The 72,089-nt window shown below is 40.5% G+C and overlaps 1 long non-coding RNA gene across 1 annotated transcript; it reads left to right on the top strand.

Annotated features, from left to right (window-relative positions):
• The first annotated feature begins 28,278 nt into the window (after positions 1-28,278).
• On the top strand, positions 28,279-66,717 carry LOC464157 (uncharacterized). Its single transcript, XR_010159508.1, has 6 exons — positions 28,279-28,483; positions 30,785-30,820; positions 31,424-31,681; positions 50,697-51,809; positions 65,698-65,853; positions 66,379-66,717. It is a non-coding gene; the product is annotated as an uncharacterized LOC464157 (long non-coding RNA).
• The last annotated feature ends 5,372 nt before the right edge of the window (positions 66,718-72,089 follow it).

Raw genomic sequence — 72,089 nt, 5'->3', positions numbered from 1 at the left:
CTATGAGCTAGATCCAGAAATGAGTCACCACCCCACCTGTGGCCAGATCCACATATGAAGATCACAATTCCAACTTTTTACTGTACTCACTTGTTAGACTCAGGACCTTAACAGTGGGCTTTTGACATGTGGGATGGTGACAACATTTGCATTCACCTGGGAGTGTAATTGAGAGTCCCAGTCTGAACTTTTTGCTGGTCCCTGTCATGAAACTCTCTGTACCACCCAAGGAGTTTCTACATTATGAGTTAGTGTTGTAAAGTTCTGTAAGCTTGGTACAAATATGCAACCCAGGACCTTACCTATTGCCCTAAACCTGGTGATGAAAGACAAAATATCTCCTGTTGGCTGAATCCCAGCATAAGTTTGACCATCATGCCTGTGAACTGTAGTAAGGTATATGTCATAGTCCCACTTGTGGGCAAAAATCTAGGCAGGAGGGTAACATCAGTTAGGTGCTGTGCCAAGCAACATGTCACAATGCCCTCTCTAGGTAGGGTATAAGAATTAGTGTCACGTTAACTAGGTGCTGCACTCAGCAATCGGACTCCATCCTACATGTGGAAAAAACCTAGCCAAGGGATGAGAGCCAAAACACCTACATAATGTGCCCAGGATATGTCAAAATACCTTTTGTGGTGTTGGGACAGGTATGAAATTCACATTATCAGGATGCTGGGCCCAGCAATATGCCATAATTCCTTCTATATGCAGGACTCACACAAAAGGGTAACATTATCTGGGTGCTGGGCCCTGCAATAGGTCAATATTTCTGTTCGTGGGCATGGTTTGAGAAAAAAAAGAGTCAAATAACCTGAGTGTTGGGCTTAGCAATATGGCACAATAACCCATTTTAAAGACCAAGCAGAAGAAGAGAGTCACTTCACTTAGGTCATGGGCTCAGTGATACATTCCAGTGTCCCCAGTAGGGAGGGCCAAGGCAGAAAAGGAGAGTCATATCACCTAGGTGCTTCCCTAGTTATATGTCACAATTTAACATGTGGGCAGAAACCAGACAGAAGGGCCACCTTACCTGGGTACAGCCTGAAGTAATGTGTCACCATGACCATCGTAGACAGGTTTGAAGAAGAAAAAGAGAATCATACCAGCTGGGTACTGGGCTCAGCAATACATAATAATTTCCTCTCTTGGCAGAGTTTAGGACAAAGAAGAGAGTCATGTCACCTAGGTTTTCCGCTCAGTGGTATTTCACAGTATTTTTAGTGGGCATGATCCAGGCAGGAGAGGAGAGTCACATTATCTAGATGCTATATCTAATGATATGTCACAGTGTCCCCTGTGAGCAGGACACAGGGAGGAGAGACATATCACCTAGCCTGTAGGCCCAGAGATACCTGAAAATATCCCATTTGCAGGGCCCAGGCAGAAGAGTCTAATTATCGTGATTCTGACCCAGTGATATGTTAACAATGCCCTTATGGAAAGGAATTTAAACCAAAAAGTCTCAACACTGGGGTACTAGTCCGAGGGATATGACACAATCTTCTCATCCTTAAAGGTGACACCATTAACTGTTAGCTAGTTGTGTATATGAGAGTCACAATCTCACATGTGTGCTGGCCATTGTATGATGCTTTCTACAACATCTGAGAACTTTATAAAACATGCATGAGAGCCGCAAACCTCTCTGAGGCCTACATGCTTATATGGACTCATGATCTTACATATTGTCCTAAACCCAGGTATGACGGTCAACAATTCTCTATAGGCTGGATTCAGGGATAAGACCACTATTATGCCTATGAGCTGGGTCCAGAAATGAGTCAGCATTGCACCTGTGGCCAGGTTCACTTATGAAAGTCACAATTCCAACTTTGTGCTGTATTCATTTGTTAGACTCAGGACTTCAACAATGGACTTCGTAAATGTAGGATGGTAACAACTTTTACTATCACTGGAGTGTGTAGTCAAGAGTAACAATCTTAACTTTTTGCTGGGCCCTGTTATGAAACTTTCTGTACCACCCAAGAAGTTTTTATGATATGAGTTATTGTTGTAACTTCTGTGAGCTTTGTACAAATACGGAATGAAGGACCTTATCTATTGACCTAAACCTACTGGTGAGAGGCAAAATATCTCCTATTGTCTGAATCCCAATATAAGTTTGATCATCATGCCTTTGAACTGAAGCAAGTTATATGTCATAATCCCATTTGTGGCAAAAAAAACAAGGCAGAAGGTTAACATTACTTAGGTGCTGTGCCAAGCAATATGTCACCACGCCCTCTCTAGGCAGGGCCTAGGAAAGAGGCTCACCTTAACTGATGGCCTGAGCCAGCAATATGATAAAACCATATGTGGAAGAAACCCAGCAAAATGATGAGAGCAAAAACAGCTACAGAATGGGCCAACAACATGTCAAAATACATTCTGTGGCTCTGGCACAAGCATGAGAGTCACATCATTAGGATTCTTGGCCAAGAAAGGTGCTATAATTTCCTTTTTATGCATGACCTAGGCAGAAGAGTGACATCATCCATGTGCTGGGCCCTGAAATGTGGCAAAAGTGCTGTTCATAGGCATTGTTCAGCAACAAGACAAGAGTCACATGACCCAAATTATGGGCTCATCAATATGTCACAATCTTCCCATTGTAAAGGCCCAGACAGAAGAGAATCACATTACTTAGGCTATCGGCTCACAGATATCGTCCAATGTCACCAGTAGGCTGGGCTCAGGCAGAAAAAGAGAGTCATATCACCTAGGTGCTTCTTTAGGTATATGTCAAAATTTAATATGTGGGCAGAAACCAGGCTGAAGAGCCACATCATTTGATTGTGGGTCCTGAGATATTCACAAGTCCCCCTTAGAAAATGACCCAGGCAAGAGAGTTACATCACCTAGGTTCAGGTTCCACCCTTATGTCACAATGCTCCATGTGGGCAGGGCCAAGCAGGAAGTCACATCACCTAGGTGATAGGCCCAGAGATATGTCACAAAGCCTTCCTTAAAGCATGGCCCTTTGTGGCTGGCTTAGCCATATGTCACTATTCAAGCGGGCATGTCCCAAGCAGAAGAGCCATATCACCTACATGATAAGCCGTGATATGTTAAAATGCCCTCTTCTGTGCATGGCTCTGGCAAAAGAGTATCATCACCTGTGTGCCTGGCCTAGGAATATGTCACTATCCTGCCCTGTGTGCAGGGCCCATTCCAGAGAGGAAAGTTACATCTTCTAATTGATGGACACAGTGATATGTTACAATGATATCTGTGGGCATGGTGCAGGCAGAATGTAATGTCACCTGGGTGCTGGATCTAGTGATGTCACAATTCTTACTGAGAGCAGGGCCCAGGCAGAAGAGTCACATCACTTCCAAGTTGACCCAGGTGGATATCAAAATGCCATATGTAGGCTGGAACCAGTCTGAAGAGTGAAATCACACAGGTGCTTAGCAAGAATTTATATCACAGTCACGATGCAATAAAGTTCTAGGGATTAGATTTACAAAACCACACATGTCCTGTTTTCATGTATGACACTTGCCTTTATCCATCCGTGATTGTGAAAGTCCTTACTGTCAGCTGGGTGTGCATACGATACAATTTCCTCTGTGTGCTAGGCCCTGTTATGACACTCCCTATACAACCCAAGGATGTTATAAAATATGTGTGAGTGTTGTAAGCTTCTGTGATCTTTTTGCCAGAAGGAGATCCTGGACATCACTCATGTCCCTAATCCTAGTTATAAGAGTCAAAATTTCTCCCATTAGTGGGGTCCACATATGAGAGTCATTATCATGCCTGTACCTAGATATATGTCATGATCCCCTCTGTGGTTACTAAATAGGCATGACAACTATATCACCTAAATCCTAAGCAGGAAATAATCAAATATTCCCTTTGTAGGCAGGGCCCTAACAGAAAAGTCACAAAACTTGGGTGCTAGGCCCAGCTCAATGGCATAATGTCCCCTGTGGGGAGCATCCAGGCAGGAGATGAGAGTCATATCATCTAAATGATGGGCCTAGATATATGCCACAATGCCTCCTGTTTAAAGGGCTCAGGCAAGAGTGTCATTTCATTTGAATGCAGTGCTTAGAAATGCTACACTCTTCACTGGAAGCAGGGTACAGGCAGGAGAGGAGAGTCACATTACCTAGACAATGGGTCCAGAGAAATGTTATGATCCCTTCTGAGGAGGCTGTTAAGAGAGGAGGGTCAAATCAGCAAGGTTCTTGGCCCAGGTATATGTCAAAATGTCATCTGTATGCTGTAACTAGGCAGGATTATTAAATCACTCAGGAGTTGGGCAAAGGTATATGTCACAATAACACCTATGGAAAGGTTCAGGGATGAGAGTCACCATCCTGCACATGTCCTGGCTCCAGGTACAAGAGTTGTTATTAGGTCTTTGATATGGTCTCAGGTACATGGCAAAATATCACCTGTGGGCAGAGAGAAGAAAGGAAAGTCACATCACCTGAGCGGGTGCTGGTCCAGTGAAATGTCACAATCCTCCTTGTGGGCAGGACTCTGGAAGAAGAGTCACATCACCTGGAGGCTGGTTTCAGTGATACATCTAAATCCCCACTGTAGAAAGGGCTTAGGCAAGAGAGGAGACAAACTTCACCTAGGCAATGGGCATGGCTATATGTCACAATGGCCCCTGCATGCAGGACCAAGGTAAGAGAGTGACCTCACCTTGGTGCTGGGTTCAACAATATGTCACAATCTCTCTCATGGTTAGGGCCCAGGCAAGAGAGAAGAAACATCACCTAGTTGCTGAGACAAGTGATATGTTACAAAGCTTCCTATTGGCAGAATCACCCCCCCCCCAAAAAAAGAATCACATCTCCTGGGTGCAGTACCAAGTTACGTGTCACAATGCACCATAAGTGCAGGGCCAAGGCAGTAGAAGGAAGTCATATCACTTATGTGATGGACCTAGATAAAAGACACAACGCTGTTTGTAGGCAGGGTTCAGGTCAAGATTTCACATTAGCTGGGTGCTGGTCCCAGTGATATGTAAAAGTGCACTTTGTCACATTGCCAAAGAAGGTGTTACACATCACTTAGGTGCTTGGTGCACATATGTCACAATTTCAACTCTCAGCCTAGAAAGGAGAGTCAAAACACTCAGATGCTCGGCAAAGTCATACTTCTCAATCACACACTCAAAAATGTTCAGAAATAAGTTTCACAGTCCCACACAAGACCTGGCTTCAGGTATGAGAGTCAACACCTCCTATGAGTTGGGTCAAAACACAGGAGTCACAATCTCAACAATGGGAAAAATTCATGTATAAGAGCCCCAATCCCACTTGAAGATTGTGTTCCAGTAGGAGAGTCAAAGCCCAAGAGGTCGGCTGAATCATGGCTCAAACGTCACCAAACCACCTGTGGATCAGATTTATGTATAAGAGTAACAATTTCAAGTGTGAACTGCTTATATGCATGAGATTTAGCACCTCATTCATAGGCTCTGTTCATGTGTGAGAATGACAATCGTATAAGCTGGGTGTGCATCCAAGAGTCACAACTGTACCTGGTTTCCGGTGCATTTTATGACACACTTCATACCACTCAGGCTTTATATGATATGCCTGAGTAGCATACTTTTCTGTGAATTCTTACAGGTGGGATATCTAGGACTTTACCCATGGCCATAAGACTGCCTGTGAGTTGAAATATCTCCCTGGCTGAGTCTATGTATGAGAGTTATTATTGTGCATATGAGCTGAATCCAGGTGTATGTCACAATTTCACTTTTGCATAGAGAAAAGACAGAAGAGTCACATCATCTGGGTGCTGAGCCAGGAATATATTATAATCTCCTCTGTAGACAGGACCCAGGCAGAAGAGTCGTATCACCTGGGTACAGTCTCAAATAATATGTCATCATGCCCAGTGAAAACAGGGTTGAAAAAATAGTGGATAGTCACACCCCGTAGGTGCTGGGCTCAGCAATATGTAAAAATTCCCTCTCTTGGCAGAGTCCAGCACAAAGAGGAGGGTCACATCACCTAAGTTTTGCACTCAGTGGTATGTCACAAATTCTTCAGTGGGCAGGATCAAGGCAGGAGAGGAGAGTCTCATTACCTAGATACTGTATCTAATGATATGTCATAGTGTCCCCTGTAGGAGGGCACTGGGAAGAGAGACACCTCACTTAGCTAATAGGATCAGAGACATGTGATAATATCCCCTGTTGACAGGGCCCAGGCAGAAGAGTCACAGTATTATGATTCTGACCCAGCGATATGTAACAATGCACCCATGGAAAGGAATTTGAGCCAAAAAGTCTCAACACCTGGGTACTAGGGCCCAGTGATATGACACAATCTCCTGATCTTTGAGGGTGACACCTTTAACTTTTAGTTGAGTGTGTATATTAGAGTCACAATCACACATATGTGCTGGGCCAATGTATGACACTGTCTACAATATCCAAGGGCTTTATAAAACCTGCTTGAGAGTTGCAAACCTCTCTGAAGCTTATGGACTCACAATTTACATATTGCCCTAAATCCAGGTTTGATAGTCAACATCTCTCCTATAGGCAGGGTTAAGGGAGAAGACCCATTATTAAGCCTGTGGGCTGGGTCCAGAAATGAGTCACCATCCCACCTGTGGCCAGATCCACATATAAAAGTCAAAATTCCAACTTTTTGCTTTATTACTTTGTTAGACTCAGGACCTCAACAGCAGGCTTTGTAAATGTAGGATGGTGATAACTTTTAATTTCACCTGGGGGTGTAATCAAGAATCCCAATCTGAACTTTTTACTGTTTCCTGTTATGAAACTCTCTACCACAGAAGACTTTATACAATATAAGTTAGTGGTGTAAGCTTCTGTGAGCTTGGTATAAATATGCAACCCAGGACCTTACCTATTGTCCTAAGTCTAGCAATTGAGGGAAAATATCTCCTGTTGGCTTAATCCCAATATAAGTTTGATCATCATGCCTGTGAACTTAAACAAGGTATATGTCATAATCTCATTTGTTGGCAAAAAACTAGGCAGGAGGATAACATCACTTAGGTGCTGTGACAAGCAATATGTCACAATGCCTACTCTAGGCAGGGCTGGGAAATTGGGCCACATTAACTGGGTGCTGGACCCAACAATATGACACCATTCCACATGAGGAAAAAACCCAGACAAGTTATGGGAGCCCCAAAACACCTACCCAATGGGCCCAAGAAATATAAAAATACCTTTGAGGGCTTCAGCATAGGAGAGTCACATCATAAGGGTGCTGGGCCCAGCAATATGAAATATGCCATAATTTTCTCTTTATGAAGAATTCAGGCAGAAGAGTAAAATCATCTGGGTGATGGGCCCTGCAATAGGTCAAAATTCCTTTTTTGTGGGCATGGTTTGGGAAAAAGAGGAGAGCCACATATCCTGAGTGCTGGGCTCAGCTATGTGTCAAAATCCTCCTATTGTGAAGGCCCAGGCAGAAAAACAGAGTCACATCACTTAGGTCATGGGCTCAGAGATATGTCCCAATGTCCCCACCAGGCAGGGCTCTGGCAGATGCAGAGAGTCATATCACCTAGGTGCTTCCCTAGGAATATGTCGCAATGAAACATGTGGGCAGAAACCAGGCAGAAGAGCCACATCACTCGGGAGCTGGGTCCTGAGATATGTCACAAGGATCTCTTAGGACAACACCCAGGCAAGAGTGTTACATCACCTAGGTGCAGGTTATCTGCTTATGCCACAATTCACCATGTGGGTAGGGCCCAAGGAGGGAGTCACTTCATCTAGGTGATAGGCCCAGAAATATGTCACAATGTCCTCTATGAAGCATAGCCCTGACAATGAGCACCATCACTTGTGTGCCTGACCTAGAAATATGTCACTCTCCAGGTTTGCTGGGCCCAAGCAGGAGAGCCACATAACTTAGATGATAGGCCCAGAGATACATCACAATGCTCTCCTTTGGGCACGGCTCTGGAAAAAGAGTACCCTCACCTGTGTGCCTGGCCTTGCAATATTTCACTATCATTCCCTTATGCACAGCCCATTTCAGAGAGGAGAGTTACATCACCTATGAGATGAACACAGAAATATGTCATACTAATTTTGGTGGGAATGGTGCCGGTAAAAATGTAACATCACCTGGGCGCTAGATCCAGTGATATGTCACAATCCTTACTGAGTGAACGGCCCAGGCAGGAGAGTCACATCACCTCGAGCTTGGGCTAGGTAGGTATCACGATCCCATGTATGGGCTGGAATAAGTCTGGAGAGTCAAATTACACAGGTGCTTGGCAAAAATTTATATCACAATCACACTGCCAGAAAATTCCAAATATGAGATTTACAATACCGCATATGTCCTGTTTTCATGTGTGACAGTTGGCTTCATCCATGTGAGATGATGACAGTCCTTACTGTCAGCTGGGAGTGCGTACAAGACTCACAATTTCACCTGTATGCTGAGCACTGATTTAACTCTGTATAACCCAAAGACTTTGTAAAATATGTGTGAGTCTTGTTTTCTTTTGTGGCATTTGCACAAGAAGGTGATCCAGGACATCACACATGTCCCTAAACCTAGTTATAAGGGTCACAATATCCTCTATTGGCTGAGTCCACATATGAAAGCCATTATCATTCCTGTGAGCTGTGCCTAGGTACACATTACAATTCCCTCTGTGGTTATGAAGCAGGCAGAACAGCCACATCACCTAAATGCTGGACCAGAAATATTCCAATATTCTCTTTGTAGGCTGGGTCCTGTCAGAAACATCACATAACTTGTGTGCTAGGTCCAGCTCTGTGGCACAATGTTCTTTGTGGGCAGTGTCTAGGCAGGAGAGGAGAGTCATATTACCTAATGATGGGCCAAAAAATATTTCACAATGCTGCCTGTTGACAGGGCCTAGGCAAGAGAGTCATATCATTTGGATGCAGTGTTTAGAAAGGTTACAATTGCCAAAGGAAGCAGGGTACAGGCAGGAGAGGAGTGTCATGTAACCTAGATGATGGGTCCAGCAATATGTTACAATCCCCCCAGAGGACACTGTTAAGATAGCACCATCAAATCACCAAGGTGCTTGGCCCAGGTATTTGTCAAAATCTCATTTGTGGGCTATACCTAGGCATAATTATTAAATCACTCAGGAGCTGGGCAAATATATATGTCAGAATTACACTTGCGAAAAGGTTTAAGAATAAGAGTCACCATCCTGCACGTGTCCTGGCTTCAGGCATATGAGTTATTATTAGGCTTTTGTTATGGTCTCAGGTATATGACACAATATCACCTGTGGCCAGAGAGAAGGCAAGAAAGTCACATCACCTGTGTGGGTTCAGGTCCAGTGAGATGTCACAATCCACCTTGTGGACAGGACACTGGCAGAAGAGTCACATAATCTGGATCCTGATTTCAGTGACATATCAAAACCTCCTTTATGGGCAGGACTTTGGCAAGAGACTCACTTCACCTATGCAATTGCCCTAGATATATGTCACAATGGTACTAATGGGCAATACCAAAGCTGGAGAGTGACCTCATGTTGTTGCTGGGCCCAGCAATATGTCACAATTTCCCTGTGGCCAGGACACAGGCAAAAGTGAAAAAACATCACCCAGGTGCTGAGCCAAGTGATATGTTACAATGCTTCCTGTTGGCAGAACCCAAAAGGAGAATCACATCGCCTGGGTGAAGTACCCAGTTATGTGTCACAATGCATTGTAAATGCCTCGCCAATGCAGTAGAAGGGAGTTACGTCACTTATGTGATGGACCTAGATATAAGACACAGTTCTCTTTGTAGGTAGGCTTTTCGCAGATAATTCACATCACCTGGGTGAGGTCCCAGTATATATAAAAGTGCCCTTTATAGGCAGAGCCAAGGAAGCCATTATATATTGCTTAGGTGCTTGTTCTATGTATGGCACAATTTTCTCTGTGGTCTGGGCCTAGAAAAGAGAGTGAAATTATTAACGTGCTGGGGAAAGTTACCTGTCCCAATCACACTCTCAGAAAGGTTTGGATATAAGTTTCACATCCCACACAAGCCCTGGTTTCGTGCATGTGAGTAAACTCTATGAGTTGGGTCTAAGTAGAGGAGTCACAGTCTCAACAATGCACAAGATCCATGTATAACAGCCCCAATCCCACTTGAAGACTGTGTTCCAGTAGGGGAGTCACAGCACCACAGGTGTGCTGAATCATGGTTCAAATGTTACCAAGCCACCTGTGAACAAGATCCCTGTATGAGAGTAGTTATTTCAACCTTCGATTGCTTTATATGTGTGAGATTCAGTACCTCATTCCAAGGCCCTGTTCATGTGCAAGAATGACAATCGTGTCAGCTAGGTGTGCACATAAGACTCACATTCTCACCTGGTTGCTGGTCTCTGTTATGACACTCTTTGTAACATTACGGCTTTATATGATATACCTGAGTGCTATAATTCTTCGTGAACTTTATGCAAGTGAAAAATCCAGGACTTTACCCATAGCCATGAGACTGGCTATGAGAGTCAAAATACCGCTACTGACTGGATCCAGGTATGAGACTTACTATTGCACATGTGTGATTAACCCACATATATGTCACAATTTCACCTGTGAGCAGGGACAAGGCAGGAGAGTCACATCATCTGGGTGCTTAGCCAGTGATACAGCATAATCTCATATGCAGGCTGGGCCTAGTCAGAAGAGTCACATCACCTGGGTACAGCCTCAAATAGTATGTCACTAAGCCGACCACAGACAGGGAAGAAAAAAAAAAGAGGAGAGCCACTCTACCTGAGTTCTAGGCTCTGCAATATGTAATAATCCCCTCTCCTGGAAGAACCTAGAATATGAATGAAAGTCACATCACCTAGATTTTGCAATTAGTGATATGTCACAATTTCTTTGGTGAGCAGGACCCAGGCAGGAGAGGAGAATCACATGACCTAGATGTTAAGTCAAATGATATTTCACAATGTCCTCTGGGGACAGGGCAGAGGCAGAAGAGACAAATCAACTAGCTTATAGGCCCACAGATACGTGATAATATTCCCTGTTGGCAGCGTCCAGGCAGAATAGTTACATTATTTTGATTCTAACCCAGCGATATGTCACAATGTATCCATGGTAAGGAATTTAACCCAAAAAGTCTCAACACCTGGGTGCTAAGCCCAGTAATAGGCCAAATTTCCTTGTCTTTGAGTGTGACACCATTAACTGTGAGCTGGATGTGTATATGAGAGTCACAATCTAACATGTTTCCTGGGCCATTGTATGACACTACAACATTTGAAGGATTTATACTGCATATATGAGAGTTGCAAGCCACTCTGAAGCCTACATGCTTCTTTGGATTCATGATCTTGCATATTGCCTTAAACCCAGTTATAACAGTCAACATGTCTTTTGTAGGCTGGGTTCAGGGATGAGGCTCATTATTATGCCTATGAGCTAGATCCAGAAATGGACCACCATCCCACCTGTGGCCAGATCCACATATGAAGATCACAATTCCAACTTTGCACTGTATTCACTTGTTAGACTCAGGCCCTTAACAGTAGGCTTTGGACACATGGGATGGTGACAACATTTGCTTCACCTGGGGGTGTAATAGAGTCCCAGTATGAACTTTTTGCTGGTCCCTGTCATGAAACTCTCTCTACCACCCAAGTGTTTTTTTTTTCAGTGTTTTAATTTTTATTTCAACTATCAAACAATTTTAAAAACTGAGAAGAGAAGCTTACTGCTTGTACCCATGATTTTGCTTATAGTGTTTTTCCTTCCTTCTAATTTTCCAGGCTTCCTTCTTTTATCCTTTTCTTTCTGTTTAGAACTTCCTTTAGTCATTATTTTATTGTGGGTCTGCTGGGGACACATTTTCTTAGTTTTTTCCATCTGAGAATGTCTTGATTTTTTTCCTTGTTCTGAAGGATCACTTTACTGGGCATTAAAATTTGAGTTAACTGTTTATTTCTTTCAGCACCTGAAAAACTGCCACTTTGTTCCAGTCTCTATGGCTTATTTTTACTTTATTTTACTATTATCATACTTTAAGTTTTAGGGTACATGTGGACAATGTGCAGGTTAGTTACATATGTATACATGTGCCATGCTGGTGTGCTGCACACATTAACTCATCATTTAGCATTAGGTATATCTCCTAATGCTATCCCTCCCCCCTTCCCCCACCCCACAACAGTCCCCAGAGTGTGATGTTCCCCTTCCTGTGTCCATGTGTTCTCATTGTTCAATTCCCACCTAGGAGTGAGAATATGCGGTGTTTGGTTTTTTGTCCTTGTGATAGTTTACGGAGAATGATGATTTCCAATTTCATCCATGTCCCTACAAAGGACATGAACTCATCATTTTTTATGGCTGCATAGTATTCCATGGTGTATATGTGCCACATTTTCTTAATCCAGTCTATCATTGTTGGACATTTGGGTTGGTTCCAAGTCTTTGCTATTGTGAATAGAGCCGCAATAAACATACGTGTGCATGTGTCTTTATAGCAGCATAATTTATAGTCCTTTGGGTATATACCCAGTAATGGGATGGCTGGGTCAAATGGTATTTCTAGTTCTAGATCCCTGAGGAATTGCCACACTGACTTCCACAAGGGTTGAACTAGTTTACAGTCCTACCAACAGTGTAAAAGTGTTATTTCTCCACATCCTATCCAGCACCTGTTGTTTCCTGACTTTTTAATAATTGCCATTCTAACTGGTGTGAGATGGTATCTCATTGTGGTTTTGATTTGCATTTCTCTGATGGCCAGTGATGATGAGCATTTTTTCATGTGTTTTTTGGCTGCATAAATGTCTTCTTTTGAGAAGTGTCTGTTCATGTCCTTCGCCCACTTTTTGATGGGGTTGTTTGTTTTTTTCTTGTAAATTTGATTGAGTTCATTGTAAATTCTGGATATTAGCCCTTTGTCAGATGAGTAGATTGTGAAAATTTTCTCCCATTTAGTAGGTTGCCTGTTCACTCTGATGGTAGTTTCCTTTGCTGTGCAGAAGCTCTTTAGTTTAATTAGATCCCATTTGTCAATTTTGGCTTTTGTTGCCATTGCTTTTGGTGTTTTAGACATGAAGTCCTTGCCCATGCCTATGTCCTGAATGGTAATGCCTAGGTTTTCTTCTAGGGTTTTTATGGTTTTAGGTCTAACATTTAAGTCTTTAATCCATCTTGAATTAATTTTTGTATAAGGTGTAAGGAAGGGATCCAGTTTTAGCTTTCTACATATGGCTAGCCAGTTTTCCCAGCACCATTTATTAAATAGGGAATCCTTTCCCCATTGCTTGTTTTTCTCGGGTTTGTCAAAGATCAGATAGTTGTAGATAAGCGGCGTTATTTCTGAGGGCTCTGTTCTGTTCCATTAATCTATATCTCTGTTTTGGTACCAGTACCATGCTGTTTTGGTTACTGTAGCATTGTAGTACAGTTTGAAGTCAGGTAGCATGATGCCTCCAGCTTTGTTCTTTTTGGCTTAGGATTGACTTGGCGAGGCGGGCTCTTTTTTGGTTCCATATGAACTTTAAAGTAGTTTTCTCCAATTCTGTGAAGAAAGTCATTGGTAGCTTGATGGGGATGGCACTGAATCTATAAATTACCTTGGGCAGTATGGCCATTTTCATGATATTGATTCTTCCTACCCATGAGCATGGAATGTTCTTCCATTTGTTTGTATCCTCTTTTATTTCATTGAGCAGTGGTTTGTAGTTCTCCTTGAAGAGGACCATCTAGGAGAACTTCCCCAATCTAGCAAGGCAGGCCAACATTCAGATTCAGGAAATACAGAGAATGCCACACAGATACTTCTCGAGAAGAGCAACTCCAAGACACATAATTGTCAGATTCACCAAAGTTGAAATGAAGGAAAAAATATTAAGGGCAGCCAGAGAGAAAGGTCGGGTTACCCACAAAGGAAAGCCCATCAGACTAACAGCTGATCTCTCAGCAGAAACTCTACAAGCCAGAAGAGAGTGGGGGCCAATATTCAACATTCTTAAAGAAAAGAATTTTCAACCCGGCATTTCATATCCAGCCAAACTAAGCTTCATAAGTGAAGGAGAAATAAAATACTTTACAGACAAGCAAATGCTGAGAGATTTTGTCACCACCAGGCCTGCCCTAAAAGAGCTCCGGAAGGAAGCACTAAACATGGAAAGGAACAACCAGTACCAGCCACTGCAAAATCATGCCAAATTGTAAAGACCATCGAGGCTAGGAAGAAACTGCATCAACTAACGAGCAAAATAACCAGCTGACATCATAATGACAGGATCAAATTCACACATAACAATATTAACTTTAAATGTAAATGGACTAAATGCTCCAATTAAAAGACACAGACTGGCAAATTGGTTATAGAGTCAAGACCCATCAGTGTGCTGTATTCAGGAAACCCGTCTCATGTGCAGAGACACACATAGGCTCAAAATAAAAGGATGGAGGAATATCTACCAAGCAAATGGAAAACAAAAAAAGGCAGGGGTTGCAATCCTAGTCTCTGATAAAACAGACTTTAAACCAACAAATATCAAAAGAGACAAAGAAAGCCATTACATAATGGTAAAGGGATCAATTCAACAAGAAGAGCTAACTATCCTAAATATATATGCACCCAATACAGGAGCACCCAGATTCATAAAGCAAGTCCTGAGTGACCTACAAAGAGACTTAGACTGCCACACAATAATAATGGGAGACTTTAACACCCTGCTGTCAACATTAGACAGATCAACGAGACAGAAAGTTAACAAGGATACCCAGGAATTGAACTCAGCTCTGCACCAAGCGGACCTAATAGACATCTACAGAACTCTCCACCCCAAATCAACAGAATATACATTTTTTTCAGCACCACACCACACCTATTCCAAAATTGACCACATAGTTGGAAGTAAAGTACTCCTCAGCAAATGTAAAAGAACAGAAATTATAACAAACTGTCTCTCAGACCACAGTGCAATCAAACTAGAACTCAGGATTAAGAAACTCACTCAAAACCGCTCAACTACATAGAAACTGAATAACCTGCTTCTGAATGACTACTGGGTACATAACGAAATGAAGGCAGAAATAAAGATGTCTTTGAAACCAACGAGAACAAAGACACAACATACCAGAATCTCTGGGACACATTCAGAGCAGTGTATAGAGGGAAATGTATAGCACTAAATGCCCACAGGAGAAAGCAGGAAAGATCCAAAATTGACACCCTAACATCACAATTAAAAGAACTAGAAAAGCAAGAGCAAACACATTCAAAAGCTAGCAGAAGACAAGAAATAACTAAAATCAGTGCAGAACTGAAGGAAATGGAGACACAAAAAACCCTTCAAAAAATTAATGAACCCAGGAGCTGGTTTTTTGAAAGGATCAACAAAATTGATAGACCACTAGCAAGACTAATAAAGAAGAAAAGAGAGAAGAATCAAATAGATGCAATAAAAAAAATGATAAAGGGGATATCACCACTGATCCCACAGAAATACAAACTACCATCAGAGAATACTACAAACACCTCTATGCAAATAAACTACAAAATCTAGAAGAAATGGATAAATTCCTCGACACATACACTCTCCCAAGACTAAACCAGGAAGAAGTTGACTCTCTGAATAGACCAATAACAGGATCTGAAATTGTGGCAATAATCAATAGTTTACCAACCAAAAAGAGTCCAGGACCAGATGGATTCACAGCCGAATTCTACCAGAGGTACAGGGAGGAGCTGGTACCATTCCTTCTGAAACTATTCCAATCAATAGAAAACGAGGGAATCCTCCCTACCTCATTTTATTAGGCCAGCATCATCCTGATACCAAAGCCGGGCAGAGACACAACCAAAAAAGAGAATTTTAGACCAATATCCTTGATGAACATTGATGCAAAAATCCTTAATGAAATACTGGCAAACCGAATCCAGCAGCACATCAAAAAGCTTATCCACCATGATCAAGTGGGCTTCATCCCTGGGATGCAAGGCTAGTTGAATATATGCAAATCAATAAATGTAATCCAGCATATGAACAGAACCAAAGACAAAAACCACATGGTTATCTCAATAGATGCAGAAAAGGCCTTTGACAAAATTCAACAACCTTTCATGCTAAAAACTCTCAATAAATTAGGTATTGATGGGACGTATCTCAAAATAATAAGAGCTATCTAAGACAAACCCACAGCCAATATCATACTGAATGGGCAAAAACTGGAAGCATTGCCTTTGAAAACTGGCACAAGACAGGGATGCCCTCTCTCACCACTCCTATTCAACAGTGTTGGAAGTTCTGGCCAGGGCAATTAGACAGGAGAAAGAAATAAAGAGTATTCGATTAGGAAAAGAGGAAGTCAAATTGTCCCTGTTTGCAGATGACATGATTGTATATCTAGAAAACCCCATCATCTCAGCCCAAAATCTCCTTAAGCTGATAAGCAATTTCAGCAAAGTCTCAGGATATGAAATCAATGTACAAAAATCACAAGCATTCTTATACACCAATAACAGACAAACAGAGAGCCAAATCATGAGTGAACTCCCATTCACAATTGCTTCAGAGAGAATAAAATACCTAGGAATCCAACTTTATTTTATTTTTTAAACTTTTATTTTAGGTTGAGGGGTACACATGCACATTTGTTAAATAGGTAAATTGTGTGTTGCAATGGAGGGGTGGTTGGCGTACAAATTATTTCATCACCCAGGTAATGAGCATAGTAACTGATAGGTAGTTTTTCAGTTTTCACCCTCCTCTCACCCTCCACCCTCAAGTAGTTCCTGGTGTCTGTTTTTACTCTCTTTGTATTCATATGTACTCAATGTTTAACTTCCACTTATAAGTGAGAACGTGGGGTAATTGGTTTTCTGTCCCCGTCTGTGTTAGTTTGCTTAGGATAATGGCCTCCAGCTGCATCCATGTTGATCCATGTTGCTACAAAGAACATACTTCATTATTTTTATGGTTGCATAGTATTCCATGGTATATATGTACCACATTAGCTTTATACAGCCTATCATTGATGGACATTCAGGTTGATTCCATGCTTTTGCTATTGTGAATAGTGCTGCAATGAACATAGGTGTGCATATGTTTTTATGGTAGAATGATCTATATTCCTTTGGGTATATACCCAATAAGGAGATTGCTGGGTCAAATGGTAATTCTGATTTAAGTTCTTTGAGAAATCACCAAACTGCTTTCCACAGTGGCTGAACTAATTTAACTTCCCACCAACAATGTATAAGCATTCCCTTTTCTGTGTAGCTGCACCAGCATCTGTAGTTTTTTGGCTTTTTAGTAATAGCCATTGCTGCTGGGCATGGTGGCTCATGCCTGTTATCTCAGCACTTTGGGAGGTCAAGGTGGGCAGATCACTTGAGGTCAGTAGTTGGAGACCAGCCTGCCAATGTGGCAAAACCCCATCTCTACTAAAAATACAAAAATTAGCCAGGTATGGTGGAACACACCTGTAGTCCCAGCAACTTAGGAGGCTGAGGGATGAGAATTGCTTGAACTTGGGAGGTGGAGGTTGCAGTGAGCCGAGATAGCACCACTGCACTCCAGCCCGGGTGACAGAGACTCTGTCTAAAAATAATGATAATAAAATAATAATAATAATAACCATTGTGATGGGTGTGAGATTGTATCTTGTTGTAGTTTGATTTGCATTTCTCTAATGATTAGTAATGTTGAACATTTTTTCATATGCTCATTATCCACTTGAATGTCTTCTGTTGAAAAGTATTCATGTTATTTGCCTATTGATTTGTTTGAGCTCATCATAAATTCTGGATATTAGACCTTTGTTGGATGCATAGTTTGCAGATATTTTCTCCCATTCTGTAGGTTCTCTGTTTACTCTGTTGATAGTTTCTTTTGCTGTGCAGAAGCTCTTTAGTTTAATTAGGTCCCATTTATCAAATCTTGCTTTTGTTGAAATTGCTTTTGGTGTTGGGACCCTTTTGAATGGAAGACGTTCAACATAGAAATGGGGTCTTGCTATGTTGCCCCAGCTTGTCTCATTGTCTCCTGGATGAGGAGAATCCAGGTGGTGCTATAGTGACCATGGTTTACAGAAAAGTGTAATTTACATAGTTAAATGCATTGGTCAAACTTTATCGTAGACTGGGCATGGTGGCTCACACCTATAATCCCAGCACTTTGGGAGGCTCAGGTGAGTGGATTGCTTGAGCCCATGAGTAATCTGCCCTGGATTCATAAGCCCAGCCTGGGCCACATGGTAAAACCCCATCTGTTTAAAAAAAAAAAAAAAAAAAAGCCAGGCATGGTGGTGTGTGGCTGTAGTCTCAGCTATTTGGGAGGCTGAGGTGAGAGAATTACCTGAGCCAAGGAGGTTGAGGCTGCTGTGAGCCAGGATCACACCACTGCACTGCAGCCTGGGAAATGAGAGTGAGACCTTGTCTCAAAAAAAAAAAAAAAAAAAAGAAAAACCCAAAACAACAACAACAACAAGAAAACACAAACTTTATCATAAATAATAGAAATGATAGAGAAAAGAATGCCCCCAGAATCCAACCATCTTAGCCAGATAACATGTCTTTGTGTGTGTGTGTATGCAGTTTCTACTCTATTCATATCCTTTGCCCAATTTTGTGATATTTTAAATCGTGAATCATTGGTTCTCAACTCTGGCTCATGTGAATCTCTAAGGGAGTTTTTACAAGGCAGGGATGACCATGCTCTACCTTGACCTAGAGAATCAGAATCTCAAGAAACTTCTTAAAATGAACCCCAGGACAACATTCTATTTCTGGAGGCAACATCAGTCACTGTGCAGCAGCTACATTGTGTGAGGTAAATACCCGGGGTTCTTTATCTCACGCCAAGAAAATTTAGTACATGGACACACACGAGGAGTTTAGGAGTGGAGGTTTAATAGGCAAAAGAAAAAGAAATAAAGAGAAAGGAAAACAGCTCTCTCTCTAGTGAGAGAGGGGGCACTTCTGAGGAAAAGATTTGCCTGTGGCAGATATGCTGGATTTTATAGACAGGCTTGAGGAGGCAGTGTCTAGTTTACACAGGGCTCACAGATTGGCTCAAACAGGTATGACATGGGGGAGCTGGCTGCCCCACCCTAATCTTATTATGCAAATGAACTTTCCCATTGGTGGCACCATCTTGTCTGCTCCTTACTGTACACCTGGCTGACAAAGAGAAGGGAAGATGGAGCCGCCATCTTGAACATGATTGGTATAAACTGGCAGCATCATCTGCAGCTTGATTTTACAGGCTGCTCTTTGTTAGAAAGGAAAATAATTTAGGGTTGCCTTTCATTAAAAGGAAAATGTTACCAAGGACTTCCGTACTCTCACTATGTGCCTAAGTAATTTCTTCCTAACTCTTGTATCAACCGCATTTAAACAATTTTTTAAATTGAGGTAAAATTCACCATTTTAAAGTGTACAATTCAGTGATATGTAATACATCACAACATTGTGTGACTGAGGTATTCTCGTAAGAAATTTTCAGTTACATCTGCTTATATTGTGTAAAACTAGAAAGTTACATTTGCAAGAGATAAAATTAAACACACTAAGAAAGTTAATTTTTTCAAACTATTATTTTCTAATGGTTTTTGTTATTTCCATCCCCAGTTCAGTGAGATAGAATTGTAGAAATCTCTCGGAATATTGGGAGTGTTCTGTTCACCTCTTCAGGTCTGAAAGAGTGAGCAAGGCTGCCTAGGGTTCAGCAAGAACTCCTTTCTGGATTAAATGCTATGAATTTGGAGGCCAAATATGAATATAGTCCAATGATAACAAAAGCTGATACATTTTGAAATTTTATTGTGTTCCAACTATCCTGCCAGTTTGCAAATCTTCACATTATTCCTAAATCTCCCAACAAGCCTACCTAGTTCTTATCTTTTTTCCGCTTGGCAAGTGAAGAAACTGAGAATCTGAGGGGACTTGCTCAAGGTCATATAGTTTAAAAGTAATGTAGCTGAGGTTTCCATATTTGATCTGTATGATACCATAGCCCAGATCCTCACTCCCTGAACTCTCTGGACTCCAACTGGGTGTCCAAGCATTCAGTTCCATTCTAACCATTTACCTAGAGTAAGCATGAACCCCAAAGGTTAACGGCTCAGTCCCACAAGACTGCCCTCATTTCAGAAACGAATCCCAAGTCCCAGGCCTCCCATACTTCTGACTGATTGGTTGCAAACTGGGGTTCACAGGACTCCCTCTTCATGTTTGATAATTTGCTAGAACAGCTCACAGAACACAGAAAGTCACTTTACCTAATATTACCAATTTGTTTTAAAGGATATGACTCAGAAACAGCCAAATGGAAAAGATGCATAGTGTAAGGTATAGGGGTACATGGAGCTTCCATGCCCTCTCTAGGTGCACCACACTGTCAGTCCCTGGCTGTGTTTACCAATCCAGAGGCATTCTGGGACCCATAATTTAGGTGTTTTATGAAGGTTTCATTACATAGGCATGATTGATTAAACAATTGGCCATTGCTGATTAACTCAATCTCCAGCCCCACTCTCCTCCCAGGATGTTGAGGGGTGGAGCAGAAAGTTCCAACTCTCTAATCATTTCATTGGTTTCTAGAAAAAGGACTCCTTATGCTCCAAGAGTCACGTTGTTAGCATAAACTCAGATATGGTTGAAAGGTGCTTACTATGAGTAACAAAAGATGCTCCTATTACCCCTGTCACTCAGGGAATTCCAAGGGTTTTAGAACTCTGTCAGGAGTCAGCATGGTGGCAAGCACCTGTCATTTTAGCTACTCAGGAATCTGAGGCAGGAGGATCACTTGGGCTCAGGAGTTTAAGGCTGCAGTGAACTATGACCATGCCACTGGTGAGACCATGTCTCTTAAAAATTATTATTATTATTATTATTTTAAAGCTCTGTGTGAGAAACCAAAGACAAAGACCAAGTACATATTTCTTACTATCACACTCCCAAAACATAGCATGAGAACTTGGGAGCCTAACATTAAGTAGAGAAGCTGACTGAAACACTAAGAGACAAGACTTCTAGGTGTCTGAACCCAATGCATGGAACCAGGGAGGCCAAAACAGAAAAGAGGCAGGGACAGAATGCTAGCCAGAAAGTAGAGGTTGTGCTTGAAGTTTTGCTTGTTCACCTGGTAAACTCCTCTTCCTTTGGCAGGAAGAGTTTGCCTGAAGCAAGCTCAATGTGTCCACTGAGGGGAGGCCAGAATAGGTTTCCACCATCACTAGGTGACAGGCATCAAAAATAGGGTCAAGCTAAGAAGAGTGGTGAAATGTATTAGGAAGCCAGTGGTAGCAGTGCCTGTGGGAAAGTGTTTAGAGCATTCTCTGATGTTTTTGTGGGTTCTAGGTTACCCTCCTGGGTGTTCCTAAGCTGCCTGGCCTCTAGTTATTCACTTGGCAAGCATTTATTGGGTGCTTCCTATGTGCCAGGCATTGTGCTTGGCTTTGAAAGGTGTCAAGAGCAGCAGAGACCTGAAAAAGGGTAGAGGAGGAAATGATACCTTTCAGAGAAATGGCTATTCTGTAAGAGGAAAACAGCAATTTACTGATTCACTGTAGCCATTTCTATGTAGTCTGAGCAGGTAAAAGAACCAAGGTGTCTGGAGGGGTGTACCAGAAGGGCATCTGGTAATTGCATGGGCAGTTTTGAATGGCTTCTTGCAAAGTGTGGGCATCCATTGGAATGGAAGGTTGGAGGCCGACTGGCTGAATAGTCCATGAAGATGGAGAATCTCTTTAATGATTATGTAGTTTGCTCCAACCTGGGTGGTTGTTGGGTGGATGGAGGTGCAAGAGATCCCTTAATTTAAATATGGCAGGCAGTGCATCTGAAACGGAGGCCATGACAATTGGAGAGGCATTTAGAATTGGCAGTGGTGCTGCTGCCTGGGCTGCTTCTTGTCTTGGTGGTAGGCATCAAAGGTCAAGCTAAAGAGTCATCAAGTGTATTAGTTTTCTAGGACTACTGTAATGAATTACCACAAACCAAGTGGCTTAAAACAACATAAGTTTATTTTCTTGAAGTTCTAGGGACCAGAAGTCTCTCTTCAGGGTGTCAGCAGAACCACATTTCCTAAGAAGCAACTAGGGAAGATACTTTCCTTGCCTTTTCCATCTTCTGGTGGCTCCAGATGTTCCTTGGCTTGTGACTGCATGACTCCAATCTCTACCTTCACATGGCCTTCTCTGTTTCCCTTCTGTGTGTCTCTTTAAGAACACTTGTCCTTGGATTTAAGGTCCAACTGAATAATCCAGGATGATCTCATCCTGAAGTCCTTCACTTAATTACATCTGCAAAAATGCTTTTTTCCAAATAAAGTCACAGTCACAGGTTCTGGGGCATGTGTATATATTTCTGGGGGGCCACCATTCAACTACTATATCAACTCCTCTACATACTATGTTCAGAGATATAAATGGACAGAGGTAGCCTCACAGAGAAGCCCAAATTTCAGACAGTTATTTGCTTGCTCTGATAAATTCCTCTCAGTCTTCTCACCTTTGTTCTGTCACCAGATATTCTGGATCACAGCCAAATGCTGTGGGGAGATGTGTTTTTCTGTCTATGCTGGGGCCTGATGGCTTAGACATGCCTGGTCTGAAGGATTTCCTGAGGTTGAGACTGACCGTGCCATACCCTGTGAGTTCAGCTTCTAAGACGGTTACTTAGCAGTAGACAAAAATAAATCACTTTGAAAAGGTGACCCAAAATGCTCTCAATAAACAGTATCTATGATTGTTATTTTGAGGTCTGCCACAAATGATCTGGACAGTCTGCATATAGCCTACATTAGGTGCCAGTTTTTTAAAGGAAGCATTCAGAACATAGAGGCAGCCTTGATATCTCATCACTTTTGCTCTCAGCTTTCTGCACTGCAGATATAGCAGTGAGTATAATTTGTATCTGCAGTCTTTGAAACCCTTCAGTACCTGCTAGGAAGCACTGGTCCCTATTATGGTGTTAAGAACCTAGCTTTGGAATATTGGGCTGGGTGCTGCCACGATGGCCAAATTAGGGTAAAAGTGAAATGAGTTTTCAGCTGCTTCAAGGATGTACTGATGGCTGGATTCCAGCAAGCGCTTTTCCCCTTTGGTGGGTGTTGTTTAGAGTAGTTATGACTGAGATGCAGTGGATGGGTTGGTCATATCTAACAAGCCTCAGGAATGACTAGATGATCCCCTTCTGAGGATCTTTCACTACAGCAATGCAGAATGTTTTTGTTTCATCCCAGAGAGATGTTCACAACATTTTATTCAATGAGAAAACCAAATAATAGCAGACTATTCAGACTATAGCAGACTATATAGGATATTATGTAATGCAATACCCGGGCCCCATTATAGTATTTTCTCCTTTATTTTTCTCCATAGCACTTATCTTCATTTATACATGTAATTTATGTGTCTCATTAATTTCTCCTGTTCCCCTGCACCATGAATGCAATAAGCTCCATGCCCCAGAACATAATACATGCTCAAAACATGTTGTTAGTTTAATGAAAAAATTAAACCCTTTGTCCTCTGACAATCCTAATCATAACCTCCAAAAGAAGGAAAAAGGGTTAGTCTGGTCTCTAGCCACAAGTGTAACTTTCAGCAGCTAAAAACCATGTTCACCTCTGCTTGTTGTGTTCAAGAACAGGCAAGAGATCAATATGACTGGGATGCAATGAACTAGGGAGAGGGAAGTAAGAGATACAGTTGGAAGACAATGAAGGTGGATATTTGTTAAGCTTTTGGGCTCACAATTCGACTCTGATTTTGTTGGGGCCTGTTACTCCAGGGCTCCTGATTCCTAGTTCAGAAGCTATAAACAGTATCTATGACCGGACTGGGCATATCTGTGGCTGGACAGGGCATAACCTGGAAATGCTTAGGGGAATTCTGTTAGAGGAAGGCTTTTGTTTATTTAACACACATTATATTCAGGAACCTGGGCTCGATAATCTTACATTCACCATTTTATCTAACACTATAAAATTATACATTCCTTGCCCATGAAAATGTCCAGTTCATCTGCCTTTTTCACCCCTATACTTCTCTAGCCTGCAACCAAGCCTCTAATCATCAGCCCCTGTTACACTTTCAACAAATTAGGTCACTTCTGGCTTTACTTATTTCCCTTCCAACTTAAAATATTTAAGCTCTATTAGCCAGTTTAGATTGGGTTATGCTGCGGTTACAAATGACTCCTAAGTCTCAGACACATACAACCAGAAAAGTTTGTTTGCTCACTTCAGCTACATATTGATCATGGGTAGGCTGTGACCCTTCTCAACATAATTCTCACTCTGGGCCCCTGGTTGGTGGAGTTGCTCCTACCTGGAATGCTGGCAGAGGAAAAAGAGATGGTGTTGAGCTACATCATGGTTCTTATAATTTCTGCTTACCAGTGACACCTGTCACTTCTGCTCATGTTTCATTGGCAATAGCAAGTCACCTGGCTATGCTGATATCAATGGGTTACATATAGTATAATCCTCCCCCAGAGAGGTGCATTGCATATTTTTGAGCAATAATAGAACATACCAAAAGTGTATCACTGCAGAAGCACACTCACTGCACCTGTGCTCCTGAGCCCTCTTATCCTTCTTCCACACACACTGTTCCAAACACAGAACCTGGATCCATTCCCTCCATGTCTTGACACTGGCTCTCAGACTGCCCTGTGTTGTTGGAGGCTCTGCCCTCCCCGACGTCGCCAGTCCACATTCATGCTTGGGTTTTCCTCCTTTGCTGGACCACCATGATGCCCACCCATCTTTTCCTTTTCCCCTCATTAACTCTGATATTTGCCTGTTATTTTCAAGTTCACCCTCACAACATCTCAAACCCTTCAGTACCTGCAGAAGATGAGCCTCTTGTTTTTTATGAAAAACAGTGGCCTATAAGTATGAATTATTCTAAAACTTGTAAACTCTCCTTCGCATTTCTTTTCTCCTCTCTGCTGTTTTTCTCCACGGCACTTATTTATCATCATCGACATACTTAGCTGATAAATCTTGTATGATGGTAAATATTAGGTGTCAACTTGATTGGACTGAGAACTGCCTAGAGTATTGTTCCTGAGTGTGTTCGTGAGGGTGTTGCCAGAGGAGATTGACTTTTGTGTTGGTGGACTGGGAAGGAAGACCCACCCTCAAGGTGGGTGGGCACCAGTCAATCACATGTCAGAGCAGCTAGAACAAAGCAAGTGGAGGAAGCTGGGATAACCTTGCTAGCTGAGGCTTCTGGCTGTCCTTTTTCCTTCTTCCCATGCAGGATGCTTGCTTCTGTTCCTTCTGCCCTTAGACATCAGACTCCAGGTTCTTCTGCATTTGGACTCTGGTACTTGCACCAGCAACTTCCCCAGGGCTCTCAGGCCCTCAGCCTCAGACTGAAGACTGCACTGTGGACTTCCCTGGTTTTGAGGCTTCTGGACTTGGACTGAGCCACTACTAGCTTGTCTCTTTCCCCAGCTGGCAGACAACCTATTGTGAGACTTTGCCTTGTAATTGTGTGAGCCAATTCTCTCTAGTAAACTCCCTTTTACATATACGTGTATCCTATTGGTTCTGTCCCTCTGGAGAACCCTGACTAATACACCTTGTTTATTTTTTCCCCGCTGCCCTTTCCTTTTCTAGGTTTACCGAGACCACTACCATTCTTTCCCTCTTTTCTGTTCTACAGTAAAAGTTATTTTTTCTCACTAAATGCATGGTATTCTGCCCATTTCCCATGGCTTCTCTCAGTCCTGCTCTGTTTATTCTTCTTACTCTCTTAAGAAGAAATCCTTGCCCATTCCTTGGCTTTTTCCGCCTGGTCTACTTACTGGTTTCTGTTGTTCTCAGAGACACACTGAGACCTTTCACATCTCACTGTCACTTCTTGGAAGGGCTCTCTCTACCTGTTTTGCATGCTACGGAACCTCTTGGGAAGACACGGGCAGTCCTGAGTCACGGAACTTGAGCTGTTTGGTATTGGTATGTTAATTTATCTTCTTAGACCACTTACCACTTCCTTAACTTCACAAGAGAAGAATAATTATTATTTTCCACGGTTGATGTGAAGAGTGGAAATAACATATACAAAACGCACTGCAGTTAAGAGATAATAAATGACAGCAAATGTCCTTATTAGTGTTATTCTATCAGTCTCAGCTCAGATATCTTCTGCTCTGTGAGCTCTACTCTGAATCGTATCTAGTTCTTCTCTGGGTTCATTGTGCTCTATTCTTAAATACTTTAAAGCAGTAATTATTCTGATTCTAATTAGTGGTCTTTCTCAATAACATTTTAATGTTTTAGATCTCTTCCTCCAACCCCTGCCCCAGCCTAACCAGTGTTTTCTTTTGTGTGTGTGTGTGTGTGTGTGTGTGTGTGCAGGCTAAATCACTGGTCTTCGTTTATTTGTGGCTAAATAAATGTTTTGTTCGAAGAGTAAAGAGTTCCCAGTTCTATGGGATCTATAGTTCTCCAAAATGAATACATACATAATCCATGTAAATATTTCACTTTTAAAACAAATTTTTAATTTTTAAATTAAATTTAATTTGTGCATGTATGTATGTGTGTGAGACCAGGGATGGGGGTGGGTCTCACTATGTTGCTCAGGCTGGTCTTGAACTCCTGGCCTCAGGCCACCCTCTTGCCTTGGGCTCCCAAAGCGCTGGAATTATAGGCGTGAAACACTGCACCCAGCCTCAATTTTGTTTTAACAGATCCTAGAGCGAGAAAGCAAGTAGCATTGTGATAGAGTAGCTGAATAGGAAGCAGTTCCTAAAATCTGAAGAAAAGGAGGTGTGGGAAGGGTCAGGTAACAGGAACTGTGGTCTTCTTGAGATGAGCTTTGAGGTCAGGGAGCCAGGCGGCTAAATGTCCTGAGACTACTCCATCCCACCTTTTGCATCTCCTTGAAATGTCTTCTTTCACACACTCTCCCTGAAAGAGGAGGGCAAGGCAGCCAGGACAGAAAGTGAGGTGGAGAACAGTAGAGCTCTGGAGGGACAAGCAGGAGATAAGCAGCACAACCAACCACACTAGATAACACATCAAGTAGGAGAACCCATCTTCCACTACATAGGCAAGGTGCTATGGGAAATGGACACCTTGGAAATGGGTTTACACAGATTATGACACAATTCTTTACTGTTGTGAAACTGTGTTTGGATAAATCCCTCAACTTATCTGAGTCTTGTTTTCTCATCTTTAAATGTAGATAGAAGACCTACTTTCCCACATTGCTCTCAGGTTTAAAATACATCAATTAGGATACAGCAAAATCTGTTTGATGCTGAAAACTTTCCAGCAAGAATGAACCTTAGAACAAGTCATCTCTTATCTTTACTCTTGCGTATAACTACCAAAATCTACTCCATCTTCTGTGCTTAGGGATTTTATATCATTGGCATTTTTTATTTAGTGGGGAATGCATTGTATGGGGATATCAAACCTGCATTCTCTCCAAGCATTGACTGTAGTCTGATCTTAGTAGGTCGTGCACATATAATTTCACTATTTCTCAATTTATTTTGGTGCTGATGTAATTAGTAAAATATTATTTAAGAATGTTATGATACTTTTTAAAAATTGTGATGTCTTTTGTTCATCAAAGAGATACTTAAAAGCACATAGTCATCTGTGGATGTAGGTTGACAAAATCCTTTTTGAGATTGTAAAAGGAATCTTTGTACTTAAAATGTTTAAGGACCACTGATGTGTTTTGGCTTCATGAATCAATTAGATTTAGATTTTATTTTATTGTTTTAGAGATGGGAGTCTCACTTTGTCAACCTCGCTGGAGTGGAGCTCACCGCAGCCTCAAACTCTTGGGCTCAAGTTATCCTTCTGCCTCAGCCTTCTGAGTTGCTGGGACTAAAGGGTGTGCCACCATTTTTTTGTAGATGTGTGATCTCGCTGTGTTTCCCAGGCTGGTCTTGAACTCCTGGTTTCAAGTGATCCTCTTGCCTTGGCCTCGCAAAGTGTTGGGATTATGGGCGTGAGCCACCACTCCTGACTCCGATTTATTAATATATTTTATAAGGACATTTTAGGCCTTACGCATCAGTTTCTGAGGACAAGCTTTTCTCTGCACTCCATAATAAATCAGACGGTAGTGCAACAAAAAACGGTGACGATTTCCCTAAGAACAAACCAAGTGGAGAAGACTCCCTAATTGTCAGAACAGCGGGTAACCTGGGCAGATCTCTGAGGCTGTCCTTTAACACGCGCACTGAGAAACAGAAGACGATGGAAACAAAAGAATGCCTTCTTGCTCCCTCCCGCCGCCCCTCTTAGTCCCGCCCCGCCCCAGCCGCCCCGCGAGCCCCGCCTCTGCACGCGCTGGTTGACCCTCGCAGGCATGATGAAACTTCCCGCACGCATTACAGCAGCCCAGCCAGTATAAGCGCCAGCAGCCCTGCCGCCGGCATGCTGTCCACAGCCCTGGCCTCCGCTGCCCACATCGCCCTGACCTGTTTGCGTCCTGGTGAGCCGACCCCGGCGTCCCGCGCAGCACCCTCCTCGCGTGCTCTGGGGCTGCCCCGGGAGGAAGGAGGCGAGGATGCGTTCTTCAGCCTGGCACCCGGCAGACGCGGTTTGGGGGCGACGGCGGACGCTGTGGCTCCTGCGGTAGAGAGGGCGGGGCGGACGCCCAGCTCTTGTTGCGCACCTGGCAGCAAGAGGGTGCGGAAGGACCTCTCTGTCCTGGTACACTGAGGCATGAAGGGAACCATGGCCGGGAGGCAGAGCTACTCCAGAGAGAAGGCAGCGGCGGCCTGAGCCCCTGTAAATGTTATATATGTACTTTTTTTACTATGTGGCATCGAAGCCTGTGGACATTTTACCAGTCCAGAGCCTCTGTTTCGGACGGGTCGGAGCGTGCACGTGGCTAGGGCACAGTCAGGTGTCTGTGGTCCTGATCTAGGAAGCAGAGACTCCGGCTTTATCATCACCTCGGTGTCTGTGCTTTCCCCTTAAACTGCCTCCGTCCTCACCTGGACTCCCTCACCATGCCTCCTTTCCTCTCACTCCTCTGCCACCCCAGTACCCACCCCTCTCTGTAGACTGCAAGACTCAACAAGTGACTTGCTGAGCAAACCCTGAGAGAAGAGGTCTGTTTAGGGACACAGGAAGCCAAGTACAGAAAAAGCAAAAGAATTAGCATGGCTTTTTCAATGGATGTCTATTTTACAGGACTGGCTGTAGATTATTGTTATAGCTTTAAATAAAAGGATAGTTTTCGTCTCGGCCCATGGCCTACATTATTTCTTTACCGTCCGTTGCCCTGGGCGCTTGACTAATAATTTAACAGCAGTTTTTTTTTTTTAATTTTAAATCATGATTCATTGCATTGCTGTAAGAGTAATTAGAGGTAAAGTAGGGCTTGAACCTGTCTGTAGTTCGTTACTTACTGAGATCTTAACATAAAAAAAGTAAGTTGAGAGGGTGAAGTTTTAAGTAGCGCTAAGTGGAATAGAAATTAAATGCACTGTAAGTGCGAAGTCCAATTCGGTAGGCGCTAGCCACCTGTAACTGTTGAGCACTTGAAATGGTGGCTAGTCCTAATTGAGATGTGTTGTGTTAAATACATTGGATTTTGTCGTTGGAGTAGGAAGAATAGTGCAAAATATCTGCTTGATAATTTTTTATATTGATTACATGTTAAAGTGATACTATTTGGGACATATTGAGTTAAGTATACTTAAAATTAATTTCACCTTTTTTTTAATGGGGCTACTAGTATATTTAAAATTACATACGTGACTCACATATTTATTGGACAGCCCTGCTCCAGAAGTTTAGGAAGAAATAAGAAAAATATTGAAAACAGGTAGCGGCAGTAGGAAGTTTGCCAACCTTTAAGACTGATTACAATAAAAATAGGTGACAGTTTTAATTGGCTTTTTCCTACTAGAAAAAATAAGTACATTTTACATGCCTCTTTGTTCTCCCTCCTTCTCCTCCAATTTAGTGGTTAGCTTGTATTTACTATAGCACGCTAAATATTCACTAAGCAGCGTTAAGAAGACTTAGGTAAATGATTCCCTGATGACCACACTTGATTTTCAAAGCACTTTCCTAACCCATTTTTAATTGGTACAGAGTCAAAGACAGATGGCTTATTAGTAGTCATCTCATTTAAATCTCATAGAATTTTCCCACTAAATCTCAAAGTAAGTAATTTGTTATAGGCTATTATAGGCTATTTGGTCAAGTGCATGGAAGGGACAGCATTAGGACATGTGGTAGTTCATTTCCAAATTACTTGAGATGATTTTCATTGTAATCATATATTATTTGGTTCTGGTTTTCCGGAAAAGCCAGCTAAACCTTTGTTTTATTTAGATATAAATGAAATATCTTCAAAGGATTGCTCAAAGTGACTTATGCAGCTTGAATATATATTTTTTCCTTAGGGTGTTTATCCCAAATTATCTGGCTATTTACTGCAATTTTCAGTTAAAAAAAATAGTTATTTTTCTAGTTAGAGATGTTTTAGTAAAAGCAGTCATTTTGAGCTGGCAGCAGCCAAATAAAACAGCCCTTTATTTCACAGTTGAGAGTTTGAAATTGGAAGTTAATTGATGTATGTAAGGATGATTTATTTGCTTCCAGGTTTATAGGAAGGAGCCCAGTTGTTTTTTTTTTTTTTTAGAAATGTTGTTGCTGTATATGTCCCACCTACTTTGCTTCCTTCCTAAACAATGCAACTTTCAGACAGAAATATTTGAGAACATTTTTGTCAGTTAGAACATTTTGATAGCAAACATTTTGTATCTTCTGTCAACTTAGAATGTTTTATTTGTTATAGCCAGGATATCTGATATCAAATTAAATTGCTTTATTTTCCCTTTAGACTTTCTTCAATCACACCTGAATAAATCACTTAGAGGTAAGCTAGATGTAATATAGTGAAATACTTAAAAGACCTGTGTATCTTAGTATTGCATTTACAGCAGTATGATTTTCTGTTGTACCCATTATATTCTACCTGCAGCTAGTTCAGTAAAGAGAGGGCATTTAACTGTCAAGAGAATCTGAGAGGAGACTCTAGTAATCTGGAAAGTCTCTTGGATCTTTGAGGGATTTGGGATGGAGAGAGTGGGGCTGGAATCTCTGGCTAGGTTGGAGCCAGCCTGCATTTGTATCTGTATCTTGGAAGCAGACTGAGAATGCAGAGACAGATGTGGCCTGGATGCTGCCAGCTCTAGCCAACCACTGAATCCTAAGGTGGGAGAGATGCAGGCTTTGGCTGGGTGCTAAGCTGCTATAGCTGGTTGAATGTAGAGGTCACTATCTTTTCTGAATACTAGTTAAGTAAATTAAATTATTCTCTACTCCCGTGTGTCTACCAACCTAATGGGAAATCGCTACAGAAAAGATGGTTTAAATTTTAGTCTTTGAAGTGGTTTAAGCACGTTTCTGGAATCAAGATTGAATGCAGACTTGGATTGGATATTGAATATTTTTTATTTGTCTGCTTTTCTCTCCATAGAGAGCTTATAGTTTCATTCCACCACGTGTGGCATTTGGCCCTGTTTGGCAGTGATGACTGCCTTTCTGTTCAGTGTCTGAATGCTATGTAGATTGCACACAGGGGTCCAGATGCATTCTGTTTTGAGAATGTCAGTGGATACACCAACAACTGCTTTGGATTTCACCAGAACCGCTGTTTGGAATGCAGCCAATTCAAGTGAAGAAATATCCATATTTGTGGCTCTGTTACAGTGGTGAAATCTACAACCATAAGAAGGTAAGGAAAAAGACACCAGATGTCTAGATGTGATTAAACTTAAGATCTTGTTGGTAATGATGATATTATATATTCTGTATCATGCTTTTTACTTTGCAAAGCACACTATGTTCACTATCTCATTTGCTCAAGTATGTAGATAGGGAACTGATGAATGAAATGGTGAGTGAAATGACTTGATCACAAAAAAAGTGATAAAAATGGGGATTACAGTTCAGTTTCTTTGACTCTTAATTTTTTTTTATTTTTATTATACTATAAGTTCTTGGGTGCATGTGAAGAACGTGCAGTTTTGTTACATAGGTATACACGTGCCATGGTGGCTTCCTGCACCCATCAACCCATCATCTACGTCAGGTATTTCTCCTAATGTTATCCCTCCCCTAGCCCACCACCCCCTGACAGGCCCTGGTGGATGATGTTCCCCTCCCTATGTCCATGCATTCTCATTGTTCAACTCCCACTTATGAGTGAGAACATGCAGTGTTTGGCTTTCTGTTCTTGTAATAGTTTGCTAAGAATGATGATTTCCAGCTTCATCCATGTCCCTGCAAAGGACATGAACTCACCCTTTTTTATGGCTGCATAGTGTTCCATGGTGTATATGTGCCACATTTTCTTTATCCAATCTATTATTGATGGACATTTAGGTTGGTTCCAAGTCTTTGATATTGTGAATAGTGCTGCAGTAAACATAAGTGTGCGTGTGTCTTTATAGCAGCATGATTTATAATCCTTTGGGTATATACCCAGTAATGGGATTGCTGGGTGAAATGGTATTTCTAGTTTTAGATCCTTGAGGAATCACCACAGTGTCTTCCACAATGGTAGAACTAATTTACATTCCCACTAACAGTGTGAAAGCACCCCTATTTCTCCACGTCCTCTCTAGCATCTGTTGTTTCCTGACTTTTTAATAATCGCCATTCTAACTGGCATGAGATTGTATCTCATTGTGGTTTTGATTGGCATTTCTCTAATGACCACTAATGATGAGCATTTTTCCATATGTCTGTTGGCTGCATAAATGTCTTCTTTTGAGAAGTGTCTGTTCATATCCTTCGCCCACTTTTTGATGGTGTTGTTTGTTTTTTTCTTGTAAATTTGTTTAAGTTTTTTGTAGATTCTGGATATTAGCCCTTTGTCAGATGGATAGAATGCAAAAATTTTCTCCCATTCTGTAGGTTGGCTGTTCACTCTGATGATAGTTTCTTTTGCAGTGCAGAAGCTCTTTAGTTAAGTTAGATCACATTTGTCAATTTTGGCTTTTGTTGCCATAGCTTTTGGTGTTTTAGACATGAAGTCTTTGCCGATGCCTATGTCCTGAATGGTATTGCCCAGGTTTTCTTCCAGGATTTTTATGGTCCTAGGTCTTAAGTTTAAGTCTTTGATCCATCTTGAGTTGATTTTTGTATAAGGTATAAGGAAGGGGTCCAGTTTCAGTTTTCTGCATATGGTTAGCCAGTTCTCCAAACAACATTTATTAAATAGGGAATCTTTTCCCCATTGCTTGTTTTTGTCAGGTTTGTCAAAAATCAGATTGTTGTAGATGTGTGGTTTTGTTTCTGAGGCCTCTGTTCTCTTCCATTGGTCTATATATCTGTTTTGGTACCAGTACCATGCTGTTTTGGTTACTATAGCCTTGTAGTATACTTTGAAGTCAGGTAGCGTGATGCCTCCAGCTTTGTTCTTCTTACCCAGGATTGTCTTGGCTATGCAGGCACTTTTTTGGTTCCATATGCAGTTTAAAGTAGTTTTTTCCAATTCTGTGAAGAAAGTCATTGGTAGCTTGATGGGGATAGCATTAAATTTTTAAATTACTTTGGGCAGTATGGCCATTTTCATGATATTGAGTGTTCCTAATCATAAGCATGGAATATTTTTCCATTTGTTTGTGTCCTCTCTTATTTCCTTGAGCAGTGGTTTGTAGTTCTCCTTGAAGAGGTCCTTTACATCCCATTTAGTTGTATTCCTAGGTATTTCAATCTCTTTGTAGCAATTATGAATGGGAGTTCACTCATGATTTGTGTCTCTGTTTGTCTGTTATTGGTGTATAGGAATGCTTGTAATTTTTGCACATTGATTTTGTATCCTGAGACTTTGCTGAATTTGCTTATCAGCTTAAGGAGATTTTGGGCTGAGAGGATGGGGTTTTCTAAATAGATAATCATGTCATCTGCAAACAGAGACAATTCGACTTCCTCTCTTTCTATTTGAATACCCTTTATTTCTTTCTCTTGCCTGATTGCCCTGGCCAGAACTTCCAATAGTATGTTGAATGGGAGTGGTGACAGAAGGCATGTTGAATAGGAGTGGTGTCTTGTACCAGTTTTCAAAGGAAATGCTTCTAGTTTTTGCCCATTCAGTATGATATTGGCTGTGGGTTTGTCATAAATAGCTCTTATTATTTTGAGATATGTTCCATTGATACCTAGTTTATTGAGAGTTTTTAGCATGAAGGGTGTTGAATTTTGTCAAAGGCCTTTTCTGCATCTATTGAGATAATCATGTGGGTTTTGTCATTGGTTCTGTTTATGTGATGAATTATGTTTATTGATTTGCATATGTTAAACCAGCCTTGCATCCCAGGGATGAAGCTGACTTGATCTTGGTGGATAAGCTTTTTGCTGTGCTGCTGGCTTCAGTTTGCCAGTATTTTGTTGAGGATTTTTGCATTGATGTTCATCAGGGATATTGGCCTGAAATTTTTTGTTTGTTTGTTTTATCTCTGCCAGGTTTTGGTATCAGGATGATGGTGGCCTCATAGAATGAGTTTGGGAGGATTCCCTCTTTTTCTATTGTTTGGAATAGTTTCAGAAGTAATGGTACCAGCTCCTCTTTGTACCTCAGGTAAAATTCAGCTGTGAATCTGTCTGGTGCTGCACTTTTTTTGTTTGGTAGGCTGTTAATTACTGCCTCAATTTCAGCACTTGTTAGTGGTCTATTAAGGGATTCGACTTCTTTCTGGTATTGTCTTGGGAGGGTGTATGTGTCCAGGAATTTATCTGTTTCTTCTAGATTTTAGTTTGTGTGGAGGTGTTTATAGTATTTTCTGATGATAGTTTGTATTTCTGTGGGATCAGTGGTGATATCCCCTTTATCATTTTTTATTGCATCTATTTGATTCTTCTCTCTTTTCTTCTTTATTAGTCTGGCTAGTGGTATATCTATTTTGTTGATCTTTTTATAAAACCACCTCCTGGATTCACTGATTTTTTTGAAGGATTTTTTCATGACTCTGTCTCCTTCAGTTCTGCTCTGATCTTAGTTATTTCTTGTCTTCTGCTAGATTTTGAATTTGTTTGCTGTTGTTTCTCTATTTCTTGTAATTTTGATGTTAGGGTGTCAATTTTAGATCTTTCCTGCTTTCTCTTGTGGGCATTTAGTGCTATAATTTTCCCTCTACACCCTGCTTTAAATGTGTCCCAGAGATTCTGGTACATTGTGTCTTTGTTCTCATTGGTTTCAAAGAACATCTTACTGCTGCCTTCATTACATTATTCACCCAGTAGTCATTCAGTAGCAGGTTGTTCAGTTTCCAGTAGTTGTGTGGTTTTGAGTGAGTTTCTTAACCCTGATTTCTAATTTGATTGCACTGTGGTCTGAGAGACTTTTTGTTATGATTTCCATTCTTTTACATTTGCTGAGGAATATTTTGCTTTCAATTATGTGGTCAATATTAGAATAAATGTGATGAGGTGCTGAAAAGAATGTATATTCTTTTGATTTGGGGTGGAGAGTTTTATAGATGTCTATTAGGTCTGCCTGGTCCAGTGCTTAGTTCAAGTCCTGAATAATCTTGTTCAGTTTCTGTCTTATAGATCTGTAGAATATTGACAGTGGGGTGTTAAAGTCTCCCACTATTATTGTGTGGGAGTCTAAGTCTCTTTGTAGGTCTCTTAAGAACTTGCTTTATGAATCTGGGTGCTCCTGTATTGGATGCATATATATTTAGGATAGTTAGCTCTTCTTACTGCATTGATCCCCTCACCATTATATAATGCCCTTCTTGTCTCTTGATTTTTGTTGGTTTAAATTATGTTTTATCAGAGATTAGGATTGCAACTCCTGCTTTTTTTTTTTTTTTGCTTTCCATTTGCTTGGTAAATAGTTCTCCATCCCTTTATTTTGAGCCTATGTGTGTCTTTGCATGTGAGATGGGTCTCCTGAATACAGCACACTGATGGGTCTTTACTCTTCTTCCAGTTTACCAGTCTGTAAACAGCATTTAGCCTATTTACATTTAAGGTTAATATTGTTACATGTGAATTTGTTCCTGTCATTATGATGCTAACTGGTTGTTTTGCCCATTAGTTGATGCAGTTTCTTCATAGTGTTGACATTCTTTACAATTGGATATGTTTTTGCAGTGGCTGGTACCTGTTGTTCCTTTCTGTGTTTAGTGCTTCCTTCAGGAGATCTTGTAAGGCAGGCCTGGTGGTGACAAAATCTGTCAGCATTTTCTTGCCTGTAAAGTATTTTATTTCTCCTTCGCTTATGAAGTTTAGTTTGGCTGGATATGAAATTCTGGGTTGAAAATTCTTTTTTTAAAGAATGTTGAATATTGGCCCCCAGTCTCTTCTGGCTTGTAGGGTTTCTGCAGAGAGATCCACTGTTAGTCTAATGGGATTCCTTTTATGGGTAACCCGACCTTTCTCTCTGGCTGCCCTTAACATTTTTTTCCTTCATTTCAACCTTGGTGAATCTGACAATTATGTGTCTTGAGGTTGCTCTTCTTAAGGAGTATCTTTGTGGTATTCTGTCTATTTCCTGAATTTGAATGTTGGCCTGTCTTGCTTGGTTGGGAAGTTCTCCTGGATAATCTCCTGAAGAGTATTTTCCAACTTGGTTCCATTCTTCTCTTCACTTTCAGGTATACCAATCAAACGTAGATTTGGTCTTTCCCATAGTCCCATATTTCTTGAAGGCTTTGTTTGTTCCCTTTTGTTCTTTTTTCTCTAATCTTGTCTTCTGTCTTTATTTCATTAACTTGATCTTCAATCACGGATATCCTTACTTCTACTTGATCGATTTGGCTATTGGTACTTGTGTATGCTTCACGAAGTTCTTGTGCTGTTTTTCAGCTCCATCAGGTCATTTATGTTCTTCTCTACACTGGTTATTGTAGTTAGTAATTTGTCTAACCTTTTTTCAAGGTTCTTAGCTTCCTTGCATTGAGTTAGAACATGCTCCTTTAGCTCAGAGGAGTTTGTTATTACCCACCTTCTGAAGCCTCCTTCTGTCAATTTGTCAAACTCATTATCTGTCCGGTTTTATTCCCTTGCTGGCGAGGAGTTGTGATTCTTTGTTGGAGAAGAGGCATTCTGGTTTCTGGAATTTTCAGCTTTTTTTGTGCTGGTTTCTCCCCATCTTTGTAGATTTATGTACCTTTGGTCTTTGATGTTGGTGACCTTCGGATGGGGTCTTTGAGTGCATGTGCTATTCCTTTCTGTTTGTTAGTTTTCCTTCTGACAGGCCCCTCTGCTGCCAGTCTGCTGGAGTTTGCTGGAGGTCCAATCCTGACCCTCTTTGCCTGGGTATTACCAGTGGGGGCTGCAGAACAGCAAAGATTGCTGCCTGATCTTTTCTCTGGAAGCTTTATCCCAGAGGGGCACCTGCCAGATGCCAACAGAAGTCTCCCGTATGAGATGTCTGTCAACCCCTACTGGGAGGTGTCTTTCAGTCAGGATACACACGGGTCAGGGACCAACTTGTGGAGGCAATCTGACCCTTAGCAGAGATCAACTGCTGTGTTGTGAGGTCCACTGCTCTCATCAGAGCTGTCAGGGATGTTTAAATCTGCTGAAGTTTCACCCACAGCCGCCCCTTTCCCCAGGTGCTGTGTCCCAGGGAGATGGCAGTTTTAACTATAAGTCCCTGACTGGGGCTGCTGCCTTTTTTTCAGAGATGCCTTGACTGGAGGAGAAATCTGGCAGTCTGGGCACAGCAGCCTTGCTGAGCTGCTGTGGCCTCTGCCCAGTTTGAACTTCTCAGCAGCTTCGTTTACACTCTGAGGGCAAAACCGCCTACTCAAGGCTCAGCAATGGCAGATGCCCCTCCCTGCATCAACCTGGAAGTTCCTGGGTGGATCTCAGACTGCTGCTGTGCTGGTAGCAAGAATTTCAAGCTAGTTTGCTGGGGTCCATGGGAGTGGGACCTGCCGAGCCAGACCACTTGGCTTCCTGGCTTCAGCACCCCTTTCCAGGGGAGTGAACGTTTCTGTCTCACTGGCATTCCAGGCGACACTGGGGTATGGAAAAAAAGAGCTCCTGCAGCTAGTTTGGTGTCTGCCCAAATGGCTGCCCAGCTTGAAACCCAGGGCGCTTGTGGGGTAGGAACAGGAGGAAACCTCCCGGTTTGCAGGTTGCGAAGACCATGGGACAAGTGCAGTGTCTGTGCCAGAGTTCCTCAGGCTCAGTCCCTCACGGCTTCTCTTGGGTAGAGGAGAAAATTCCCTAACCCCTTGCCATTCCCAGGTGAGGCAACACTCCACCCTGCTTCAGCTCTCCCTCCATGGGCTGCACCCATTGTCCAACCAGTCCCAATGAGATGAACCAGGTATCTCAGTTGGAAATGCAAAAATCACCCACCTTCTGCGTCAACCTCGCTGGGAGCTGCAGACCAGAGCTCTTCCTATTCAGCCATTGTGCCAGCCTCCAACTCTTAGGATTTTTTCTCTTTCTCCCCAGACTTTTTTTTTTTTTTTTTTGAGACGGAGTCTCGCTGTCACCCAGGCTGGAATGCAGTGGCGCGATCTCGGCTCACCGCATGCTCCGCCCCCCAGGGTTCACGCCATTCTCCTGCCTCACCCTCCTGAGTAGCTGGGACTACAGGTGCCTGCCACCTCGCCCGGCTAATTTTTTTGTATTTTTAGTAGAGACGGGGGTTTCACCGTGTTAGCCAGGATGGTCTCGATCTCCTGACCTCATGATCCACCCACCTCGGCCTCCCAAAGTGCTGGGATTACAGGCGTGAGCCACTGCGCCTGGCCTCTCCCCAGATTTTCATTTTGAAAAAAATTCTAACATACAGAAAATAACAGAAGCACCCAGATTGAATACTCATTAGTGTTTTGTCATATTTGCTTGATTTTTCTTTCTACCCTGCCCCCCTACATGCACACACATCTTTTTTGCTGAATCATTTGAGACTATGGTGCAGATATTATGACACTTACTCCTAAATATATAAGCATTTATCTCCTAAGAATAAGGACATTCTTCTACATAACATCAATACCCTTATTAAACCTAAGAATCCATAATACCACCTCATATTCAGTTTATACTTAAATTTCCCTAAGTGTCTGGAGATTATCTTTTTTTTTTTTTTTTTTTTTGATAGTGTCTCACTCATCCAGGCTGGAGTACAGTGGTGCAGTCTCGGCTCACTGCAACCTCTGCCTCCCAGGTTCAAGCGATTCTCCTGCCTCAGCCTCCTGAGTAGCTGGGAGTACAGGCACCTGCCACCATGCCCAGCTAATTTTTTGTATTTTAGTAAAGACGGATTTTCACCATGTTGCCCAGGGTGGTCTGGAACTCCTAAGCTCAGTCAATCTGCCCACCTTGTCCTCTCAAATTGCTTCCAAGATTATCTTTATAGCTGGTTTTTGTTTGTTTTGAGCCAGATGTCATTCAAGTTTCATGCATTTGGTTGTGATGTTTCATGGTATTTTTTGAGACTTCTTAATACATACCTGTCATGCATTGATAGAGATTTATATTCTAACCACGTTTTGGACATTTTTATCTCAAACAATAGCTTTTGTCATTGTTGCTTGCTCATAGGAACACTCTTAATAATAGTCTCATTTAAAAAGTTAAAATATTTATTCATGAAATTTCATTCACACAGTTTTTATTCCTTATTAAGAGCCTGCCATGCACTAGACATCATTTTTCTAGGTGATTGGAGATGAAATGGTGAAAAGGAAAGGCAAGAATGGAATTTCCTGCTAGTGGAAAATAGAAGGAGAAAGTATGAAAATTTTTTTCTTTCTAAGTCAAGTCAGTGTCATATACAAGAGAATACTAGGTGGTATTATGGCATTATCAGCTTGGCTTTCCCTTAAATGAAATAGGAAGTGCCCTGTTTTACTTGAACAGTGTTGTTTCTTTTGTTAAAAAGTTATAAGAAGTTAAATATTTTGAAAATAATTAATTTCTACTCTAAATTCGTCAAATGTTATATTTGTAAAAGTAGAGAAGTTCGTTCCATTGCTTCTACCAAGCATCTAAGATTGTGTACTTGGGGAAGCTAGAAATCTGTCTAATTAGCAAAATGTATATTTTAGGCTTATATAAAGTATTCTGCAACATAAGCTCAAAAATCCCCCCACCACCTTTTTGATAAAAATAAAGTTTACCACCACAATAAAATACAGCCAGAGGTGTGCTGGGAGTGGAGGGAGACTGAATGAAAGAAAGGAGGAATGGGGTAAAGGCTGGGGCAAAGAGCAGGCCCTCTCCCTGCAGGGGAGTATCAGGGGCCTGCAGCCAAGTCAAATGACAGCATCACTTCAGGAAGCAAGATTAGAGGGCTTCTATCTAAGATGCAGCATTGGAGTTTGGTTTAAGAGAGTAGGACATGATACATCCATTACTCAAAGGACCCTTCTCTTTTTAAAATAAATTACCTGCAAAGATTAGGCCAAAGAGATGGGCAAGGTAGATTTGGGAAGCTGTTGCTTGCTAATGTCACCGAATGCTTGATGGTCACTTATGCTTCAGGCAGTTTAGCCCAGAACAGTCAGCAGAAGATTGTTTCCAGACCCCAACTGCTAGTTATAGGATCATTCCTCATACAGCAGAGAGGGGTGACCAGGTAGTGGCTTTATAGTCACTGCAGACAAAGCCCATTTTTGGACAGTTCAGTGAGGGCTTATAGACAAAAGTTTCACAAATTATGGAGTGAGCCGGATGGAGTGTGAAGTGTATTTATGGGTCATGCAATAAATAATAGGTTTACTTTTTGAAATTCAAAAACATGTTTTAAACTTATCTAGGACTTCCACCTGATTTAAACCTCTTCTTTCTCTAATGTCAGCCAGAAATGTACAATATACAAAGAAGAATACATCAAGGACCTTTTTGTCCTCGTAGTTTGCCAGTGATGGTGGAGAGTGTCAGAATTGGGGAGTAGCCTAATCAAACCTTCTTACTCTGCATGCAGTGGCAGTCCCTTTGCTGTCCCTTTGGGGCATGCTGACTAATAAAGCACCACCATCATTTTATCTGTCAGTGAGGTGTAGCTTTAATGCTACTGCATTGGTGGAAGCACTGGGTGTTGTCATCCACCTCTGGGGACCAGCAGCTTTGTTTTGGATCATGTATCTTTTATTTTGATGGAGCTATTTATTTTTCAGGGAATGATGCCAAATGATGTTTGTCCCTTTGCTTTACATTTTTATAGCTAGGTCTTCAAAGCTGAACTGGAGAAACTTCTTAGCCAATACTATTTTCTCAAACCAAAAGTTTACAGTTGCAGAAGTCATGTTTTTTAGTGTCATGGCAACCAGGCAACCTATTGTCTTAACTTAAATTTAGGGGTTGAGCATCCCTAATCTGAAAATCTGAAATTTGAAATGCTCCAAACTGTGAAACTTTTTGAGCACTGACATGACACTACATGTGCATTTTGATGTCACAGTCAAAATGCAGGTCTACAACACACAGTTTATTTGGCATTCTCTAGGGAAAAAAGACCCTCTCATCCTGCTTCAGCTGCAGTATAACTTTTCTACACATGCTCAGATTTCCCCATGCAAGCACGTCCACAAAGGGTAATAGAATGGCTCATGTGCAAGCAGGACACGCCAATGGCAGGATCCCCACAGATGGGACCTATGTGCATTACCCGTTGTGTATTTTTGCTTATTCTCTGCTCTGTGGTGTTAAGATACTGAAAATGTCAACAAGGCCTGTAGATATCCCTATGAGCAGCAATGATAAGGAAAAGTAGAAACATTTATAACACAGAAAGTTAAGCTGTTGGAGAAATTGGACTATAGTTTAAACACACAGATGACATGGTGAAAATGTGTGATAGAGATTTTGAAGGACTAGAGCTACCTGCATTCATAACAGAACAAGAGGTCATGTCAGTTTATAAAATCAAAGATTTCCTTTTTGTTTATTTATTTATTTATTTATTTTTATTATTATACTTTAAGTTTTAGGGTACATGTGCACATTGTGCAGGTTAGTTACATATGTATACATGTGCCATGTTGGTGCGCTGCACCCACTGTCTCATCATCTAGCATTAGGTATATCTCCTAATGCTATCCCTCCCCCCTCCCCCAACCCCACAACAGTCCCCAGAGTGTGATATTCCCCTTCCTGTGTCCATGTGATCTCATTGTTCAATTCCCACCTATGAGTGAGAATATGCGGTGTTTGGTTTTTTGTTCTTGTGATAGTTTACTGAGAATGATGATTTCCAATTTCATCCATGTCCCTACAAAGGACATGAACTCATCATTTTTTATGGCTGCATAGTATTCCATGGTGTATATGTGCCACATTTTCTTAATCCAGTCTATCATTGTTGGACATTTGGGTTGGTTCCAAGTCTTTGCTATTGTGAATAGAGCCGCAATAAACATACGTGTGCATGTGTCTTTATAGCAGCATGATTTATATTCCTTTGGGTATATACCCAGTAATGAGATGGCTGGGTCAAATGGTATTTCTAGTTCTAGATCACTGAGGAATCGCCACACTGACTTCCACAATGGTTGAACTAGTTTACAGTCCCACCAACAGTGTAAAAGTGTTCCTATTTCTCCACATCCTCTCCAGCACCTGTTGTTTCCTGACTTTTTAATGATTGCCATTCTAACTGGTGTGAGATGGTATCTCATTGTGGTTTTGATTTGCATTTCTCTGATGGCTAGTGATGATGAGCATTTTTTCATGTGTTTTTTGGCTGCATAAATGTCTTCTTTTGAGAAGTGTCTGTTCATGTCCTTTGCTCACTTTTTGATGGGGTTGTTTGTTTTTTTCTTGTAAATTTGTTTGAGTTCATTGTAGATTCTGCATATTAGCCCTTTGTCAGATGAGTAGGTTGTGAAAATTTTCTTTTGAAAGGATCAACAAAATTGATAGACTGCTAGCAAGACTAATAAAAACAGAGAGAAGACTCAAATAGACGCAATAAAAAATGATAAAGGGGATATCACCACCGATCCCACAGAAATACAAACTACCATCAGAGAATACTACAAACACCTCTACGCAAATAAACTAGAAAATCTAGAAGAAATGGATAAATTCCTCGACACATACACTCTGCCAAGACTAAACCAGGAAGAAGTTGACTCTCTGAATAGACCAATAACAGGATCTGAAATTGTGGCAATAATCAATAGCTTACCAACCAAAAAGAGTCCAGGACCAGATGGATTCACAGCCGAATTCTACCAGAGGTACAGGGAGGAGCTGGTACCATTCCTTCTGAAACTATTCCAATCAATAGAAAAAGAGGGAATCCTCCCTAATTCATTTTATGAAGCCAGCATCATTCTGATACCAAAGCCAGGCAGAGACACAACCAAAAAAGAGAATTTTAGACCAATATCCTTGATGAACATTGATGCAAATATCCTCAATAAAATACTGGCAAAACGAATCCAGCAGCACATCAAAAAGCTTATCCACCATGATCAAGTGGGCTTCATCCCTGGGATGCAAGGCTGGTTCAATATACACAAATCAATAAATGTAATCCAGCATATAAACAGAGCCAAAGACAAAAACCACATGATTATCTCAATAGATGCAGAAAAAGCCTTTGACAAAATTCAGCAACCCTTCATGCTAAAAACTCTCAATAAATTAGGTATTGATGGGACATGTTTCAAAATAATAAGAGCTATCTATGACAAACCCACAGCCAATATCATACTGAATGGGCAAAAACTGGAAGCTGGCACATTCCCTTTGAAAACTGGCACAAGACAGGGATGCCCTCTCTCACCACTCCTATTCAACATAGTGTTGGAAGTTCTGGCCAGGGCAATTAGGCAGGAGAAGGAAATAAAGGGTATTCAATTAGGAAAAGAGGAAGTCAAATTGTCCCTGTTTGCAGACGACATGATTGTATATCTAGAAAACCCCACTGTCTCAGCCCAAAATCTCCTTAAGCTGATAAGCAACTTCAGCAAAGTCTCAGGATACAAAATCAATGTACAAAAATTCACAAGCATTCTTATACACCAACAACAGACAAACAGAGAGCCAAATCATGAGTGAACTCCCATTCACAATTGCTTCAAAGAGAATAAAATACCTAGGAATCCAACGTACAAGGGATGTGAAGGACCTCTTCAAGAAGAACTACAAACCACTGCACAATGAAATAAAAGAGGATACAAACAAATGGAAGAACATTCCATGCTCATGGGTAGGAAGAATGAATATTGTGAAAATAGCCATACTGCCCAAGGTAATTTACAGATTCAATGCCATCCCCATCAAGCTACCAATGCCTTTCTTCACAGAATTGGAAAAAACTACTTTAAAGTTCATATGGAACCAAAAAAGAGCCCGCCTCGCCAAGTCAATCCTAAGCCAAAAGAACAAAGCTGGAAGCATCACACTACCTGACTTCAAAATATACTACAAGGCGACAGTAACCAAAACAGCATGGTACTGGTACCAAAACAGAGATATAGATCAATGGAACAGAACAGAGCCCTCAGAAATAACGCCGCATATCTACAAGCATCTGATCTTTGACAAACCTGAGAAAAACAAACAATGGGGAAAGAATTCCCTATTTAATAAATGGTGCTGGGAAAACTGGCTAGCCATATGTAGAAAGCTGAAAGTGGATCCCTTCCTTACACCTTATACAAAAATCAATTCAAGATGGATTAAAGACTTAAACGTTAGACCTAAAACCATAAAAACCCTAGAAGAAAACCTAGGCATTACCATTCAGGACATAGGCATGGGCAAGGACTTCATGTCTAAAACACCAAAAGCAATGGCAACAAAAGACAAAATTGACAAATGAGATCTAATTAAACTAAAGAGCTTCTGCACAGCAAAAGAAACTACCATCAGAGTGAACAGGCAAAATCAAAGATTTCCAAGACAAAAGCCACTGTTAATGAGGCAGATGACTCTGGAGAAACTTTTTTTTTTTTTTTTTTTTTTTTTTTTTTTTTTTGAGACGGAGTCTCGCTCTGTCGCCCAGGCTGGAGTGCAGTGGCGCGATCTCGGCTCACTGCAAGCTCCGCCTCCCGGGTTCACGCCATTCTCCTGCCTCAGCCTCCCGAGTAGCTGGGACTACAGGCGCCCGCTACCACGCCCGGCTAATTTTTTGTATTTTTAGTAGAGACGGGGTTTCACCGTGTTAGCCAGGATGGTCTCGATCTCCTGACCTCGTGATCCGTCCGCCTCGGCCTCCCAAAGTGCTGGGATTACAGGCGTGAGCCACCGCGCCCGGCCTGGAGAAACATTTTAAAAAGCCATGTGGCAGAATGGCTCCTCAACCTCAGAGGACTCGCCTCCTAGTCACTCAAGTCTTCTGATATTTCTTCTTATCTAAAAAAAAGAAAAAAATACAGTGTATAGTAACATTTTAATCAAAAAACACAGAATTGTAGGTAGAGTTTGAATGCCTGCCATTGTTTGTACAGCTGTTTAACAGCTGATGCAGGTATTCTGGTTATTATTTTTTACTGTATTAATGTATTACTGTATTAATTACAGTAATTAATTAATTACTGTAATTACAGTAATTAATTACAGTAATTAATTACAGTAATTAATGTATTACTGTATTAATGTATTATTTATTTTTTACTGTATTAATGGTATGTCACATTTTTTACTTATGTGTGAATAAGTGTATGAAAATGATTGCTCATCAGTAGCATATAAATTCAGAGACAGGAATCATGGTCAATGATGTCAAACAGCCATAGGTTTTCCCATGGTAGCTGAGATAGTGACGCCTTTGCTTTCTGATGGTTCCATGTACACAAACTTTGTTTCATGCACAAGTTTATTTGAAATATTATATAAAATTACCTTTGGAGTATGTGTATAAGATATATGAAACATAAATGAATTTCATGTTTAGACCTGGGTCTTATCCCCCAGATATCTCACATATATGCAAATATTCCAAAATCCAAAAATAAATAAATAAATAAATAAAAACCCAAAACCTTTCTGGTTTCAAACATTTCAGATAAGGGATACTCAATCTGCATATACATAAACATATATGTATTACATGCATAGTATGTATATTATATGCATTTCCATTCTTCCACAGGTTACATTTACAGGTTACAGGTTCTGATACGTTCCCATTATATTCTGTTTATCAGACTGCAACTACAGTTTTCATGGGTTCAGCTTTATGTTGAACAGAATTTGCAGAATTATGAGTTGAAGCAAACCCTAGTTTGATATTGCTATGATTCTCCTAAATCACCAAAGTGCATGAAATGATTATAGAGCTCAGAAATACTGAAACAACTTTGCAATAAAAATATTATTAGTGAATGTACAAGGAGTGTAATATTTTGGTTTTGCTAGTGGTTCTTAAGATACAACAGCATTTTGAATTTGAATATCAGACCAAAATGGATGGTGAGATAATTTTTCATCTTTATGACAAAGGAGGAAATGAGCAAACAATTTGTGTGTTGGATGGTGTGTTTGCAATTTTTTTACTGGATACTGCCAATAAGAAAGTGTTCCTGGGCAGAGATACATAAGGATTCAGACCTTTGTTTAAAGCAATGACAGAAGACCAATTTTTGGCTGTATGTTCAGAAGCTAAAGGTAATAATAAATTTTTCTATAGATTTTCATTATTATCTTGGTTGTGTGTTTTCTTTTAAATTATATTTGAAAATCTCTTAGAGAGCAATCCAGAAGCTTACCAGTAACTAATTAAGTTACGAGTCTTTACCTTTTTTAAAAATAACAGAGGAGTTGTACTCTCCTTTTCAGCACTTCAATTCTGTAATCCTTGAAGGATGAGTTTTTAGTGCAATCATTTATTTTTTGCTGTGCTAATAGATGCTCTGCATCTAGCTTGATCCTAAGTGCAGTTTTAAGTTTTCCTGTGCCATACTGTAATGGAAGGGTTGGCTCTGCAATTATTGCACTGCAGTACTTTGCTGCAGTTATAGCACAGCAAATATTAGGATTTCAAAAACAGCTTTATTGGTAATTCACATACCATGTAATTCACTCACTTGAAGTATACAGTTCAGTGGATTTTAGTATATTCACAGATGTTGGTAACCAACACTCCAATCAATTTTAGAATTGTTTTTCCACCAAAACCTATGCCCTTTACCTTATTTTTTACTGGAAGAGTCAACCAGGGTTTTTTATTTTTTTATTATTATTTTTTTTGAGATGGTGTCTTGCTTAGTTGCCCAGCCCAGGCTGCAGTGCAGTGGTGTGATCATAGCTTAGTGCAGACTTGAAATTTTGGGCTCAATCAATCCTCCCACCTCAGCCTGCCTAGTAGCTAGGAGTGCAGGCACTCACCAGAACTCCCTGCCTCCTGTGCCCTTTAGCTTTCAATTCCATCTCTCTATATCCATCATCTGCACTCCTGAAGTTGTAGCCCTGGCAACCACCAATCTTTCTGCCTCTGGATTCCCTATTCTGTATGTTTCATATAAATGGGATTATATATCATATGGGCTTTTGTGACTGGATTCTTTCACTTGGCATAATGCTTTCAAAATTTGTCTATGCTGTGACATGTATCAGTACTTACTTTATGGCCAAATGATATTCCACTACATGGATACACTGGATTTTGTTTATCCACTTGACAGTTGATGGATATTGAGGACATTGTTTACCCCTTTTGGCTATTACGAATAATGCTGCTATAAACATTCGTGTACAAGTTTTTGCATAGACATTTCCCTTGGATGTATATCTAGTAGTAGAATTGCTGGGACACATGATAACTATGTATAATTGAGGAACTGCCAGACTACTTTTGAAATGGCTACATTATTTTTTATTCCCTCCAGCAGTTTATTAAAATTTCAGTTTCTCTACATCTTCACAAACACTTACTGTGTCACTTTTTAATTCTAGCCTTTCTAATGTATGTGAAGTGGTATCTCATTGTAGTTTTGATTTGTATTTTCCTGTTTACAATGATGTCCAGCATCTTATCTCATGCTTATTGGCCATTTGTATAACTTCTTTGGAGAAATATTTCTTCAGATCCTATGCCATTTTTTTTTCCTTCTAGGGATCATTTTATTTTGGAAACATAATAGACTTTATTTTTTTAGAGCCGTTTTAGAAAAAATTGAGAGAAAAGTGCTGAGAGTTCACATATGCTTCCGCTACAGTGCCCCTGCCCAATTTTCCCAACTCTTAACATCTTGCATTACTCTGCTACATTTATTATATTTGATGAACTGATACTTATATATTAACTGAAGTTCATAGTTTACATTAGGGTTCACTCTATGTGTTTTATAGATTTTTGGATTTGACAAATGTATAATGTCATGTACCCACCATTAAAGTATTATGTAGAACAGTTTCATTGCCCTAAAAATCTCCTGTGCTCCACTGATTCATTCCTCTCCCTCTTCCTCCTAAACCCCCAGTCGTTACTGATCTTTTTACTTTTCTAATTTTGCTTTTCCCAGAATGTCATAAAATAGTTGTAGTCACATAGTATGGAGCCTTTTCAGACTGGCTTCTTTCACCTAGCAGTATACACTTAGGTTTCTTCCATGTTTTTTCATGGCTTGATAGCTCATTTTTTAAATTGCTGAATGATATTCCATTTGTTGGCATGTACTGCAGTTTGTTTATCCATTCTTGAATTATCAATCCCTAATTGGGTTATTTTGTCTTTTTATTACTGAACTGTAATAGTTCCTTATGTATTCTAGGTACAAATCCCTTGTGTTCATCAGGGTTGCAGAATACAAAATCAATATACAAAAATCAGTGGTATTTCACACACTTTAACTGAGTACTACATACTTGCAATGAGCAATCTGAAAATGAAATTAAGAAAGCAACTTCATGGCCGGGTGCAGTGGCTCATGCCTGTAATCCCAGCACTTTGGGAGGCCGAGGAGGGTGGATCATGAGGTCAGGAGATGTAGACCTTCCTGGCTAACACGGTGAAACCCTGTCTCTACTAAAAATACAAAAAATTAGCCAGGTGTTGTGGCGGGCACCTGTAGTCCCAGCTACTCAGGAGGCTGAGGCAGGAGAATGGCATGAACCTGGGAGGCAGAGCTTGCAGTGAGCTGAGATCCTGCCACTGGACTCCAGCCTGGGCGACAGAGTGAGACTCCATCTCAAAAAAAAAAAAAAAAAAAAAAAAAGAAAAAGAAAAAAGAAAGCAACTTCATTTATCATAGTATCAAAAAGAATAAAATACTTAGAAATCAATTTAAGAAGTATAAAACATGTACTCTGAAAACCATAAAACATTGTTGAAGGAAATGAAAGAAGATCTAAATAAATGGAAAAGTATCCCATGATCATGGACGAAGGCTAAACATTGTTAAGATGGCAGTCCTCCCTAAACTGATCTACAGATTTAACTTCATCCCTATCAGAATGCCAGATGAGTTTTTTGTAAAATCGACAAGCTGACTCTCAAATTCATATGGAATTGCAATGGACTAAGAATAGCCAAAATAATCTTTTGAAAATGAGGAACAAAGTAGGAGAACTCATACTTATGGCTTTAAAACTTACTACAAGACAATGGTAATAAGGACAGCATAATACTGGCAGGATAGATGTATAGACCAGTGGGATAGAATTGAGAGTCAGATATGAACTTATACATAAATAATCAACTGATTTTTGACAAGGGTGCCAAGATTATTTAGTGTATATATGTATATGTATATGAATATGTATATCATATATTTGTCAGTTGCCAGGACTGCTGGGCAAGCCTGGCAAAGAGAACACTGAGGAAAAGCAGCCTCCCGCTCCCTGTACCTTCTCTGAGCCTGATGATCACTTGATATGGAACTATAATCACATCCAGTTTACCCTCTGAAATTCCTTGATTGTTCTTTTTTATATCCTTGACACTGTCCTTTTCCAGACCAAATGATCTTATCTGAAATACTGCAACAATTTTCCTTTCTCAGTGCTTTTAGAATAACCTGTCATAAACTCATCTGATTATAGTACTGCCTGCTTAAAACTTTTTAATTACTCCCCATTCCCTACCCGGCCTGTGTGGCTCACTTGAGCTCTGCTAGCTGGTGAGGGAATCTGGGTCCTTTTCCTGGTATTTGAATTCAGTGTTACACAGGTTACTGGCTGGATTGACAATCTCAAATTGTAAATCACGAGTATTCCATGTAGGTAGTCTGTTACGATTTACAATAAAACATTGATGTTTGTATCAAAGATCATGGTGATGTGATGTTGGGTACTGTCTGTGAGAATTGAGGAAATTTAAATTATATGGTTTTATTTACATATATGTATAACAACTAGTTAAGGGATAGATGTCTTCTTATCTGACTTTAAAGTAGCTAAGAATGGATCATTGTGATTGTTAAAGGTCTGGGAACCATGGCTATTTTCTGAAAATACCTCAGGGATGACAAATAAATGACTGCCAGCCTATCATAACATTAGGACTCCAGTTCATCCCTTTACTTCATAAGTGTGTTTTTTCCTTTTGTGTATATTTGCTTTAGTATAGAAAATAGGTTTTCTTGATTAGAAATCTATCTAAGAAGAAATTGAACACTGGAGATTTTTCTATTGCTTTGAATTACTAAAAGTTAGCGTAATTTGGCAGTATATCCCTGTGTCATTATTTTCTCTCTGGTAAGTAGATGGTTGGGCTTTGGGTGATTAAATTTTTTTTCCTATTTTGCTTATTGAATGGACATGTGTTTGTATTAAAAAAGGGAAAATAAATAGGAATGTAGAGGATGTTAACTAATCGTGAAAGTTATTGGGAAGGGTTACCTAATTTGAATAAATGTATCATTTTGAATTTGTAGGTCTTGTTACATTGAAGCACTTCAAGGCTCCCTTTTTAAAAGTGGAGCCCTTTCTTCCTGGACACTATGAAGTTTTTGATTTAAAGCCAAATGGCCAAGTTGCATCCGTGGTAATGGTTAAATATCATCACTGTCGGGATGAACCCCCACACGCGCTCTATTACAATGTGGAGAAACTCTTTCCAGGTAGCAGACACCCACCCACCCACCTATTCCCCATCCTTCTCTAAGGGAAAAAGTTGTAAGTTGTACTTTCACATCATTTGAATGATTTTAGTTTCAAGACCTACTTCCTATTTTGTTTGGAGGGAATACATAAAGATTTGGCAGACTCCAGCATTGAGTAAATGCCATCATGATAGATGTTGATGATTGTGTATTTTATTTCAATAACTCATCCAGCCCAAGATTTTCTGGAGGTGTTTGATTTATTTGCCGTGTTTATAGGTTTTGAGACAGAAACTGTGAAGAACAAACTCTGGATCCTTTTTAATGATGCTATAAAAAGGCGTTTGATGACAGACAGGTTGCCTTTTATCAGGTGAAGTCAATTAAGAAACCTAATTATACTTAGTGCATGTTTAATTGAAATGATGTGTAGCCATCCCTTTGGTTTTTACTATAAAATATTTACTATATGATTTAATCTTCCCTTCATTATAGGATGGAAACAATTTTTTATAAGCTGCATTTAATAGTCATAGTAATACTCCAACTTGAGTTACACTATAGCTATATTATTGGTGTAAGAGTGAGCCAGTGAACGTTCTTTAGAATTCTGTGTAGTGATTTTTAACCAATTCAAATACTACTATTATGACAGTTTATATATTTTTCTCTTCTTGAAGTTGATTTCAGTTTATAAAACTTAGGGATTTTAAATGGTAAAACTATTATCTTGGTGTTTATCAGGATTGTACATCCTCTGTCCCTGTCTTATGCAAGACACATAACTAGGACACTTCCACTTCCTCTTTTGCATGTAGAGGGCTTGGACTCCAGCTTGTTGCTGCTACCCTGTTGAAGCAGCTCAAAGAGGCCCAAGTACAGTATCCTCTCCAGACATTTGTAATTGGCATGGAAGACAGCCCTGATTTACTGGCTGCTAGAAAGGTAAGGTGTTGTCTCTTTCCCTTGTGTAGTTAGAGTAGGCTTGTTATTAGAATGAAAGTGGAGTCAATAATGGATGACTCTACTTCTGCTACTGTATTGACTGGGGCAGTTGTTTTAAATTAAATGTATTAAAATGGAAGGAAATGGCTGTTGAATATGCCCTGTGTTGTACACTGTCCTCTATGTACTTTTATCTATTATGACCATACAATTCTCACAAAGACCCTATGATGATAATTATGCTCTTTTGAAAGCAAAGGTGTCTGAGCATGGTGACTACACCTGTAATCCCAGCACTTTAGGAGGCCAGGGGAGGTGGATTACTTGAGGTCAGGAGTTTGAAACCAGCATGAGCAATGTAGTGAAACTCCATCTGTACAAAAAAATACAAAAATTAGCCAGGCTTGGTTGTGCATGCCTGTAGTCTTGGGTTTGTGGGAGCCTGGGTGACAGAGTGAGACCTTGTGAAAAAAAAAAGAAGAAAGAAGAAAGAAAGAAAGAAAAAAAAAAAGAAAAGGCGTAAGTCAGGTGCATTGGCACACACCTGTAGTCCCAGATACTTGGGAGGCTGTAGTGGGAGGTCTGAGCTCAGGAGTTCAAGTCCAGCCTGGGCAACATAGCAAGACCCCATCTTGAAACATTCAAAAAAGAGGTTTTTTCATTTGTTTATTTGTTTTTTAAAAAATAACGTAAAGGCTTGGTATCAGGATGAAGACTGCAGTTTTTGGAGCCTGAATTGTGATTTGAAAGCCTGGCTCTATTCATTTATGTAAAAAAAAAATAGTGTCTTCTGTGGGGTAGTTTTAAGGTGAAGTGGCATAATTCATGTAAAGTAAGTAGGGTAGAACTTAGTATGTAGTAAGTACTTAGTAAGTGTTGGCTGTTATTATTATTTTAAAAAGTGCTGTATTTAGAATACTGTGGGCAGAGGGAAGCTTGTCTGTATTCAGTGAGCAGGAAACCTTGTTCCCACTATGGAGAACTTTTGTAGCATGGATGAGAAAGAGCTAGAGAGCACTCTCAATGCAAGGTGAGCAATGCTTAGAGAATCCAAAATAGCCAAGGAAAGTAGAATAAGGGGAGGAGCCATTCTATGTAGGAATAACATCCTGGATATAAAATTAGGCATTGCCGAAGGACCAAAAAAGACCAAGCTTAGTGTGGGACCATGTTGGACTAGAGAGAGATGAGGTGGGTTAGGTAAAATAGGTGGGGAGGGAGGCGCCAACTGGGAGAATGGTTAAAGTCTTGGCACCAGAGGAGCTGAGGGGAGACTTACTTCCTGGTGGTGGAGTTGAAGCAGGGCCTGGATGGGGTTGTATGTAGTGGCCTGTAAAATCATTTTTCCCTTTTTTCCTTGTTTAATTTTCACCGTTGTTAATTCATAAAGCTTTGTGAACTCTTGTCATGTTTGATTTTCAAGGGAAGTTATTTTCTTTAACAAGTAAATGGGTATTTATATAATAAGGTGGGAAATCATATTGGAAGTGAACATCATGAAGTTCTCTTTAACTCTGAGGAAGGCATTCAGGCTCTGGATGAAGTCATATTTTCCTTGGAAACTTACAACATTACAACAGCTCATGCTTCAGTAAGTAAGGTATTATGATTATTAAATAAACAGGTTTTTTAATACTGAAAAAATGTAAGGTTTAAAAAAAATTTCAGGCAATAATTTAAAATATTTAGTTATTTAAAATAATAGTTATTTAAGGATGAATGCAAATTAAATCCCTATGTTACTGATTATTTAAGACCACTTAAGAATTCTCTGAATCTCTTTTGGAGTAAAGGGAACGATAAATATATAGTTCAACCTCCACATTTTTGGTATCACTGTTGGTGTTTTCCCAGGAAGTAGATACATATTTTCTGCCCTCTACCTCCCATTTCTCTTATAGTTTCTTGGGGTGCAGTCTGTAGGAAATAGGTCTATTTGGTAATGCATTTTTGATAAGAAATACTCATTTTAGATAAATTTTGGTAAATATTGCATCACACAACTTGCCAGTCATTAGCTATCCTTTCTTTGCAAACAATACTAATTTTATCTTATAGATAATGTATCTACTGAGATTGGAAGTATACTCCAAATCAGACTGATCCAGTGTTATCGAGCCTTTATATGCTACTGCCTCTCTCTCCAAGAAACTTGCCTTGGAGGGCAAAAATATCTTAGGTATTACAATGGTTTATGGCCCTCCAAAGCATCACAATAAATAAACGGATAGACAGGATAGTTCTGGTATTGGAATTTCATGGGGCTGGGGTGGGGTTAGGAAAATAAATGTCTAAAAAGTCTCTCTAGCTGTGGTGATGATACAAGCAAGGTTGAAAAGAAACACTGGTTTAGAGAGATGTGGTGCAGAACCAAGGAGTTAGGTTTAATAACTTATATAGTCTCCCCAACTTCATGTGAAGTCTGGTGAATGGGGAGTGACAGGGGCAAAATACCTAACAAAATTAACACTAAACCACCAAAATGCTTATTCTTATTTTTGTGTTGTAATACCACTATAAAAGGCATGATTTTTAGGTATTTGAGTCATTTTTCAGCTCAGCAAAGTTTTGAGGTGGACATTCTTGGTCTAAAATATTAGAATTTTAAAACCTATTTATAAAATGACAGAATGGTTCTGGGTTATTTTATTTTACAGTAGTACTTTTGGATTAAGTACATATAAATTGCTTGTAAATATAAGGTCATTATTGTGGAAACTACTTTATATTAATATGAAGTCCAGTATAGTAGTAAAGTTTTCAATTATTTCCAAAAATCAAATCAAGGGCATTTTTGGTGGAAGGTTATGTTGGCATTAAAGTTAATTTCTCTCTCTCATTTAAGGTATGTATTTAATTTCCAAGTATATTCAGAAGAACACAGATAGCGTGGTGATCTTTTCTGGAGAGGGATCAGATGAACTTATTCAGGGTTACATATATTTTCACAATGTAAGCACTCTGAAGTGGAGGGATATTCGTGCTATATTAAGAAAAGTATGAATTATTTGACTATTTTATATCATCTTTCAGTATGACAGTAATATTTTTGAGTCTCTTGTGAGGTTACAAAAGGGAATCTGATAGTGTTTGTTTTCTATCTCTTGGGGAAGAAAGAAATTTTAATAGCGTCAGATAATTTTTATTCTTTAAAAGTAGTTACAGCCGGGTATGGTGGCCCATGCTTATACTCACAGCTACTCAGGAGTAGCTGTGAAACGAAAAAAAACACCAAAAAAAAAATAAAACCCAATACCCTGAAAAAAATAAAAAAAAAATAGCTAATTGGCTATATGTTACATAGAGTTGGCTATATGTTACCAAGTGAGACTTTTATAGAAAAAATGAAGCTGTTTCTTAACTTAGTCCCAAAAGAATTAGGCCACATTTCAAAGTGTTGTTGTGGTACATGTAGAGATGTCTTCTTCCACAGGTTGTTTGAGGTGGAATTTTCACCTTAAAGGGTAACAACATTCTACTCACATCTGAACAACCAAGAGGGAAGAGGGAAAGTTGTTACAGCATTGTTAAGTGTTTTAAAGAGAGGTAAATATTGTAAACATTATGTGACAAGTATTGAGTGCCCACCATGCCTGTTTGGTGCTGTAGTGACCCTGAGGGGATAGGGTTGTGAAGATGCAAGGGGTTTGATTTCATTATAAAGAACTGGGTTTCTTTGGTATCATTTCTGGTTGTCTAAAGTTATGTTGAGGAACTGAAGACTTTTACTGTATAGGATAAACAGCTAACATTAAATGTTTTGTTCTCTCTGCTGAATCACACTTAGATTTGGATATAATTAAATATGGGTTTGGGGAATGAACTGAATTCGGTTATTATCTTATGCTTGTCTTAACTAGAGTCACTAGGCTTCAGGAAACTGGTTATATGGCATTTGATGAAATATAGCAGAATGCTGGTTTATATTGCATATTGGATGTGAATTATTAACCAGTGGTAAAAAAATACTGTGTTGTCATCACAGTTGTTAGAAGAGATGGTCTCACCTAGAAAACACTGAGTTAGAAAGGTCCAGTCAAGGTATTTACTTAATGATTAGGTCACTCATGATTTGTAACTTTTTCTGCTTTTTGAAATATTCATTTAACTATTCCTAGAAAGGAAAGTAAAAGTAATAGTCTCAGTTAATTTTACTTCCTAGATGACATGATATATATATTATTTTAAATGAAGATTTTTTTGTATTCATTCATTAGTGTAGGGCAGTCATTAGGAGGCTTGTGACTTTATGACCTTAACATTTCTAAGGATCTGGTTGAATTGATGGGAAACTGAATCAGAACCTAAACTGTTGGGCACTAAACACCCATTTTAATTTAGATTTTCTTATTTTCTCCTTTAAGCCTTGAACTGAGAGTCCCATTTCTAGATCATCACTTTTCTTCCTATTACTTGTATCTGTCAACAGAAATGAGAATTCCAAAGGTAGTAAATCAACTCAAGATAAAACTATTATTGGGGGAACCAGCCCCCAATATTTCAACATAGGTTCTTTTCTATTTTCCCTAAGTGTCAGCCAGTCTGAGAAATAAAGAGAAAGAGTACAAGAAAGAAATTTTACAACTGGGCCTCCGGGGGTGACATCACATTTTGATAGGTTCTGTGATGCCCCCGAGCCGCAAAACCAGCAAGTTATTATTAGGGATTTCAAAAGGGGAGGCGGGTGGGAACAGGGAGTAAGTCACAAAGATCACATGCTTTATTTATTTATTTATTTATTTATTTATTTATTTATTTATTTATCTGAGACAGAGTCTCACTCTGCTGCCCAGGCTGGAGTGTAGTGGCGTGATCTCAGCTCACTGCAAGCTCTGCCTCCTGGGTTGATGCCATTCTCCTGCCTCAGCCTCCCCAGTAGCTGGGACTACAGGCGCCTGCCACCTTGCCTGGCTAATTTTTTTGTATTTTCAGTAGAGACAGGGTTTCATCGTTTTAGCCAGGATGCTCTCGATCTCCTGACCTCATGATCCACCCACCTCGGCCTCCCAAAGTGCTAGGATTACAGGCATGAGCCACCGTGCCCAGCCAATCACATGCTTTAAAGGGCCATAAAGATCACAAAGCAAGGGCAAAAATTAGAATTACTGATGGAGGTCCATGTCCTGCTGGGCACACATTGTCTTGATAAACATTTTAACAGCAAACAGGGTTCAAGAGCAGAGAACCAGTCTGACTAGAATTCACCAGCCTGGAATTTCCCAATCCTAGCAAGCCTGAGGGCGCTGAAGGAGACCAGGGCATATTTCATCCCTACTCCAACCACATAAGACAGACACTCCCAGAGCGGTCATCTATAGGCCTAACCTTGGAATGCATTCTTCCCCAGGGTTATTCCTTGCTGGGAAAAGAATTCAGCAATATTTCTCCTATTCCCCTTCTGCAAAAAGAAAAATATGACTCTGTTCTGCCCAGCCCTGCAGGCAGTCAGACCTTGTGGTTATCTTTCCTTGTTCCCTGAAAATCGCTGTTACTGTGTTCTTTTTCAGGTTGCCCTGATTTCATATTTTTCAAACACACATGTTTTACAATCAGATTTCATGTAAGACAGGCTTAAGAAATTATAAAAGTATTAATTGGGGAAGTGATAAATGTCCATGAAATCTTCACGATTTATCTTCTTCTGCCACGTCTTCAGCCATTCCCTCCGTTCAGGGTCCCTGACTTCCCACAACATCTCTCCCTTTCTTTTTATATAAATGTGCCATGGCAATGAAGGCTTGTTCATTCTCTCGATTTTGATGCAGGATTCTTTGACTGGTCTAGCATACTAAATACAAGCCGATTAAACAGATAAACATAATTCCAAAATTTACTACAGTGGAGCCCCCAATAGACTTAATCCAAGTCATGGGGTTTAATCCAGAAAGATTTTCTGCCACCTGATCTAACGCCTCAGCTCCAGGCACAATGGATAAATGAGCTTGAGAGGCTTCAAAAATTTGATTCTTTAATTTAGTATAATTATAAATTATCTTCCCTACCCAGAAGGTGTCCTTTGACCATTTCCCGTGAATTATCAGTCTCATTGTAGGAATATGGTATGATACAGAAATCAGAAGTGTTCCAATCGCACTGCATTTGCATGCGATGTTTGAGACTCACTACCCGATCTCCAAGCCAAATAACAGACTGTCTTAAAACATTAATTTGATTAGCCAATTTTTGATCAATGCCTTGTTGAGAATTCCACATTTGGGTGGAATTGGCTTGCCAATCATTAACAAAATGAGCCATTTGAATAGATTGATGTAACACCATTCCAGCAGTGATGGCCATTGCAGTGACTGTAATTAGGCCCATGATCACAGCCATTAAAGTGAAAACAAATCTCTTAGATCTTTTTAGAATTCATGGTAACACTTCATTAATCAAATGTATTGAGGAGGAGGATTCCCAAGACCTGGGCAAAGTTACTGGAATCCAGATTCCTTCTTGAGCTCGAACCAACATTACACTTGTCCTGGAGTCAAAACGGGAGTTAATACAAGTGTATAAATGACAATTAATTCATTGGATTGATTGTTCGTCCAAATTTTGATATTTCCCACTAACAGCATGTAAGGTGGCTTAACACAACTCTGTATGGGAATAGTCAGATTGGAGGGAAGCAAAGCAGAATGTCTGAATCTATGTTGATACTGAGGGAGGGTCATGGTGGTGGGGACAGCAGACAGAAAAGTTTCACCTTCCTATACTCACAGTCCAGACATGGCAATAGCCAATTTCCAAAGTTCTGGGTTTTCTGGGCTCAGAATGGGGAATATCATACGAGGCCTCAGGGGGTAATGCCTTTATCTTCCCATTTTAAGAGAAAGAATGAGCTGAACCTCCTGTGCAAAGTAGAAGGATGATTCTCGTTCTCTGTATAAGAAATAAAATAAGTAGCCTCAGGCATTCCCTTCTGCCAGAGGAGCAATTGTTTTTAAATAGCCCTTTGGTGCCCAGTCTGTTACTAAACCATATGAGTCATTTTTTAATATTACTGCATGTGAGTTAACACAGTCATCCCAAATTAAAGTTTTAGATGGGCCCTCAAAATTTTTAGGGCATCGTTTTCCTGCAGGTTTATATTGAAAGTATGGGATATCTCCCATTACTCCCCCTTTCATTTGTCTTAAAGGAGAAAGGGAGAGGCCAGAGACCAAATGTCCTGGTTCCTCTGTAGCTGATTTTTCTGGAAGATAAGCAGCCCAGACTTGAGTTTCTAGATGGATACAACCAGGTGCATGTCCGAGGCACAGAGGGGGGTATTTATAACTCATAGTAACATTAAATGCAGTGCCTTCTTCTCCTGGTTGAGCGGGCAATGGTCATCTGTAGCTCCAGGCATCCACACACTATCAGTATAGATTTCTGCAGGAGCATCCATCCAGGTGAGAGGTCGAATAAATGGAGGAAAAGGCACATAAGCCCAATAAGAATAATTTTGTGTAGCAGGTAAGTCAGTGTGAGAGGAAACTGGTGAGACAGAAGGTGTAAGGAGGAGAATCATTAAATAAAACCTATTGTAAGAGAGATCCAGTGCTGAAGGAGGAAGAGAAGAACAGAGGGATGTTATTTTCAGGCTAATAGAAATGGTGAGATTTTTAGGTTTGTAAGGGGAAAAAGAAAGGTAATTAGGAGAAGTGGGATTAGTTACAGGGGTCTTCATTGCCATTAGGGAGGATTGAACCAGACCCATTTTGATTTGGTGTGCCAGCTTCTGAGGAGTTGGCACAGTTCTCACCATGTCTGAGGGCAGTCTCTGACATGGACATCTTTTCCCTGTGGTTTTCGTTGTCAGTATTTACACGAAGTTTAAGTCTTGTAGTGGGCACCCAGACAGGGGATTGATGATCTCCTGGTGAAACACAAGCATATCCTCTTTCCCACGTTAAGCAGAATCAGAGACAATATTTAAAGGTTTGGGGAAATCCTGTAAGGCAGCAATTACAGAAATTAACTCTGCCTTTTGAGTAGAAGTATAAGGGGTAGAAATGAGCTTGTCTGTAGGACCCACATAACCAGCATTTCCGTTACTGTAGCCATCAGTGAACACTGTAACTGATGTAAATGGGCTGATCTTTGCTCAATGGAGGGACCAACCAAGAAGTCGTTTTTATAAAATCAAACAGTTTGTTTTTTGGATAATGATTGTCCATAATACTGATAAAATCAGCCAAGTGAATTTGCCACAGTATGTAATGTTGAAAAGCGGCTTGAATTTTGAGCCGATTTAAAGGAACTACAATTAAATTTGGATGAAATCCAGAAATTTTAAGTATTCTACACCAAGCTTGTCCAATTAGGATGTCAATTTGGTCCAGATAAACAGACAAAGTTTTTGACACAGAATTGGGAAGAAAACATCACTCCATTAAATCATTATGTTGAACTATTAGCCCAGTAGGGGAGTGCAATGAAGCAAAAACCAAAAGCTGAAAAGGCTGAGATGGCTGTACTCTAGATAACTGGGCAGTCTGGATTCTTTCTTCCACAAATTACAGTTCTAGTGAAACCTCAGGGGTCAAAGTCCTGGGACTGTGGAGATTGGAATCTCCCCACAGCGTAGAAAACAAGTTAGCGCATAGGTTGGAATGCTGAAAGTAGATCTTAAGTAATTAATGTCACCCAAAAGTTTTTGGAAGTCATTTAAAGTTTTTAAAGAATCTCTCCTAATCTGAACTTTTTGGGGTTGAGTATATTGTTTATCGACCACCATTCCTAAATATTGAACAGGAGCAGTCTGTTGTATTTTATCCTGAGCAATGTATAGTCCAGCCTCTGTGACACAGTGGCTCACAATTTGATAACAGTCAATTAATTCTTTATCAGTGGGGGCAGCAATGAAAATATCATCAATATAATGAAGAATATAGGCATGGGGAAATTGAGCTCGAACTGGTGAAAGCACTTGTCCAACATAAAGCTGGCAGATTGTAGGGCTATTTAGCATTCCCTGAGGAAGCACTTTCCATTGATAATGAGCTGCAGGCTCCTGATTATTGATAGATGGTACAGTAAAAGCAAATTTTTCACAATCCGATTTATATAAAGCAATATGAAAAAAACAATCTTTAAGATCAATAACTATGAGAGGCCAATGTTTAGGTATTAAAGCAGGGGCAGGCATGCTGGATTGGATGGCTCCCATAGGTTTACTTACAGCGTTAATGGCCCTTAAATCGGTTACCATCCACCACTTGCCTGATTTCTTTTTTACTAGAAACACAGGAGAATTTCAGGGGGAAAGAGAAGGTTCCACATTTCCAAGTTGTAACTGTTTAGAAACCAATTGGGTCAAAGCCTCCAGTTTTTCTTTAGAGAGCGATGGCTGCTCAATCCAAACAGATATGTCAGATTTCCATTGTAAAGGGATAGGATCAGGAGGCATAACAGTGGCCACCATTAAAAAGGATAACCTAAACCAGCCCTGTCTTCTTTTACAGTAACTGGGAGGGGTTCAGTAATCCCTTCATGTTTTGGGCCAAGACTGAGTCTGGGAACAAACCCCATGTTTTCCATCATATGTTGACTGGGAGCAGTATAGGAGTCATGTGGAATATTAATTTCAGCCCCCCAATGTGCTAGCAAATCTCTACCCCAAAGATTAATGGGGATTGGTGTGATACAAGGCTGAATTGTACCCTTTTGACCACCTGGGCCAGTGCAAGCCAAGATAAATGTGCTCTGGTAAACTTCATCAGTTTTTCCAACCCTACTAGTCCCATGTTAGTGGGATGTTTAAGCCAGGAAGAAGGCCATAAATTAGAGGAAATAATAGAAACATCAGCCCCAGTATCTACTAGGCCCTCAAACATTTTTCCTTGCATGTGTATGATGCAGGTGGACCATTGTTTAGAAATTACATTAATCCAATAAGCAGCTTTTTCACCACCGGAGCCCATCCCAGGGCCACGTGTCTCATCTCCTTTGTTTAAAATGATATTAGGTAGTAAAAGCAATTGAGCAATTGACTCACTGGCCAGAATGGAAACAGGAACCTTGGCAGACACGATGAGTTTAATGTTGTCAAGGGAATTAGAATTAATGGGACCAGTATGAATAGTGATTCCTTTAGCAGAGTTGGATGCCCTACCTAACACCAGGCTCACTGAACCTTGAGGTAAAAGGCCAGTGACTCCTGTGGGGACAATTAAAGGCAAAGAATTAGGTAGCAAATTTAGAGAAATAGTACTACAGAGATCGACCGCCCTGCCCCCTATTGTGGAGGTGGGCAAGCATTGTACTGAGGCAGAAGAGGCTGGGACCCATCTGGGTTGGCTGTAGGTAAATTTGTTTGTGCTGGGGGCTGCGTTTTGACTGCCTGAAGTGGAAACACAACGTTGGTCTGAGTCTGAAGCATCCCATTTGATATTGGGGCCTGGGACTGGCCCCACTTCCCGTTTCTCTGGTTCTGTGGCAGGGGGTTTACATCTATATCATACTTAGAGCAGCAAGTACTTGCCCAATGTTTACCTTTGCAACAACATGGGCAAACAGTAGCAGCAGTATTTGGCTGTGTTTGTTGAGCTGGCTTGTCTGCTTTTAAGTTTTTAACAGTGCGATTTTTTTTTGATTATGACCAAGTTGACCGCAATTATCGCAGGCTCCAAGAAAAGAATCAGTTGAGCCAGTCTGATTGCTGTCTTTCATGGCCCGTGCCCACAGAATAGTTTTGTGGGTCTCTGATCCAATGCCTTCACAAGCTTTAATATATGCAGGCAACATCTTGTGATCAGGTAAATTTTGTTGTTGGATGGAACACATGGCCATTTTACACTCATGGTTCGCATTCTCAAAAGCTAACATACGAAGGAGAATACCTTGAGCGCACTCATCAGAGATAGATTTTTCCACAGCATCTTAGTCCCAGCTACTCGGGAGGCTGAGGCAGGAGAATGGCGTGAACCCAGGAGATGGAGCTTGCAGTGAGCCGAGATCACACCACTGCACTCCAGCCTGGGCAATGGAGGGAGACTCCGCCTCAGAAAAAAAAAAATGCCATTAGTCTGATTTAGCTGAGCCTGCAGACAGGCCTGCTCTGACCACCAGGTACAGAATTGTAAATGCTGAGCTGGGGTTAGAACAGCTTTTGCCAAAAGGTCCCAGTCTAAAGGAAGCAAAATGACCTCTGTACAAAAAGTTTGTAATACCATTTTAATGTAAGGAGAAGTAGGACCATGCTGAGTACAAGCATCCTTAAAGTGTTTTACAAAGGTAACATTGAGAGGTACATAACCCATTTGTACCCCTTGGATGTTAGGAGGTTCTAGCGGGACCGGATAAGCCCATGCATCTAATCCACTTGTTTCTTTGTTTTGGCATACTAAGCATTGCATTGAAGTTTCAAGAGTAGGCATCTGAGATGGAGTTGGTATAGAAGTGACAGGAAAACATGTGTAGATAAGGGAAACTGAAGGTGAGGGGGTTGGACTGGAATGAGAGAGTGAGAAAGGGGCACTGGGGGAGCAGAAAGAGCAGAAGTATACTGGTGATTACTGGCATCCATGTGTGAAGAAGAGTACAGAGAAGCAGGCTGAGTGGATGGCAAAGTGACTGGTTGAGGAACCAAAATGACAGGAGGGTGAGGGGCTGCAGTGGATGGGGTAGGGCCTGCAGAATTATAGGTAAATTGCAGTTTGGTCCCCGAGCCATTAGCTGACTCTGGAGGCAAATGCTGCAAAGGTTTGAAAAGGGAAGAATTAGCATATATATGGTCCTGGGCTGTCTGAGTCAGGGCTGCGAGAGCTACAGGTACCAGCTCTTTGTGAAAAGAAATAAGATCATCAGGAGGTGACGTTAAGCCAGAGTCACCGGAGTTAGATATTGAATTCTCAGAATCGTTAGGTGGGGCAGGAGTAGGCGAAGGGAGAGGCTGATCAGATAATGAAGGCCGTGTGGGAAAGGAAGGTTGAGGAAGAGGTGGAGGGTCGTCAGATTCAGAAAACTGTGGTAACTGCAGGGGGTAACGGGATTGGTATGTCATTAGGACAGCACATACCAAGGCCCAATCACCCCAAACAGTGATGGGAACAAAATTCCCTGTCAAGACCAATTCCCGGAATGTTGCACCAACACGATCCCATAGTTCTACATGTAAGCTTCCTTTTTTAGGAAACCAAGGACAGCATTTTTCCACTGCCCTGAATAGAGTGACCATATTTTCCACAGACATTTGAACCGTTCCCTGTTTTAACAGGTCTACATCTAAGGTTATTTTTCAGGAACCAAGGACAGTGTTTTCCCACTGCCCTGAATAGAGTGACCATATTTTCCATGGGCACTCGAACCCTTTTCTGTTTTAACTGGAGTTTAATACAGAAGAGATAAGTATAATGTTTAGACTCTGTGTGACCCAAAGTTAATCCAGATAAATTCACAGACTACTCACCAATTGTCAGGGAGTCGAACACGCGTTTCTGTGGACCGAACCGATGAATGTTTCTCTGCACCTACCAAAGGGAATCAGGTTCCCACATGCACTTAGGAAAAAGAAAAACCATGCTGGGTGCCAGATATCGGGGAAACCAGCCCCCAATATTTCAACGTTGGTTCTTTTCTATTTTCCCTAAGTGTCAGCCAGTCTGAGAAATAAAGAGAAAGAGTACAAGAAAGAAATTTTACAGCTGGGCCACCGGGGGTGACATCACATTTCAGTAGGTTCTGTGATGCCCCCTCAGCCACAAAGCCAGCAAGTTTTTATTAGGAACTTCAAAAGGGGAAGGGGGTAAGAACAGGGAGTAAGTAACAAAGATCACATGCTTTATTTATTTATTTATTTATTTTTTTGAGATGGAGTCTCACTCTGTTGCCTGGGCTGGAGTGCAATGGCGTGATATCGGCTCACTGCAAGCTCTGCTTCCTGGGTTCATGCCATTCTCCTGCCTCAGCCTCCCCAGTAGTTGGGACTACAGGTGCCCACGACCTTGCCTGGCTAATTTTTTGTATTTTTAGTAGAGATGCAGTTTCTTCATATTAGCCAGGATGGTCTTGATCTCCCGACCTTGTGATCCACCCACCTCAGCCTCCTAAAGTGTTAGGATTACAGGCGTGAGCCACCACGCCCAGCCAATCACATGCTTTAAAGGGCCATAAAGATCACAAGGCAAGGGCAAAATTAGAATTATTGATGAAGGTCCAGGTCCCGCTGGGCACACATTGTCTTGATAAACATTTTAACAGGAAACAGGGTTCAAGAGCAGAGAACTGGTCTGACTAGAATTCACCAGGCTGGAATTTCCCAATCCCAGCAAGCCTGAGGGCACTGCAGGAGAACAGGGCTTATTTCATCCCTTCTCTCAACTACATAATACAGACTCTCCCAGAGTGGTCATCTATAGGCCTAACCCTGGGAATGCATTCTTTCCCCAGGGTTATTCCTTACTGGGAAATAATTCAGTGATATTTCTCCTATTTGCTTTCTGCAAGAAGAAAAATATGACTCTGTTTTGCCCAGCACTGCAGGCAGTCAGACCTTACGGTTATCTTTCCTCATTCTCTGAAAATTGCTGTTATTCTGTTCTTTTTCAGGGTGCCCTGATTTCATATTGTTCAAACACACATGTTTTACAATCAGATTTCATATTGTTCAAACACACATGCTTTACAATTTGTACAATTAACACAATCATCACAGGGTCCTGAGGTGACATACATCCTCAGCTTATGAAGATGACAGGATTAAGAGATTAAAGTAAGACAGGCTTAAGAAATTATAATTAATTGGGGAAGTGATAAATGTCCATGAAATCTTCACAATTTATGTTCTTCTGCCAGGGCTTCAGTGGGTCCCTCTGTTCGTGGTCCCTGGCTTCCCGCAACAAACTGTCCACTGCCATCAGATTATATTTGTAACTTTTACTGATGCTCCTTTTTTTCATGTCAGAATGAGATAGAAAAACATCTCCTGAGAGAGACATTTGAGGACTCCAATCTGATACTCAAAGAGATTCTCTGGTGACCAAAAGAAGTCTTCAGTGATGGAATAACTTCAGTTAAGAATTCCTGGTTTAAGATTTTACAGAAATATGTTGAACATCAGGTATATTGTCTTTAAAAACATTTTCAGGAATAGGACACTTTGGATGCAGAGCTGTCATTGCTGTTCATTTTGTATTTAGTTTGAATGCTTTGTCCCTATAAGAGAGATTCATAGTCTCTGGAAACAATGATCTCTTTTATAAGAATTATATAAGAATTAAGTAGCATGAAGGATCATAAAGTACCATCTGGAATTGAAAGAGAGAGGAGACTTACTACTAATCATCATTGACCTTCATTTAACACATTTTTGGGCACCTTCTGGGTGCCAGATCTTGTTAGGCACAAATTACTAAAACAGAGCCACCAAGAATTAAAAATATGCATATGAATGTTTCTTAAAAGTCACTGCAGCTATGCATATTATGAATACTTTAACATTTTCTAAGTGATGGGTGATTCAAAGGGTCTCATACAATTTACAGTCATATCTTTACGTTTTCTGTTCTGTGAAACTAGAGTAAATACAAGTATTTCCATGCCATTGAAAAAAAACTGTTCTGCTCTTATATTTTTATTCTTACAGGTTGATGATGCAATGATGGCAAATGCAGCCCAGAAATTTCCCTTCAATACTCCTAAAACTAAAGGATACTACTACCATCAAATCCTTGAACACCATTTCCCAGGCCAGGCTGACTGGCTGAGCCATTACTGGATGCCCAAGTGGATCGATGCCACTGACCCTTCTGCCCACACACTGACCCACTACAAGTCAGCTGCCAAAGCTTAGGTGCTCTTTATGCTGTAATATGAAAGCAAATATTTCTTCTTATTGTATGGGGACTATGGGTAGATAGGGGAACAATGAAAGTCAATTCAGGCTAACTTGAATGTGAAAAAAATAAAAGTCCTAAATCTAAAACATTGCTATAGTCATTTATGTTCATACAGTCTCCTCATAAGAGGTAACTAGAAATTTTTTGCTGTATCACAGTAAAGTAGAGGGTAAGCTAGGAGAAGGGAAAATGCTCTGATGTCTACAAGAACTCACAGCACTCTCCTGGCAGAGCTGCTTTAGATGACATTTGCGTTGTGTGCCCACATGGCTTCCTTCCAGTCCTTACCTCATCTTAGGGAAGTCATCAAAGGATTACACTATTTTTGTTCTGCCTGCATTCCTAACAGCTGCCTAGGCAGACTTGAGACTTGAGTCTTGTATAGGAGTTCATGACAGCTCTATTTAGCAAGATAATAGTTCATTTTTTTCTTTTATGTTGAGCCAAAGTCACTTCTGGAGACTTGTCCTAGAGCAGGGGTCAGGCTTTTTTTTTTAATAAAGAGCCAGATAGTAAATATTTTAGACTTTGTGGACCTCTTTTGGAACTGTTCAGCTCTGCCCTTATAGTGCAAAAGCAGTTACATAGACAATGTGTAAACAAATGAGCATGGCCATGTTCTATTAAAAGTTACTTATAAAAGCAGATGGTGGGCCACATACGGTCCATGGGCCATAGTTTCTTGATCGCTGTTGTAGAGGGACAACCAAGCTAACTAAGAATTTCTGGTAAAAGTCTAAACCTACTTGAAAGAGAGCGTAGTAACACATTCAAAGAACAGGTAGAAGATTTTCATTTGAATGGTAATTTGTTGTTTAGGGACAACATTTTGAAATATAAAGGTGAACTTAGCTCTTAAAAACTTTTGAAAAGGGAACTGCTGGTGTACAGATAAATAAAATTGGAAGAAGAATGTATTTTTTGCTAGCCGTAGGCCTTTACAATTTAAGAATATCTCTAAGAAACTGAGGAAATGTCATTAGTATCAGATGATTTTGGTTTGCTTGTTTGTTTGTTTTGTTTTAGATAGACTTGCTCTGTTACCCAGGCTGGAGTGCAGTGGCACTATCTTTGCTCACTGTAACCTCCACCTTCTGGGTTCAAGCAATTCTTGTGCTGCAGACTAGCGAATAGTTGGGATTACAGGCAGGTGCCACTGTGCCTTGCCAATTTTTGTATATTAAGTAGAGATGGTGTTTTGCCATGTTGGTCAGGCTGGTCTCAAACTCCTGGCCCCAAGTGATCCACCCACCTTGTCTTCCCAAAGTGCTGGGATTACAGATGTTACCCACTGCACCCAGCCCTAGTAGATGACTTTTAATGATTATCTTGTGTTTGCAGTTGCTTAAATTGCCTAAACCTAGAATGATTTGATTCTAGGCACATTTATTCCTGGTAGAGCCTCAGACAGCCATGGTAAATGACATCGAAAATACTTGGGAAATTTGGTTGATAATGATTACACAGTGTATACGACAAGATTAAGGTATAACATGAACCCCAAACTGCCAGTTTTCCAGGGAGTGGGGTTTGGCTCTACATTTTTAACTTTAGTGACTGAGATCTGGCATATTTAGTTACCACCCAGAAGTTTCATAGTAAAGATACTTAGTTAAGGCAATTTCATAGCAGCAAACTACAGGTCAAGTATAATGGCAGCAACTTCCTGGATTTCAAGCCACACACAAGATTTACACATGTTTTTGGCACAAAGAATAAAGATAGCTTTTTCTCTTCCTTTGCAATTTAAATTGTAGAAGTTTCAAAGAAATGGTGGCCCTTGGGTTGTTGTATACATGACTTAATAGCTCACTTACTGGCCAAGCCTGTTTTCCTGGATATTGGTAATTTAGTGCCAAGGAGACACTAATCTACATAGCATCTCTAACAACCAATAGTCCAGTCCTTTTAAGCAAAATTAAAAGATTATTAGGTGATGTCATTCTGCCATTTCAGTCTGATATGAGAACTATTGTGAATGACCTGCCCTTTGGAGGTTCATTTCACTTTCTCTTAAAATCTGCTAAAAGGTACCATATAGTTTGACAGAATGATACACTTCTATTTAAAAAAAAAATGAAAAGTAAAATCCACCAAAATCTACTTTAAAAATTTTAACATTTTCTTGAAGATCTCTTCCTATAAAGGGACAATTGTATATGTGTGGGTAGATTATTTTGGTTAACATAAGGCCAGAAATCTTAAGTCCTTTACAAGGAAAATATAAAAAGGAGTGAATACTAAGCCTATCATAGCCCAGCCTCCAAATGATTATACTTTGTGGGAAATTAGCTTGAATTAGACTGTGATATGACCATCTTGAGGCCACAGAGTCAGAGCATGCTCCTAAATGCCTCCTGTCTTGGAATTGCCTTAGTTTGGTCTAGAATCAGTGATAAAGGATCCTTGGAGTAGGTCCCTAGGAAGGGAAAGTCTGGCTATGAGGAAGCAGAGTAGAAGCTGCACAGGGAGGCAGTTACATGTGGTTCTAGACTGTGCAGTGGAAAAAACAATACCAAGCAAGTACTTAGCAGCTTTTCTAAGTACTTTTATTGTCTTAGAACATTCCAATCTTAGGAAGTGTGGCAGATTTTCTTTTCTAAAAGTAGCCATAGAAGTGTTCCTGGTGCCATGAACTTTTCCAGAGCCTGGCTACCCCTCTGAAGAAGCAGCCTATTTCCTCTCTCCTTGAGGCTGGTCAGAATTTTGCAATTGCCTTCTAGTAGAATACAGTGGAAGTGATGCTATGTGACTTCTGAAATTAGGTCACAAAAGGTGATATGGCTTCTGCTTTCTCTCTTTTGATGTATATTATAAAAAAGCCCAGACAACATGGAGAGGCTGTACGTGAGTTTGGGCTGACTGCCCTAGCAAAGGGCTCAGTCGACAGTCAACAATAGCCACTAACAACTGCCAGCTGTGTCAGGTGCCAGCTGTCAGGAGTGAGCCTCCAGATGACTCCAGCTGCTAATTTTGAGTCTTCTACTGGGAGCCCACGCATGGGAAGGAGAGATGAGCCATCCCTGCTGTGTGCTCTGTCAAAGTTCTTCATTCACAAACGAAAGCTTGTTTGACAACATTAAGTTTTGTAGTTTCTTACACAGGCATAGTAACTGGAACAGGTGAACACTGTTACCACCATTTTACACATATTAAATACGTTGCTCAGTCACTTGGCTAATGAGTAAGTGGTGGAACCTCAAATTATCCAGGTAGGTTGACTGCAGAGCCTTTGAGCTATTCTTTTCTAAATATTGTCTTGCAATATCAGCCTGAAACTATAGCCTGGGTCTCTGGTGTGAATCAGGAGACTAAGGGAAAAGGCTTTTATTGGGAGCAAGAACAGGGAGTTCAGGGAATCTCCCAGGGACTGCAGTGAGGCTAATCATTTTCTGTAATGGCATAGGCTAGGTGAACTGAGGAAACAATCCCCAAATTTCAGTGCATTACCACAAAAGGGTTTTTTGTTTGTTTGTTTGTTTTTGTTTTTTTGGGTTTTTTTTTTTTTTTTTTTTTTTTGCTCAAACTGTATGTCCACCTTGGCCTAAAGGGGGGCTCTGCACATTGTTGAAGGAGTTTTACGTACTCTGGAACCCAGGCTGATGGAGGCACAACCTTGACATAATTCCACCATCAGCAAGGCAGGGGATGGAGAAAGTGGTGAATTATTTACTGAAACTAAAACTTCCACTCTGAAGTGACACATCACTTTTGTTCACATTAGATATAAGTCATCTGGCCACACCTAACTTCAAGGGAGCATGTACAAGAAAGGAAAATAAAATATTTGAAGAACAGCCCTAGTGACTCCCCAAATCTGCTCTTCAGTAACAAAATATTGAATTCACTCTCCTATGCAAGAAATATATTCACCCCTTTTTGAGGGTTACAACTGGGGAATTCCATTGTGCAAGGACACCAAGCCCAGAGTTTAGTACCTTTGGGTCATGTACTTATGTGCAAGTCTATTTCAGGGCTGGAGACGGCACTTCAGAAACTAAGAAAAAATTAATCTGCTCCCCATCTGTCCAATATATTATTCAGCAGGAATAGAATAACTGCGACAACAAAACATATTTAAAAAGAATAAAACAGAAGAAATATAGGAAACCCTACTCAGGAGCAATTTTGACATCCTGAAGTCAGTCATTTGAGGGCTTCCAACTCCAGCAGAAAATTGCCCTTCAGGGGTCACCAGCAGTCATGACATCAGTGTTTTGGGAGAAGGAGGCAGATTGAAAGAAATGGGGGAATCAATGTCTGATCACAGGTGAGAAATGGAACAGTTTGAAGGGGAAGGGCTGATTTCTAGCAATAAAGCCAATTTGGCTCATACCACTATAATTTTGGTTATACAGAGTAGTGTTAACATTAATTGGATACCCTTCCTGAGTGCCAAGGACTGCTCTAAAAGCTATAATCAGTCTTCACAACAGCTTCTGAAGTTTCTTCCTTTGAGCTCATCCATGTTTTGTGGATGAGGAAAGCAGCATACAGTGGTGTTACGTTGCACGCCTCAGATTACATAGCTAACACATAATAGAAGTGGGATATTGGATCCCAGGTTCAGGGTTTTCGGCATCTTATGCTTAACCCCTACTCTGTGTTACCTTTCAAAGGGATAGACTATAGAATATAATTATGTACATTGGAAAAATACAACTCCTTATTTTTTTTTGTCTTGTTAATGGGAGTATGTGGTCTATTTTATGGGTAGCTCATAAGTTATTTAACACACCTATAAATTTAAGCATAAGATACTATTTTAATTTTTTAAAGTTGTCATGAGCATGTATATGTATGCATCAGTGGTGCAATTTAGCTCTTCTGTGACTTAGCTGTGATTTTGATCTCTGTGAGTTTTTACCTGATTTCAGGCCGCACTTAGTCAATAATTGATACCAATAAATTAATTCATAGTCCTCTTTGCAACTTGGTGAATTTTTAATAATACTAGGAAGAAAGCCATACCTAGAAATTGCCAGTATATTTTAGAAATTGGTTGTGGCTATATAAAACGTTTATTTAATATCTGAGGGCTACAATATAAAACAAAACCAGAGTGGCAGCCACAACACATGTTTTCCTCTGGAGGCAATTTTATGCCTTTTCTGAAAGGTAGTGGTGTGGGGAAAATATTTTATGCTAAATTGAAGAGATGACATCTTTATTTCATAAAATCATCCAAGCACAGAAGTTCTATAATTTGCTATAGGTACTTGGTGAGCAGTTTTAACTTGTAGATATCATATGACTGTTGTACAGGCCACTATGAAGTTGTATATGTATTGTTTTTGTGAACCTTTTGTCTCCCTCTTCTTTGATCCACTAGCCTAAAGATACCTGCACAATGTGTGTTCTTACATAAGTAAGATCCTTTATACTCCGGAAGGTAAGGAAAGATGTGAACAACCTCAAATCTGCTATTTGCTTTTTGAATGTAGCAAAAATCTACATA

The sequence above is a fragment of the Pan troglodytes genome, chromosome 7, assembly GCF_028858775.2.
Source record: "Pan troglodytes isolate AG18354 chromosome 7, NHGRI_mPanTro3-v2.0_pri, whole genome shotgun sequence".
NCBI lineage: Eukaryota > Metazoa > Chordata > Mammalia > Primates > Hominidae > Pan > Pan troglodytes.
Note: the sequence above shows the minus strand (reverse complement) of the source record. Positions and strands in the feature narration are given on the sequence as shown.